Source organism: Amaranthus tricolor, chromosome 3 (assembly GCF_026212465.1).
Source record: "Amaranthus tricolor cultivar Red isolate AtriRed21 chromosome 3, ASM2621246v1, whole genome shotgun sequence".
NCBI lineage: Eukaryota > Viridiplantae > Streptophyta > Magnoliopsida > Caryophyllales > Amaranthaceae > Amaranthus > Amaranthus tricolor.
This window is the reverse complement of record NC_080049.1, coordinates 22,702,778-22,774,866: the sequence shown is the minus strand read 5'-3', so window position 1 is coordinate 22,774,866 and position 72,089 is coordinate 22,702,778. Positions and strand designations below refer to the sequence as shown.

The 72,089-nt window shown below is 33.1% G+C and overlaps 5 protein-coding genes across 16 annotated transcripts; 2 read left to right on the top strand and 3 right to left on the bottom strand.

The window, feature by feature from the left end:
- Positions 1 to 778: 778 nt before the first annotated feature.
- Positions 779 to 1,581, top strand: LOC130807702 (60S ribosomal protein L26-1-like). Its single transcript, XM_057673018.1, has one exon. It carries the CDS (start codon positions 934 to 936, stop codon positions 1,372 to 1,374), a length of 441 nt encoding a protein of 146 aa, XP_057529001.1. The 5' UTR covers positions 779 to 933; the 3' UTR covers positions 1,375 to 1,581.
- A 15,281-nt stretch (positions 1,582 to 16,862) lies between these two features.
- LOC130807701 (mitochondrial outer membrane protein porin 2-like) lies at positions 16,863 to 23,186 on the bottom strand. Its single transcript, XM_057673017.1, has 6 exons — positions 22,882 to 23,186; positions 22,705 to 22,772; positions 18,111 to 18,221; positions 17,943 to 18,029; positions 17,658 to 17,866; positions 16,863 to 17,531 (listed from the first exon to the last, which is right to left on the bottom strand). Exons 1-6 carry the CDS (start codon positions 22,928 to 22,930, stop codon positions 17,225 to 17,227), a joined length of 831 nt encoding a protein of 276 aa, XP_057529000.1. The 5' UTR covers positions 22,931 to 23,186; the 3' UTR covers positions 16,863 to 17,224.
- A 12,962-nt stretch (positions 23,187 to 36,148) lies between these two features.
- Positions 36,149 to 42,827, top strand: LOC130807700 (calcium-transporting ATPase 2, plasma membrane-type-like). The gene is made up of 6 exons (XM_057673016.1): positions 36,149 to 36,816; positions 38,581 to 38,635; positions 38,730 to 40,837; positions 40,925 to 41,096; positions 41,605 to 41,903; positions 42,038 to 42,827. The coding sequence occupies exons 1-6, from the start codon at positions 36,643 to 36,645 to the stop codon at positions 42,275 to 42,277; spliced, it is 3,048 nt and encodes a 1,015-aa protein (XP_057528999.1). The 5' UTR covers positions 36,149 to 36,642; the 3' UTR covers positions 42,278 to 42,827.
- LOC130807699 (uncharacterized) lies at positions 42,824 to 51,433 on the bottom strand. The gene is made up of 5 exons (XM_057673015.1): positions 50,332 to 51,433; positions 48,356 to 48,820; positions 47,193 to 48,248; positions 46,619 to 46,805; positions 42,824 to 43,999 (listed from the first exon to the last, which is right to left on the bottom strand). Exons 1-5 carry the CDS (start codon positions 51,367 to 51,369, stop codon positions 43,032 to 43,034), a joined length of 3,714 nt encoding a protein of 1,237 aa, XP_057528998.1. The 5' UTR covers positions 51,370 to 51,433; the 3' UTR covers positions 42,824 to 43,031.
- Positions 51,434 to 54,646: 3,213 nt separating this feature from the next.
- LOC130807698 (OVARIAN TUMOR DOMAIN-containing deubiquitinating enzyme 12-like) lies at positions 54,647 to 68,849 on the bottom strand. Of its 12 annotated transcripts, XM_057673007.1 has the most exons (13): positions 68,685 to 68,825; positions 62,998 to 63,147; positions 61,826 to 62,098; positions 61,051 to 61,420; positions 60,806 to 60,975; positions 60,041 to 60,114; positions 59,633 to 59,687; positions 58,929 to 59,003; positions 58,745 to 58,818; positions 58,142 to 58,190; positions 56,752 to 56,836; positions 56,086 to 56,142; positions 54,647 to 54,955 (listed from the first exon to the last, which is right to left on the bottom strand). In XM_057673007.1, exons 4-13 carry the CDS (start codon positions 61,397 to 61,399, stop codon positions 54,894 to 54,896), a joined length of 1,050 nt encoding a protein of 349 aa, XP_057528990.1. In that variant the 5' UTR covers positions 61,400 to 61,420; positions 61,826 to 62,098; positions 62,998 to 63,147; positions 68,685 to 68,825; the 3' UTR covers positions 54,647 to 54,893. The 12 variants fall into 12 exon arrangements, 10 of the variants coding, with proteins under 10 accessions (XP_057528990.1, XP_057528991.1, XP_057528993.1 ...); XM_057673008.1 differs by lacking the exon at positions 62,998 to 63,147 and having other exon boundaries at positions 68,685 to 68,849; XM_057673010.1 differs by lacking the exons at positions 61,826 to 62,098; positions 62,998 to 63,147 and adding an exon at positions 66,273 to 66,395.
- Positions 68,850 to 72,089: the final 3,240 nt, after the last annotated feature.

Sequence of the window (72,089 nt, the reverse complement as noted above, 5' to 3'; positions counted from 1 at the left end):
ATTGAGACTGTCTCACCATGAGAAGGCCTCAAATGGTTCAGCCCAAACTTTAAAAAAAAAAACAAAAAAAAAACTTCTGCTTTTTACATAATGACTACTTGTATGGACTCATTTTTCGCTGAGACGATTTCATACAAGAGTTGGTGGGAAAAAAAATGTGACAAAAGGGCCAAGAAATTTGAAATTTTGAAACCATTAAGCGAAAAAATAAAAAAAATGAACAAAATAATCTAACTTTCAAAAATATTCCAAAAGTGAGTGTGAAAATCCAAAACCTGAGGTTTGGAGCTGTTCGCAGTTACTAACTGCGAATAGCCAAATAGGACAAAATAGATGTTCGAAGTTACTAACTGCGAACAACTATTTTGTCCTATTTGGCTTTTCGCAGTTAGTAACTACGAACAGACCTGCTACACAAAAACACGTATTAGTTTCTTTTTTTCCTATTTTTCCTCATTTCTCAAAACCCTACCTTCACACACGAATCAGTTACTAACCGCGAACAGCCAAACAGGACAAAGAAGCTGTTCGCAGTTACTAACTGCGAACACCTATTTTGTCCTATTTGACTGTTCGCAGTTAGTAACTACGAACAATTTTAAATCTCTGATTTGAAATTTTCACGCTTACTTTTGAAATATTTTTAAAAGTTAGATTATTTTGTTCATTTTTTTAAATTTTCGCTTAATGGTTTCAAATTTTCAAGAAATTTGATACAACAGATATGAGCCCATTTCCGTCCATTTCTGCCCCAATCCAAAAAAAAAAGTCCATTTTGGCCCCAATCTACAAAAACCCTCATCGGCTCTTCCTTCTCAGAACTCCCCCTATAATACCATCTCAAACCCTAATCCCTTCATCCTTTTCTCTATTGCCGTCCCTCCCAATTACCCTTCAGAGCGAGAGAGAGAGTGAGAATCTTAGAGAGAGAAAATGAAGTATAACCCTAGAGTTTCAAGCTCACGCAGGAAGTGCCGTAAGGCGCACTTCTCCGCCCCTTCCAGTCTCCGTCGTGTTATCATGAGCGCCCCTCTTTCCGGCGATCTCCGCAGCAAGTACAACGTTCGATCCATGCCAGTTCGCAAGGACGACGAAGTACAAGTTGTTAGGGGTACCTTTAAGGGTCGCGAGGGAAAAGTTGTCCAAGTTTATAGGAAGAAATGGGTGATCCATATTGAGAGGATTACCCGTGAGAAGGTTAATGGGTCTACCGTTAATGTTGGAGTTCATCCTTCAAAGGTTGTTATCACTAAGCTCAGGCTTGACAAGGATAGGAAATCACTGTTGGATCGTAAGGCCAAGGGAAGGGCTGCAGCTGATAAGGATAAGGGTTCCAAGTTTACAACTGAGGATATCATGCAGCAGATTGATTAATTTTGGTAATTGAAATTAAATCAGAGTTTCTGCGTTTCTGTTTATGTTTAGTTTTTGTGATTCTGAGTCGATCTTTAAATCTGTTTTTTTGGAACTGGATTACATTAGAATTTTGTTATTTTATAAGCGGATTTTGGACCTCTCTATGGTAGTTCTATGTTGAAACTCTATATTTGTCCAAGTAATTCGATACGTTTTATCATTTTATTATTGTGTTTGCTCTTAGTTTCATTTGTTTGATTTGATCATTATTTCTGTAATTGTTTGTGATTTATTTGGGTATGTATCTGTTAAGAAATTGAATCCCTATTGAAAATGATTTGTTTAAAGTGTCAATGATTTTGAGGACTAATATGAGGTAAATATCATCCTTCCCTCTTCAAAGGAAAATCATTGGGTATTGAAGAAATGGCGCAGTAAATAATAAAAACTTTAGCTTTATGAAGAAAATTATGATGATATGGTTGTTTTAAAAGGCAATTGAAGGACTTTGTTATTTTTATGGTGAAATTAAAAAAAGATGTATCTAAAAACTTTGTTGCACATTGTTTATTAGAGTTCCTTGCCACTGGGATGATGTTAGGATGAAGATGTATAAACAAGTGGAGTATTACTTGGTATGTGGTTGTTTTGTAGATTTTGATTGAATAAATGTGATTTTCCCTTTTTTTAAACCCTTCAAGCCTAGGCATACCGGTTAACTTATTATGGAATTGACATTATGTTTGGATAATAACTTTGGATTGAAAAGAATGGAAAAAGATGGGAAAAAACTCTTTGCTCAGAGGGACCTAAAGGAAAAAGAATGGAGATGGACTTTGCTTCAAATTTTTTGAACTTTAAAAAAATTGATACCTTAACCAAAAAAAAAAAACATCCATCAAATCCTTCTAATCGCTTCTCTCCAACTCCCTTCCCTTCCATTTTATTATCCAAACAAGAGATTCACGTCCCTCCAAATTCCCTCTCATTTCCTTCCATTCAAATACTCGCTGACTAGAGGTGTTCATTCGGGTGTTCGGGTCGGTTTTGGACGGGTGTCATTCGATTCGGTTGAATTTCGGTCGGTTATTTTTCAGATGCGTGTTACAACGGTTACACTTGGGTCGGGTCGGTTAGTCACGGATCCCGCGGTTATCGGGTTTGCATCAGTTCGAGGTCGATTAAGAATTGGTTCGGGTTAAGTCGATTTTAGCCGGGTCGAGTTCGGTTTCGAGCATGATATGGATCAGCTATGACTCGGTTCGATCATAATTAGGTTCTGGTAATCCAGGGTAACGGTTATATGTTGGTTATAAAAGTCAGTCGCAGTTGGGGTTCAGTTTTCCCATTTTCGGTTGTCAATCAGTTCAGGTGCAGTTTCGGTTTGAGTAATGTCGGTTCGGTAAGCTTGAAAAGGAAACGCATTTTTGGGTTAATAACTTCCGTATTCCGGTTGGATTTTCGGGTCGGGTCATTTGAACGGCTCTATCGCTGACTGTGATTTGTTTGTATATCCTGTAGGATAATTGTTTTGTTATATGATTTACAATATCGTAAAACAATGTTGAACTTCATAACTTGTTTTGTAGTTGTTAGTAACGTACATATATCTTCTTTTGGTACTTGATTCTAGATTAGATCTTTCAATTCTCGAATGATGAATATATTTGAATTTGATGATTGATACATATTAGGCTGCAATATGGATGTGCCAAGTATCGTGCTCCTCTTCTTTCTTTATTAGCTTTGTGGCAGATTTTTTCTTCAAAACGAAGATTAAGCTTGTGGGAAATTCAAAAGTTACACCTGAACACTCTTTGTTGAAGCCCTACTTTTTAATAACTAGTGCAATTATTCTACTAGTCTGACACTACAAAGAAGCTAAAGTTATTCCTATTATTTGATGAGTTTGGTAATGGAACTGAATAATTCTCAAAATAAGCGTCCTTCACCCTGAATTTAAGACAAAGCATTGCGCGTTGTTATTAATAGCAGATGAAAGTCAGTTCAATAATGTAGATTCAACAGGCGATTATTGAGCAGATTTTTACTCAATTCAGTAATAGCCCGTTATTGGTAACGACGGGTCATTTCTTCTTGAAGTTGACTATCCTTGACTTGGATGTTAATGGATCACTATTATTGCGAATAATTGTTTTACGAAATATCTTAATCAAAGCCAAATTAGTAAAATATTTAATTCTAAATTTAATTATAATGACTAGTTTAAAAGTAAGATTTATAGTAACTCAACAAATATATATATATATATATATATATATATATATATATATATATATATATATATATATATATATATATATATATATATATATTACAAATTCTTGTGAGAGACAGTCTCTTTGAAAGACCATCTTTAATTAAGTCAACCCATAAAAAAAATATAGAGTAAGAGTAGGTATTAAACTGTAATGAACTGTGTTTGAGAGATATCTCTTAAAAATACGGTCTATCAGGAGACTATATATATATATATAGGGATTGAATCAGGTTAAAAACACTAAAGTGGTGAAAACTGAAAACCAGATTAAGATATACATATTATAATAAAAGGTGTTTATACTATATTATAGGGTGTACATATTTTTATAAAGGAAAAAATTCATATTATTTACAAAACTGCCATTCGAATATATATATATATATATATATATATATATATATATATATATATATATATATATATATATATATATATATATATATATATATATATATATATATATAAAATAATTTAATATAAGTGATTACTTTTATACTATATAATAAAATGATCACTTTAAAACTATAAATTATTATTGCGTTCACTTTATATTTATAAGTAATTACTTTAAGACTATAAGTGATTATCCCGCGGTTATAATTGATTAGTGAAAATATAAAAGTGATTACTTTAATGTTGTAAGTGATGATTTTAAAATTATAAAATAATCACTTTAAATTTGTAACTTTAAGTGATTATTTTAAGATTATAGTTGATCATTTTATGATAATAAATGAATTATCTTAGGTTTTAAGTGATCACTTTAAGGCTTCCTTTATCATTGTAAGTAATTTGTCTATGTTATAAGTGATTACTTTAAGGTTATAATTAACAACTTTAAGGTTATAATTGGTTACTTTAAGATTGTAAGTGATCAATCTGAAGTTATAAATGACCATTTTAAGGTTATAAGTGATCAATTAACGTTATAAATGATCAATTGAAAATTTTAAGTCATCCGTCTAAAGTTGTACGTGATCATATTCACATAATAAAGTAATCATTTTAAAATAGTAACGATTACTTTAAGGTTATAATTAATTACTTTAAAACTATAATTGATCGAGTGTCATAAGTAATCACTTTAAATTTAGCTACGAAAAAGTGAATATTCTTATTTTAAATTTAACAAATTTACAAAACGGACTACCTAAAAGTTATAAATGATGATTTTTAAAACCAAAGTGAATAATTTAACAATCATCCATTTTAATTATAAAAAAGAGCCCATTCTCTCTATTACATAATGCTTATTTTCCCTTTCCACCCTTCACCACCATCATTACGATGACAATTTACTTATTTGCTTGTTCTTCTTTAATGCCCTGCTTTCTCTACTTATTCTTAACAACTAATTTAATATGTATATTTTTCGACATATTATCCGATTTTGCAAATAAATACATAAAATAACCTTTATTTAACACAATGAACACATTCAAGAACTAAAATAAAGATTAAATTAAATCCTGATTCTTCAACATATAGTCACAAAAAATTTATGTTGGGATGAGTTATCCCACATCGATAAATTAAAATTGGTGTGCACACTTTATAAGCTATTAGAGACCTTCTTCCCATTGCCATATGGTTTTGGGATGGTATTTATTTCCTTGGCTTATGAAGTGTGTGCACTTGTGTCCCCCCATTAATATGCTGGCATTCACAATAAGTCCAGCCTAATTTAACATGGTATCCGAGCCGATGGTTCGATCAACAATTTAAAAATGGTAGGTTCGAAAAGAATGGCATTCCTACCCTAATTGATTACTCCCACATGCGAACTTGACGGGGATTCGCATGTGAGGGGGGGTGTTGGGATGAGTTATCCCACATCGATAGATTGAAAATGGTGTGCACGCTTTATAAGCTATTAAAGACCTTCTTCCCATTGCCATATGGTTTTGGGATGGTATATATCTCCTTGGCTTATGAAGTGTGTGCACTTATGTCCCCCCGTTAATATGTTGGTATTCACAATAAGTCCAGCCTAATTTAACATGGTATCAGAGCCAATGGTTCGATCAACAAATTAAAAATGGTAGGTTCGAAAAGAATGGCGTTCCTACCCTAATTGATAACTCCCACATGCGAACTTGACGGGGGTTCGCATGTGGAGGGGGGGTGTTGGGATGAGTTATCCCACATCGATAAATTAAAATTGGTGTGCACACTTTATAAGCTATTAGAGACCTTCTTCCCATTGCCATATGGTTTTCGGATGGTATTTATCTCCTTGGCTTATGAAGTGTGTGCACTTGTGTCCCCCCGTTAATATGCTGACATTCACAATAAGTCCAACCTAATTTAACAATTTATCTTTTAAATTCCCTTTTTATGTAGATTCTTCAACATATATATATATATTAACATTGAATATAAACATATATAATTAAGCAGTAGATATATGTATATTGTAGATTCTCAATACCGAATGCATGGACACTATATTTATCTTTTGAATTCCCTTTTTATGTGTCTATTGTATGATTATACATGACAATTGAATATAATGATTTATAATTATAAATAGTCATGCGAAATCATAAAATATAATTCATATATTTTTCTTGTAGTTATCAATTAATAAAATTGCATATAATATAAATACTATGAACTGGATTATCATTCTTATATTCATAAAAATAGATTTCATTTGTTTAAGGAAAGCATATAAATATTTTTGATTATCTTAGATTCTTTTTTAATTATTGAAAATCGATGTAGTAAAATCTTTAAAATACTTCATCTTATTTAGTTTTAAATTAATTTAGAAAAATGAAGTGACACATAAATAATTGTAAGCCTATTAAATTTATCATTTGGCAAGACTTTCAAAGAGTTGTTATTTGTCATTTTTCAGTTCTTTTTTTATATGTACTAGATAGATATATGTACCCCAAGCATGGTTTATGAATTGTTTAAATATAAAATTATTAACCATATATATGTAATTAAATTATTATATGACTTCTTAATCATATTGAAACTATAATTTGATTTGTTTTAAAAACTGTTTAAGTATTAATAAGACTCAAACTATTATTAAATTGTTCATCAGGCCGCCTCGCCCTGCATTGCGCCAAAACTCGTATCGTTCAAGCATTTAACACAACACAATGAGCGTGTTCTCGTTGCCAACTGATTTCCTTGCAATAATGCCATGCATTTGGTGTACTTCCTTAGAAGCACTTCACAAAAGCTTATTATATGTACTATCAACTATATTTGGATTTTGAAAAAGTCCCCGCATCGTATGCGACACAACTACTTAATATAAATAAAAGACTTTAATCCCATTTTTATGTTTATTGTTGGTTACTTAATATATCTTTTAGGATGTTCTTTAACAGTTTTTACCTCTTTTCTCATGCTATATAATGCATTACTTAAATTTTTACCCTCTTAATATATTAAATTGCTCATAACTAAAATAATAGAAACTTGATATTAACACGATCAAACAAGTCTCCTCTTAAATAGTTAGTACACTTATAAGTTGTGGGTTAAATTGTGTTTTTATTCAATTTCTATGAACTAATTTAATAGTACACTTACATAGTTAGTACACTTTATAAGTTGTGGGTTAAATTGTGTTTTTATTCAATTTCTATGAACTAATTTAATAGTACACTTACATAGTTAGTACACTTTATGAAATGTCTATTGACTTCCACTTGTTTGATCGAAATGTTGATTGCCATCTTATTATCTCAATACAATTTACAACTTTTCTTCAAAGAGAAGCCAAATTCTGAAAGGATTTTTCTTAGCCATAGAATCTCAATAATTTCTTTTGCAATTCTCTAGATTATGCTTCAATATAATGTACTATAAATTAAGAATATTAATTTATATGTTATTATATTATATGGTTTAAATAAAATTAAATGTACAGTTAAATATATAGTGATTTATAAAATATATATCGCAGATGTAGAGCAAATGTAAAGCAGGTAAAAAGGTAAGTATACTCATAAAGGTTTACACATCATGGGTTTATCCGATTGGCCACAATACATGGAAATGAGTTTGGATCTATATCACATTATTATAAAAATTTTATCCGTCATAAATGATGTTTGGTGGGAGGTATGAGTATGGAGAAGAGCATATTGCATCCATCTATCCATTTTGTCATCCCTATTTACAAGTTACAAGGACAACTTGATGAGAACCATTAAAACTCTTCATAGAGTATTTAACAATAGAACGTCTTGTATGGACTTAATCTATACTATTTTAATATGCACCAACCATAAAAGATATATTAAAATAATAATATTTTTACTTACAAGTACAATCAAGTACAACTCGCTATTATTAAATTAATGCATACTAAAATAATATAGACCAATCCTACACAACAATTTTTTATTAAACAACAGCATTGGAATGATATTCAACTTGTAACACTCAGCACCACATTCTATGCTCAACATTTTGATCAAAATTAGATAAGATTTACTAATATCACATTAACAATGCCAAAGTCGCCATTAATATAGAAATGCTGTTAGTTTAGTTTTTAGACATAAAACTTGGTTTCTTTTAGCAATTCCTCTTAGAGTCCTGATTAAACGTTACTGTAAATGTCCTCCAACACAAAAGTGAACAGGGTAAAAACCATAATGAGGTAACTTAACCAACCTGATTAAATAAAGTAAGATCAAGTACCAACAAATAAATCATCATATATAATTACTCTTTTGTTGAAAATATTTTAATCTTATCCAAAATTATTGTTTAAGGTCTTGTTTGAGTATTAAGTGAAAAAAACTTCTCAAATTTTTTTTAAATGTTTTTATTTAAAATATATTGAATTGAATCATTTTTTAAAGAATTTTTTTCTTATATTAAATTAAAAAACAAGGGAAAATAATTAGTTATTTTCTAATAAATGTAGAAGTAATTAAGTTGGATGAAGATTTTGAATTTAAATCATTGATAAATTTTATTAATTTTCTCTTAAAATATACTATTTTCGTGGCAAGATCAAAACTTGCGATAAATTTCAAATTCAAGTGTCATAATTTATAATACAATCCCACAATAGCTATTTACCCGTGACCTATAACTCTTTATTTGCCACGATAAATATTTACCCGTGACATAAATGGTGGCACAAAGTTTTTTGTCACGATAAATATTTACCTATGAAATAATTTTTGGTACAAGTTTTTGTTTGTCACAAAAAAATTTCCCATGGCATGATTTGTGGAAGTGTTTGTTTTCCACGATATTAATTTACCCGTGGCACAAGTGTTTATTTTTCATGGTATATATTTACCCATGGCATAATTTGTGGCACAAGTACATCTTTGCCATGATGTATATTTACTCGTGTCGAAAATTTTGGGTATGATTGTGATATTGTCTTGAAACCTATTTTTCCCGTTGCAAGATTAAAACTTGCCACATATTTTGAATTCCCGTGGCATAATTAGTGGCACAAGTGACAATTTGTAGTAGTGACAAGTCTTTCCAGTGCACTTTGTCTTTACTCGTGCGCACTCAGAAAAACTTCACAGGAGGTCACCCATTCTAAGATTGCTCCACATGGGCTCCCATGAAAAGAAAATGCACGTTGTTGATATAAGTAGTCTATCAATCCTTTTTTAAAAGCTAAATCTAGGGTATCACACTCACCCCCACTTAGGAATACAACGTCCACGTTGGACCGTACTTTCAAGATCTTTTCCCACGCTAGGTGCACTGAGCACACAATCAGCCATGGTCGCAGAGTTGCTCTGATACCATTTGTAACACCCCGGCCCCTCGGACCACCAGTGACTACTCTTGGAGACTGTAGACTGGCCCCACAGACTAACACAAGTCTTTTTAGTGCACTTTGGCATCATTCGTGCGTGCCCGGGAAAACCTATCAAGAGGTCGCCCATCCTAAGATTGCTCCCCAACAAGCATGCTTAACTTTGGAGTTCTGAACAAATGGATGCACCTTGTTGATATGAGTAGTTCATTAATGTTTTTTTAAAAAACTAAATCTAGGATATCACACCTATTATTTACTATTTTTTGATATGTAAAAAAATTTCCTTTTGTAATTAAAATTTCATATACATACAAGTAAACAAAATTTTCAAGGATGGACCATACATTTAGAAAATAATTAGGGAATAACATTTTCCACCATTTTGAAGAATATATTATAGTATTATTCCTCTAGAAAAACCAATATTTTTCAATAGAATATATAACATAGGAAAAATTACATTAAATAATCCAACTTTTTTACTAATTATCCTATAATAATTTTAATTTTTGATTAAACATGAATAATCCTAATTATAGGGGTGTTTATTAAGAATGCACCAAGGTAACCTCTTATCTTTACGATAAGTCATTTTCTATAAAAAAAAAAGTACAAATACAAAATTAAATAAAAAAATTTAAAAATTAAGATTTACTAATATCACATTAAAAAATTTAAAAAAAAGTACCAATCCTACACAAGAATTTTTTATTAAACAACAGCATTGGAATGATGACATCCCATTAGCCACTTTTCAAGCGCATATTCAACTTGTAACACTCGGCACCACATTTTATGCTCAACATTTTGATCAAAATTAGATAAGATTTACTAATATCACATTAACAATGCCAAAGTCGCCATTAATATAGAAATGCTGTTAGTTTAGTTTTTAGACATAAAACTTGGTTTCTTTTAGCAATTCCTCTTAGAGTCCTGATTAAACGTTACTGTAAATGTCCTCCAACACAAAAGTGAACAGGGTAAAAACCATAATGAGGTAACTTAACCAACCTGATTAAATAAAGTAAGATCAAGTACCAACAAATAAATCATCATATATAATTACTCTTTTGTTGAAAATATTTTAATCTTATCCAAAATTATTGTTTAAGGTCTTGTTTGAGTATTAAGTGAAAAAAACTTCTCAAATTTTTTTTAAATGTTTTTATTTAAAATATATTGAATTGAATCATTTTTTAAAGAATTTTTTTCTTATATTAAATTAAAAAACAAGGGAAAATAATTAGTTATTTTCTAATAAATGTAGAAGTAATTAAGTTGGATGAAGATTTTGAATTTAAATCATTGATAAATTTTATTAATTTTCTCTTAAAATATACTATTTTCGTGGCAAGATCAAAACTTGCGATAAATTTCAAATTCAAGTGTCATAATTTATAATACAATCCCACAATAGCTATTTACCCGTGACCTATAACTCTTTATTTGCCACGATAAATATTTACCCGTGACATAAATGGTGGCACAAAGTTTTTTGTCACGATAAATATTTACCTATGAAATAATTTTTGGTACAAGTTTTTGTTTGTCACAAAAAAATTTCCCATGGCATGATTTGTGGAAGTGTTTGTTTTCCACGATATTAATTTACCCGTGGCACAAGTGTTTATTTTTCATGGTATATATTTACCCATGGCATAATTTGTGGCACAAGTACATCTTTGCCATGATGTATATTTACTCGTGTCGAAAATTTTGGGTATGATTGTGATATTGTCTTGAAACCTATTTTTCCCGTTGCAAGATTAAAACTTGCCACATATTTTGAATTCCCGTGGCATAATTAGTGGCACAAGTGACAATTTGTAGTAGTGACAAGTCTTTCCAGTGCACTTTGTCTTTACTCGTGCGCACTCAGAAAAACTTCACAGGAGGTCACCCATTCTAAGATTGCTCCACATGGGCTCCCATGAAAAGAAAATGCACGTTGTTGATATAAGTAGTCTATCAATCCTTTTTTAAAAGCTAAATCTAGGGTATCACACTCACCCCCACTTAGGAATACAACGTCCACGTTGGACCGTACTTTCAAGATCTTTTCCCACGCTAGGTGCACTGAGCACACAATCAGCCATGGTCGCAGAGTTGCTCTGATACCATTTGTAACACCCCGGCCCCTCGGACCACCAGTGACTACTCTTGGAGACTGTAGACTGGCCCCACAGACTAACACAAGTCTTTTTAGTGCACTTTGGCATCATTCGTGCGTGCCCGGGAAAACCTATCAAGAGGTCGCCCATCCTAAGATTGCTCCCCAACAAGCATGCTTAACTTTGGAGTTCTGAACAAATGGATGCACCTTGTTGATATGAGTAGTTCATTAATGTTTTTTTAAAAAACTAAATCTAGGATATCACACCTATTATTTACTATTTTTTGATATGTAAAAAAATTTCCTTTTGTAATTAAAATTTCATATACATACAAGTAAACAAAATTTTCAAGGATGGACCATACATTTAGAAAATAATTAGGGAATAACATTTTCCACCATTTTGAAGAATATATTATAGTATTATTCCTCTAGAAAAACCAATATTTTTCAATAGAATATATAACATAGGAAAAATTACATTAAATAATCCAACTTTTTTACTAATTATCCTATAATAATTTTAATTTTTGATTAAACATGAATAATCCTAATTATAGGGGTGTTTATTAAGAATGCACCAAGGTAACCTCTTATCTTTACGATAAGTCATTTTCTATAAAAAAAAAAGTACAAATACAAAATTAAATAAAAAAATTTAAAAATTAAGATTTACTAATATCACATTAAAAAATTTAAAAAAAAGTACCAATCCTACACAAGAATTTTTTATTAAACAACAGCATTGGAATGATGACATCCCATTAGCCACTTTTCAAGCGCATATTCAACTTGTAACACTCGGCACCACATTTTATGCTCAACATTTTGATCAAAATTAGATAAGATTTACTAATATCACATTAACAATGCCAAAGTCGCCATTAATATAGAAATGCTGTTAGTTTAGTTTTTAGACATAAAACTTGGTTTCTTTTAGCAATTCCTCTTAGAGTCCTGATTAAACGTTACTGTAAATGTCCTCCAACACAAAAGTGAACAGGGTAAAAACCATAATGAGGTAACTTAACCAACCTGATTAAATAAAGTAAGATCAAGTACCAACAAATAAATCATCATATATAATTACTCTTTTGTTGAAAATATTTTAATCTTATCCAAAATTATTGTTTAAGGTCTTGTTTGAGTATTAAGTGAAAAAAACTTCTCAAATTTTTTTTAAATGTTTTTATTTAAAATATATTGAATTGAATCATTTTTTAAAGAATTTTTTTCTTATATTAAATTAAAAAACAAGGGAAAATAATTAGTTATTTTCTAATAAATGTAGAAGTAATTAAGTTGGATGAAGATTTTGAATTTAAATCATTGATAAATTTTATTAATTTTCTCTTAAAATATACTATTTTCGTGGCAAGATCAAAACTTGCGATAAATTTCAAATTCAAGTGTCATAATTTATAATACAATCCCACAATAGCTATTTACCCGTGACCTATAACTCTTTATTTGCCACGATAAATATTTACCCGTGACATAAATGGTGGCACAAAGTTTTTTGTCACGATAAATATTTACCTATGAAATAATTTTTGGTACAAGTTTTTGTTTGTCACAAAAAAATTTCCCATGGCATGATTTGTGGAAGTGTTTGTTTTCCACGATATTAATTTACCCGTGGCACAAGTGTTTATTTTTCATGGTATATATTTACCCATGGCATAATTTGTGGCACAAGTACATCTTTGCCATGATGTATATTTACTCGTGTCGAAAATTTTGGGTATGATTGTGATATTGTCTTGAAACCTATTTTTCCCGTTGCAAGATTAAAACTTGCCACATATTTTGAATTCCCGTGGCATAATTAGTGGCACAAGTGACAATTTGTAGTAGTGACAAGTCTTTCCAGTGCACTTTGTCTTTACTCGTGCGCACTCAGAAAAACTTCACAGGAGGTCACCCATTCTAAGATTGCTCCACATGGGCTCCCATGAAAAGAAAATGCACGTTGTTGATATAAGTAGTCTATCAATCCTTTTTTAAAAGCTAAATCTAGGGTATCACACTCACCCCCACTTAGGAATACAACGTCCACGTTGGACCGTACTTTCAAGATCTTTTCCCACGCTAGGTGCACTGAGCACACAATCAGCCATGGTCGCAGAGTTGCTCTGATACCATTTGTAACACCCCGGCCCCTCGGACCACCAGTGACTACTCTTGGAGACTGTAGACTGGCCCCACAGACTAACACAAGTCTTTTTAGTGCACTTTGGCATCATTCGTGCGTGCCCGGGAAAACCTATCAAGAGGTCGCCCATCCTAAGATTGCTCCCCAACAAGCATGCTTAACTTTGGAGTTCTGAACAAATGGATGCACCTTGTTGATATGAGTAGTTCATTAATGTTTTTTTAAAAAACTAAATCTAGGATATCACACCTATTATTTACTATTTTTTGATATGTAAAAAAATTTCCTTTTGTAATTAAAATTTCATATACATACAAGTAAACAAAATTTTCAAGGATGGACCATACATTTAGAAAATAATTAGGGAATAACATTTTCCACCATTTTGAAGAATATATTATAGTATTATTCCTCTAGAAAAACCAATATTTTTCAATAGAATATATAACATAGGAAAAATTACATTAAATAATCCAACTTTTTTACTAATTATCCTATAATAATTTTAATTTTTGATTAAACATGAATAATCCTAATTATAGGGGTGTTTATTAAGAATGCACCAAGGTAACCTCTTATCTTTACGATAAGTCATTTTCTATAAAAAAAAAAGTACAAATACAAAATTAAATAAAAAAATTTAAAAATTAAGATTTACTAATATCACATTAAAAAATTTAAAAAAAAGTACCAATCCTACACAAGAATTTTTTATTAAACAACAGCATTGGAATGATGACATCCCATTAGCCACTTTTCAAGCGCATATTCAACTTGTAACACTCGGCACCACATTTTATGCTCAACATTTTGATCAAAATTAGATAAGATTTACTAATATCACATTAACAATGCCAAAGTCGCCATTAATATAGAAATGCTGTTAGTTTAGTTTTTAGACATAAAACTTGGTTTCTTTTAGCAATTCCTCTTAGAGTCCTGATTAAACGTTACTGTAAATGTCCTCCAACACAAAAGTGAACAGGGTAAAAACCATAATGAGGTAACTTAACCAACCTGATTAAATAAAGTAAGATCAAGTACCAACAAATAAATCATCATATATAATTACTCTTTTGTTGAAAATATTTTAATCTTATCCAAAATTATTGTTTAAGGTCTTGTTTGAGTATTAAGTGAAAAAAACTTCTCAAATTTTTTTTAAATGTTTTTATTTAAAATATATTGAATTGAATCATTTTTTAAAGAATTTTTTTCTTATATTAAATTAAAAAACAAGGGAAAATAATTAGTTATTTTCTAATAAATGTAGAAGTAATTAAGTTGGATGAAGATTTTGAATTTAAATCATTGATAAATTTTATTAATTTTCTCTTAAAATATACTATTTTCGTGGCAAGATCAAAACTTGCGATAAATTTCAAATTCAAGTGTCATAATTTATAATACAATCCCACAATAGCTATTTACCCGTGACCTATAACTCTTTATTTGCCACGATAAATATTTACCCGTGACATAAATGGTGGCACAAAGTTTTTTGTCACGATAAATATTTACCTATGAAATAATTTTTGGTACAAGTTTTTGTTTGTCACAAAAAAATTTCCCATGGCATGATTTGTGGAAGTGTTTGTTTTCCACGATATTAATTTACCCGTGGCACAAGTGTTTATTTTTCATGGTATATATTTACCCATGGCATAATTTGTGGCACAAGTACATCTTTGCCATGATGTATATTTACTCGTGTCGAAAATTTTGGGTATGATTGTGATATTGTCTTGAAACCTATTTTTCCCGTTGCAAGATTAAAACTTGCCACATATTTTGAATTCCCGTGGCATAATTAGTGGCACAAGTGACAATTTGTAGTAGTGACAAGTCTTTCCAGTGCACTTTGTCTTTACTCGTGCGCACTCAGAAAAACTTCACAGGAGGTCACCCATTCTAAGATTGCTCCACATGGGCTCCCATGAAAAGAAAATGCACGTTGTTGATATAAGTAGTCTATCAATCCTTTTTTAAAAGCTAAATCTAGGGTATCACACTCACCCCCACTTAGGAATACAACGTCCACGTTGGACCGTACTTTCAAGATCTTTTCCCACGCTAGGTGCACTGAGCACACAATCAGCCATGGTCGCAGAGTTGCTCTGATACCATTTGTAACACCCCGGCCCCTCGGACCACCAGTGACTACTCTTGGAGACTGTAGACTGGCCCCACAGACTAACACAAGTCTTTTTAGTGCACTTTGGCATCATTCGTGCGTGCCCGGGAAAACCTATCAAGAGGTCGCCCATCCTAAGATTGCTCCCCAACAAGCATGCTTAACTTTGGAGTTCTGAACAAATGGATGCACCTTGTTGATATGAGTAGTTCATTAATGTTTTTTTAAAAAACTAAATCTAGGATATCACACCTATTATTTACTATTTTTTGATATGTAAAAAAATTTCCTTTTGTAATTAAAATTTCATATACATACAAGTAAACAAAATTTTCAAGGATGGACCATACATTTAGAAAATAATTAGGGAATAACATTTTCCACCATTTTGAAGAATATATTATAGTATTATTCCTCTAGAAAAACCAATATTTTTCAATAGAATATATAACATAGGAAAAATTACATTAAATAATCCAACTTTTTTACTAATTATCCTATAATAATTTTAATTTTTGATTAAACATGAATAATCCTAATTATAGGGGTGTTTATTAAGAATGCACCAAGGTAACCTCTTATCTTTACGATAAGTCATTTTCTATAAAAAAAAAAGTACAAATACAAAATTAAATAAAAAAATTTAAAAATTAAGATTTACTAATATCACATTAAAAAATTTAAAAAAAAGTACCAATCCTACACAAGAATTTTTTATTAAACAACAGCATTGGAATGATGACATCCCATTAGCCACTTTTCAAGCGCATATTCAACTTGTAACACTCGGCACCACATTTTATGCTCAACATTTTGATCAAAATTAGATAAGATTTACTAATATCACATTAACAATGCCAAAGTCGCCATTAATATAGAAATGCTGTTAGTTTAGTTTTTAGACATAAAACTTGGTTTCTTTTAGCAATTCCTCTTAGAGTCCTGATTAAACGTTACTGTAAATGTCCTCCAACACAAAAGTGAACAGGGTAAAAACCATAATGAGGTAACTTAACCAACCTGATTAAATAAAGTAAGATCAAGTACAAACAAATAAATGATATATAATTAGAAGCAGAATGCGTGAGAAAAGTAAGAAGTCAAGTCAAAAACTAAATCCATTTCGTGTACAGAACAGGATCAGCAACTGAAAATTCTTCCAACAAAAAAATTTTGCTACCTAAAGGAGAAATATCTGCAAGTATAGATCTCCCTGCAGGTAAGAAAGACCTGAAAGACACTATTGGCAAAATGATCAACAGAGTATGATGGCAACAGATACACAGCCAGAGAGAACCTCCTATTGAATATATATGCAGAATTACTAGTTGGTAGCTCCAATAAATCGAGCCACAGGGGGGAAATGAAATCATGAAAATTATCCCGTAAAAAACATCAGGTTATGTTCAAGGCTTAAGAGCAAGTGACAAGCCAAACCTTGGAGTTTTGTCCAAGGCCATGGTGTCAAATTCACTTGCAATGATAAGCACAGATTTAGGAATGACCTCATGCTGGAGGACAGCTCCAAGTTTTCCATGGTTGTTCAATTTCGCTTTAACAACTGTCAGATTATCAACTGCATATAGTCCTCCAACTGTGAACGTATTCTCATTTGTAGAAAATCTTCTGCTAAATTCAGCAACAGCAGCACTTTTCCTCACCTGATCCAAATGATGTAAATATGATGCCTTAACTGTATCTCCCTTGTCACCCCTGTTAAAGGAAGACACCTGAGTATTTAAAGAGGATTCCATTCTGATTACACCAACTAAGAAAGATTGTACGTCAAAGAGCATTAATCAAATAAAATTCAATTCCGAGATCCAGTTGAGAACTTACAGAAGAATTGAAGCACATGACTCTGGCTTTGAAAGATTAACACCAGCAGTATATTTGGTAAAGTTACCAGAAGTGGTGTCATAACCTGCTTCTACACCAAAGTTAATGGTTGGGGTACCAAGTGTTGCTGTAACATCAACAACAGGATTTTTGCTCAAAGCAAGCGCTGTTGTAAAGGTTGCATGGTTATGGAAGTATTGAACCTCCAGCTGTTGACAAATGATAAAGGGAGTTACAATAGAGGTTAAGAAAGGAGAAATTCACATCCAAAGGGCAAACTTATACCTTGCCAGAGGAATAATCCGGTATCTTGAATGAAGCAATAGCCTTTGTCGATGGGACAATGTCAGCAATTGTAAATGTTGTGGAGATCTGCGATGTGTTACTGAGATCATACCTTTACAGTTTACCTAATCATAGAGCGGAAAATCCAAGGGATAAAAAAAAACCTACATTTGACTGTGTGTCAAGCTTGACATCAATTATGGCGTTCTTGTACTTGTACAAGGCAGCCACATCTCCAGATGACAGCCCTCCTTTCTTCACAGCAGTTGAAGTAAAAGCCTACAGTTGGGGAGAAAAAAAAAAAGTCAGACGCAATTCTGCAAGCACAATTTCAGATGCCGTCACTTCGACAACAAAATGCATATATGCAACAAGATATTAGCAGTAGCCCAAGATTTCCGATCAAACAAAAAACAAGGACCTTTTATTATTAGAATGAATGACACAAAAACACGTCATAATATACAAATATATGTTGTTTGTGCAAGGGGTGGAAAATAAGAAGGAAAAAAAGAGAAGAAAAAACTAGTTCAAAAAACACAGGACAACTAATGATATGCACCAAATATACCTAGGGGAGCTTACTCGATCAATGATCACTCATCCTCCTACTTGTATGTTTAAACATGATGCAAACCCTATAAGAACACATTCTTGCCCAACAATGCCAACCAAGTCTAATTAATTCAAGATATATTTGAAATTCCTTCTTCCAGATCATACTTACCTAAATACAAAGGTTATGGATCTTATAATAGGTTTAGCAACCTAGGACACTTTCTCTATTCTGCTTCCTTTTAAATCTAAGAAAGTATAAGTAGTTGCCTACCAGTTTGTAGGTATCAAATGACAGTAAATAAAGAGACAATCCACTTATATGGGTGCTCAAGTGCTTGCTCATTGGCTAAAAGGTTTCATTACCTTGAGATAGCACCAGTGGAATTGCATAAAGTTTTTTTTCTACGATATTATAAATTTCTAGGTGCAATGTTAGACATGTTGGTCCTTTATTAGATCACACACTTATATCCACAACAAATATACTAAAAAAAACCTTGTTTTGTGGCAAATTTTGTAACCACTAGGCAAAATTTTTAAAAAGAAACTATTTATATCACTTTTTTTAATCCAAATAACCAATGAAAATAGAAGCAAAACACAACCAATTAAGCTAGACTAGTGTTAGCTCAGTCAAATTAGTGCACCACACTAAAAGAAACCATAAAACTGCTCAGGTAATACCAAAATCACTACAGTACACATTAAAAATGCTACAACAAAAAGTATCATTTTTTCTACAATGTTATTTTCCCTTTTCTCGTAAACTACCTGAGAGAACTCTAGGAAGCAATAGTGACAAACAAAAGTAACCAAGGATATTCTAAGAGAAATGTTTTCGACATTGTATATAGTTGGTCTAAAATGAAGATCCCATATGCTTTTCAAATTTATAAGGGATGGACACAAAACAAGTTGCAAATCATAATCAGTTGAACATAAAGATGGCATGCAGGAAAAGTTGCACAACCGCATCACCTAAACTAGAGAAAGTATGAGTGAATTTGGTGGCTAGACAGTAGACATGTAATGAAATGTCTTACCCAACACAGGTAGTGCTACGTACCCTTCCTTCTCAAACAAATAATATGTACTTATTATATATATATATATATATATATATATATATATATATATATATATATATATATTAGTGACATAAACCTAGAAAATACATAAATGTCTAAATTGGCCCAACTAAAAATGATCCAAATACGGCCAGCTTACTAAAAGTCTTAGTTTTAAGAAGCGCGAAGCCCACTGAGGTGTAAAAGGTCTTAAGAGCCTAGGCGCAATTGGCAAGGCACGAGAAAATTGTAGGTGAGGCACACTTTTTCCCTAAAAAGGTTTAAAATCAATTTAAAACATCTACAATACTTAAAATGTCATAACATGCCTATTATAATAGCAATGCCAACAAGCTTGAAAACATTCATCATCATTGTGTTAAACAACTACTTAGTACATAACTATTATAATGAGAATATACAAAATACTGGAAGTTAATTTATTGTTTGCTCTATTTTTTTATGAAAGCAATGGTTTCTCAAGCTTCATATTCAAGTGAATTTAGATTGAGTTTTATTTCTTTTTCAATAAACAAACTTAAGTTAATTATCTAGCCCAATGACGAAGCACACTGCAAGGCACAAAACGCATCGAGCCGCACCAAGGTACATGCCTCTTGTAGTGGGCTTTTCCTCACCTAGTTGAGGCGTTTTCAGCCAAGCTTGAGCTCGAGGTGCACAAGGCACAAAGTGAGACGTGTTTAAAACTAGGCAAAAAGTGGTCCAAAAAAGGTTCTTTAAGTACATTCCCTCGACTTACTAAAGACCTAAAAGGCTATACTCTTTCACAAATTCTTTCTTCCTTGTTTTTATGCTTTTTTAGTTTCCTACCTCATTATCATAGGCTTGCACACAAAACACTTACTTGGTTGTTCACTTCATACTCTTCTGTCATTCTCCTCTTCGCGATGATTAGAGCACATTCACTTATCTCCAATGCTCTTCTTTTAAGTTTCTAGTGGCTAGGAAGTTGGATAAATCCTCGTGAGTTGCAAATATATCCCTTTGCTATGTATTGTTGGTAAGAAAATTAGTTAATTGACAATAAAGGCATTTTGTGAGCTTAAGATATCAAATCTTTTGAATTTACCTCTTATTTATTTTCAAATTAGCTACGGATTTTGTGTTAATTATTGAACCTCCATATTTCTACAAAATATTTATCAACGGAAACAAATCAGATTTTTATCAACAGAAACAAATCAGATTTTTAAGGGTTCTAAACCATGGGTTTGGTTCGGAGGAACTTCTTCTATTGTCATCATTCCTTTAACTTCTGTTAGTGGCAAATGTATATAGGTTATAGTTAATTGTGTAATTAATGTCAACTTCATTATTTGGTACAAATATTTATAGATAGTTAATAGAGCTAGTATGAGTAGGCAGGGTTGGGATAGGAATTAGAGGGAAATAGGGCAAGGATAAGACTAGTAACTGGATAGTGAGTGGAGATCATTTGAATATGTACCCAACGGGCAGACATAGGAATGAAAATTGTATTCACTTAGTGGGTGGGTGATAAATATGCAAATTTTAGGTGGGTGATAAGTATGAAAATTTAGGTGGATATAAGTATGAAAATTATACAAAGAAACAAAGCATCAGAAGACCAATAATATATTAACAACCACTTAGCATCAGAAGACCAATAATATATTAACAACCACTTAATACTACCCAAAGCTAAACACTTTGCGAGCTATAAATGAAGGAGGGCGATGATAACCCAAAATGAAGATTGAATATGAGAAAATCTGAATTCATATAATGACTAGGCAAACTCTAGAAAATAACTAACCAAACTATCATCAACTTTATTAAGTATCATCAAAAAAATTGCAAGGAAAAAATGCCTAGTAATAGAACTCCACAATCTCTAGTAGGTGTATCCGAAAATGATTTGAGATAAAGATTCGTTAGTCAGAATTATTCGGAAAGTTCCTCTCTTGAGGATTTATATAAAAAATTTGAGTTCACACTCATCAAGCGTGAAACAATTTTTAAATTCAAAAAAAAATAAAAACTATAGCTAGTAAATATCAGAGGTAAAAGTAATTTTATGATAAGCATCCCTTTAGGGCTCAACATACCAGTCAAAACACTTACACTTAATCCATGCTTTTTTATGTCAACTCCTCTGAATGACCAAGGAAGGGTCAATAAGGTTATGAAATATAAATCATTACCTATAGATCATTGCTCACAATAATTCCTTCTAGCTTTGGGGATAAAGAAATGAAGATAAACCTCTAAAGGGATGATAGTATGAAGTATGTCTGAGTCGCTAATCCTCATTAAGGAGCTCATTCTCGAGGATCCTCAATGCTTGAGTCTAACTATACAACAATTTGCTAGGACTAATTTTTCTAGAGATTTCATGCTAATCTAACAAGTCTCTAACGCAAAACTGTACACCAATTCAACATCAGTGGTCACTCACCCAAAAACAAGATTTCTCAGCGACTAACTCATCCATTATTTCCCTCATTTATCGTCAAAGTTTGAAATCTCAGAAACAGAAGAACATAAAAACTGAAATAGCAATAAACGATTCTAACAATACACCATATCAGCGGTCACTAAATTGTTTATCATTTAAAAAGAGAGTACATCAATTACAACTTCTAAAATGCATGTGGAAAAACAGGTTTCAGCTCCACCACTATGACAAGAATTATAATTACTTGCAAGGCCAAGTGATGTCCCATCTCAAAACCAATTGACTAGGAAAAAGCCAACTCAAAAGACTTGCGGGACATCTTCCCTTCTGTTTTCCAACACTAAACAACTCAATATGAGCACAACATACAAGCAAATAGGAGCATTTTGCTACAAAGATTCGACAAAACGAATAAACTACCTGACAACCGCAAAAAACTAACTGGCAACCCCAAATAAAACACATGTAATTCGACACAACCTAAATCAACTGAACGATCAAGCAAAATACATCAATTTTATAGGGGAAAAAATTAAAAGAAACAATTTCAACAGTTAGTTAAGTGCGATAACATCAAGAAACTCAGTTAACAGAAAACATAATCGAAAATACAAATAATTAATAAATATGTAACAAACAATCGCAGGTACATTAAAAACAGCTTATAATGAGCAGATTGTACGAAGCTAAATCATACCACACCAGTTTCGCTACATGACGAAATGGAGAATTTCTGATCTGAGACATAATCCTTCGTGAGAAAATCTGCACGAAAGTTAAAAATAAATAAATTAGAAACAAATCGAATAAACAGCTCGAAAAAATGAGAAAAAGCGAAAGCGAAAAAGAGGAAGGAAAGGACAAACAGAGAAACCTTTGGCACGCTTGCCGATGTCGGAGAAAAGGCCAGGACCGTTGACCATTATTGCAGCAATGGAGAAAGAGAGAGAAGAAAGGTGAGATGAAATGAAGAGAGGAGAGAGAATGAAGAAATTACAATGTTGGGAAGGGAAAGAAGGAAGCGTGACGCCTAGTCGATCACCGAAAAAACACACGCGGGTTACAACGCGAGCCCCAAATGTGGCGTTTGGACATTCGTGACGCTCAGGTTACGGAGATTTAGCAATTTTACATTTTCTTTTTCTTTTTGTTTTTTAAATTACAAATACGTTTGATAGTTTGAGTTTGATAGAAGATAGATTAAGATGTAATACATCGAATATAAGCGGCGCGACTTAAATGGAGTAAATTTTATCAAGCAATAGTGAGGTCCGCCTTGTTATATAGGCCAGAATGTTGGTCCATTAAAAACACCATGAGAGAAAGATGAAAGTTGCAGAGATGCATGTGCTGAAATGGATGTACGGCAACACCAAGATGGATAGGATCGAGAATAAGGTTATTAGCAAGGTCGATTAAAGTTGAAGGGCAAGGGTTGAAAAGGTGAGTAAAGCCTTCAAGATTCATGTCCAAGATCAGAGAAATCTGATCATATCTTTTTTCAGTTTCAGTAGTTTTTAGAGGGTCCAATTTAATTTCACAAACAACCCAATTTGACCTCATCATCGGGTCCAAATTCGGTCCAATTTGGTATCAAAGCCTCAAAGTCCTAGTGGGGGTGCATACTTCAATTGGTTTTGATGAGAAACAACAGCCAAAAGTCGCAAAAAACAAGAAGAAACAGAAGCTGTCAGAAACTGACTGAATTTGGGGTCGAAAACAGTAGCGTTTTGGAGATCGTATTGTGATTTTTTTTCAAAACTGTTTTTACACGGTATTTCTGATTGAGTTGGGAAACTTTTGGCTTTGGAATCATTGGATTTGGTGTTGTGGTTAAGGAGATATGAACTTTTCTTTACAGACTGCCCAAAACTGATCAAATCCGGGTACCTTGGTAAGTTGTCTTCGAAGACCTATTAAGATTTCTTTCTTTGGCCTTCATTTTCCATCACATTATCAATCACTATCCTATATTCATCAAACCACATCATTTGTGCACTTTTACATACGTTTTATAGGTCTCTTGAATGACCCATTCATTGTGTTTTGCAAAAATACAGAATAGTTGAAGTTTCTTTTGTCTTCTGTATTTTATCTCTTCATCCTTCATTTTTGAGTCTTTTTCATTGTTTCTTTTTTTTTTACATTGATTCTTTTTGAGTCTAGTTCTGGTGGGTCTTGTTGTGTAGTTATTGGAGTTGTGGAGAAAAAGATGCGCAAGTGTTTTTAACCAAAGGTCACAGAAACAGTTCAGACTGTATGTGTGTAGTAAAACTTAATTTGTGATTAAACCACACAATATTTTTGAGTAATTTCAATTTGGGGTGTTTATAGACATCTTGGGGTGTGTTTTAACCAAGTTTCATCAAAAGTACACAGATTTTGAATTTGTGGTGTTTGGTTCTGTTGTTTTCTGTTTTGTGCACACAAAAATTTCCAAACTTCGTTTCTTTGTCTTTCTTTCTTTTTCACCCTTTCCTTACTCTCACACTTATTTTTGAGAGATTCTTGAGTCTTAGAATATGGAGTCATCAAACGTACACATGAGCATAGATGAAAGAATTGATAAACTTAAAGTTGAGGATCTAGTTTATGCTGTTGATAAATCTCTTCTAAAAGCATTGAAGATTGAGGAGGCAAACATTAAAAGGTTGCAATTAGTATGTATACAACAATGTGCTTGGGGTATGTACAAACATTATTCAGAACAGTTGGGTCATATTTTGATTCAAGAGCAGAAATTGTATAGACATATGGGTCTTTATGAAGAGAAGAAGAAATTTCGACGAAGATTACAAAAGAAACATGGTGACTAAATTAGTGATTGTTCATGAGTATGATCCTTATGCTAATCCGCCTAGGATTAAAGTTGAGATCATTCCCAAGCATGTTGAGGAACAAACATCATGGGCTCTTTCTCATGATGATATTCAAGAATCAAATAATGAAGTAGTTTTTGATATACCTTGTGGTGAGATTGTTGAGGCTCTTGAAGATGTGGTTGAAACACCTTGTGTTAAGAGTGTTAAAGATCTTGAAGAGGTTGTTGAAATAACTTGTATGGAGAATGTCGATTTGACAAAAGAGTGCTTAGAAGTAGTTGATTATCATCAAAGTTTGAAGGATGATTTACAAGTTGTGCAAACTAGGAAACATGAGTTTGTCAAGGTGGATTTTGTGCTTGAAAAAAACCTTTAGCGGATTACGTTCATGTGGAGAGATTTGTTGAGTTTAGTCATACAAAAATTCAAGGTAGAATTTTTGCTAAAAAGGGTAAAGTGCAACAAGTTAGTTGGAGTTGTGGCAACACAAGCAAGCTAATCATTATTATTAGAATGAAGCTAGGGGTCACTCCGATTCCTACAAAGTTGTGTGTAGGTAGATTAAGGTGGTTTGGTCATGTGCAAAGGAAAGCTAGCGATGCACCAGTGAGAAAAGTGAAAAGCATCACAATCGATGGTGAAAGATGTCGAAGAAGACCTAAAAAAAGTGTAAAAACCCGAATTACCGTTGACAGAGTAAACAGGGTCATCACGGGGATTACTTTCCAAGAAAACTCGAATCTCAATTCCAAAACTTGTGCAAATGAGTCTTTAGTTCTAAAACATAGCTAAGTCAGCTAATTCTCAATCCAAGCATCTATCTAAGTCATAAGGAAATCATACAATTCACTTTAAGTCCAATATAACCAACACAACCAAGTCTAATATACACTTAACATAATCCTAATACAAAACTACAAATTCCCATGACATCCTTGGAACTTTAATCAACTCTATTAACCCATTCCCGACCGGATTCGATCTGTACACAAACTAAAAGATGAAAGCAACAGGGGACCAAATTAAACTGTATGAGAGGTAACAATCCAAAACAACAAAACACAGTAATTCAAAACAGAAGTTTAAAAGCAACATCAATTTCCTAAATCTATGTGCGCACAGGGAGTCTAGTTTGAGAGGTGCCCCATAGCTCTAAGGCTATGTCGCTCTCGAGTGAAGCTAGTCAATATCTGAAGGACAACTCGCCTAAAAAACAGGGAGTAGGAGATGATATCTCACCACTCCGTCAACAACCAGCTCGTAAGCACGATCCATTAACCCATATAACATTATCATCATAAGCCGTCACAACATTTGTTTCAACAGTTTTTAATTTTAAAAGAGCTTTAATAAAATTATTTTCAAGAAAAGTTCGATGCTAAGTCTGGTTCAACCTCGTTAAGGGACTGCTACTACTCACCAAAAGGCGCTTCAAGGAGCTAAGTCTGGTTCTCCACGATCGCTAGAAAGGTTCCTCGATGATATCGTCTCCTGAAGCATAACAATTCACAACATCACGAAGGAGTGTTCGATGCTACAATCTAGATCTATATATAACTTATTGCATCTCCTCCTAAGAACATAACGTAAACAAGGATTTTATTCTCATAAGTCTAATCATTAAAGAATTGTGCATATTAGAACTAAAATCACAATAGACCATGAAGGTAACATAACTATGCACTAAAATTCATTTACATCCTTTTAAAGATTACCCACCTTCATCATTCTCTTTATTTCTCCAATTAGGCACCAATATGTACATTTAAACCCACATCGAAAATTCTCAAAAAAACCTAATAATCCCTTCAAGAATATCAAACTATTCAATTAATTAAACAATCAATAGTTTATCCCACAATTAATGATTTCTACAAGAAACTCTCAATTCTCTCAAAAACATCCAATTATTCAATATTTTACCATTATTATAATTTTCCAAAGATAATCTAAAAAAAATCTCAATTCCCACTATTCTATTATCAACTACAAAGTCCGTTTCTTTTTAATTGAGTATTAAATAGCAATCCTTATGGTAAATTAACAATCTCTTGATAAAGCAAGAAAAGGTTTTCAATGAGGATGATAAAACAATGGCATAATCCCATGGAGAGGGAAAGATTACATGTACTAATGAAATCAAAAGACATAAATGTAAATAAACAGAAGAAAATTAGCCCTACCTCCTGAAATGCAGACAAGTGCAAAATACAAAATGCAGGAACCCAATATGAAATGTAGCTCATAAGACATCAGGAAAAGGAAGAGTGCGTTGTCATTGATGATTTTTGGGTTCCAAGAATGCTATTTAATGTTCTTTGTTCTTGAATCAGGCGAGAATTTAAGAACTGAGCAATGGTATATTGCACAATAAATCTCCGTCGATCTATTTTTTTTTGGAACTGGAATGATCACACAATAATAAATCTCCTTCGACATGGCCAAGAACTTAGGGTAGATGGTTTGCATTCGAACTGGTAGAAGAAGATGTCGATTACTGGGGAGAGCTGACTATGGCTGCTGCCGCCGGTTTTGAGATACAAGAACCGCAAGCAAATGGTTTAGGGTGGTTCGAAATTCAAAGAAAAGGAGGGAGAAAACTGATTCCTGATTTTTGATTACCAAATACTATTATTTTTTTTTTCTTTCCTTTTCTTTTATTTTTATTCTTACATGACTCGTTTCCTAATTATTTTGAAGCCCAAACACCTATTCTCAATTTCATTCGAATTTCACCCAAGTATTATTTTATTTATTTATTTATTTTAAATTCCCGAATTAATTTCTTGAATGTTACAAAAAGTGGGAGAAACAAATCAGAAAGGGCTTAGGTGAGTTGCACCTTTCGGCGGACTTGACTTGGGATAGGATCAATTGGAAACACCAAATCCGTGTACGTGAGTCTCAATAGTTTTTTTTTTATTTTTTAGTTTGGCTAATTTTGTTTTCCTAGATGTTGTTGTGTTCATATGTTTTGTATTTCTGCCTTATTTGTTTACTTTTACAGGCTTTTCCTCTGCAAAGAATTCATATGTCAAGCATTACTCGAGTTGAGAGGTTTCCTTCAATCGCGACCTCCTCGTGATGAGGGTATTGGTATACCTTTTTTTCACCCTCCTCAAAACCTACATTGGGAGGGCTCATTGGGATGATGATGATGAGTTTAAGTTGAAATAGTACTATATACAGTACTCTATGTCTCTATCGTCCGTCTAACAATCTCAATGAAATATCATCTCAATTAGGATACAGATTGATTTTAAATTGAACACTGTGTTTGGATAAAGAGAAATAAAGGGAAAAGAAGGGTAGATATTCAGAAAGATGAAGGATCCATTGTTTGGATAACAAAAAAGAGGGAAAGGATATGAAGAGGAGTGGTTTGGAGGGAGAACATAGACAAACTTTGTTAAGAATACAGTCTCTCTTAAAGTGAAAAGATTTGAAGAGAAAACACTCATTTTCCTTCATTTTGTTTTCCCTTTTCTTCTAAACAAATTAGGTGCACTCTTCCTCTTTATCTTCCCCTTCCTTTTCTTTCTTTTCTCTCCTAATTTGCTATCCAAATATAGTGTAAAGGAAAATGAAAATTGTTAGTCCCTCTATATAGCATTTATTATAAGAATAAAATTTGAGGAAATTATAAAAAAAGATAAAAATGAATAAAAAAAAGTGTAATTTGGAGAATTAAAAGATATGTGTGCTGAGAATTAAAGAAAGAATGTGGGTTATAGTCAAAAATTAATTCGTAACAAAATCCTATTAAACAAATTAAAATAGAATATATAGCAAATCTGTGAAATAATGTACCAAAAATGATGAGAATCTGGTATGATCAATCTAAGTAAAAGTAGTAAATATAATTAATTATTAAATGGCGTTGAGATAATTAATTGTAGGAAAATCATAAACATCATAGGTAAAGTCTGATAGTATTATATTAAGCCTGATTGTTGTTAGTGATATTACCCACTTAACGCGACATTAGGAATAAATCTTATAAAGTTGTTTTGATAGTTGTAGCTGCTATGGCTATTTTTGCACATCATGGATTTTAAACTAATAATATCTAAGAAGTAGAAGGCCGAATTATAATTACCCTAATTCTATGCTAAGTTCCTTAACAAATATATGAAGAAATATTACGAGGATCAAATAATAAATCAATAGACCTGCGAAATCCTTAAATAAGTGTTCTCATTCATAGAAAAAAGTCCTTGATTATTTTATTACTTCAAGTGTTCTTATTTTATCTTACAAACCCTCCATTTTTATTAAATATTTTATTTAGAATTAAATTCTCCTTTTCTCTTTAGAGATGATATTTGCTTGTTGGCTACCATTTGGAGGAAAAGGATTATTTACTTTGATCAACGACAACTTTAGGCGACATCAGATGACGTACCTTACTGATTTTTCTAATAAACAAGATTCACATACATCACATACATTACTACGTTGATATAGCCTAAATGACAATGCCATAAATAGCGTACCTTACTACGTTAAGAAATTTTTTTTTCGGTTTAGTAAATATAACAATCATGAATTATTAGCATAGTCATAAAACCTTTTATTCATTCATACAAATAGAGAAACAATATTTTTTTTATTGCAAATGAATATACATCATCCAAACACATGAATGTATTTACTAGGACCATAGCAACTGTTATTAAGCCATAAGTCCTTTTTGCTCTATTTGTACCTCGATTTATATCATACCCATAGTTAGGAATGATAATAAGTCAAATCTGGATTGCATCCAAGTAAACCCGATCTTAATTCTTTTCTTAGGGACAACCCCATATTCAAACCCTAATTTGCGATCTTAATTTTTAGGACCTAGATCCGTATTCACAAATCTCACAAATTTAGGATTAGGTTTGAATTCAAAATGGGTTCAAGTTTATTTCCACATATTTGATTAAATTTTATTGTGTTGTAATACCGATAGAGATATAAACTTAAACTAATTATAATAACATATAAAATATTAAGTAAAATTCTAAATATATATCTTAGAAGTACTTAGGTTAGTTTCTTATATCCACATATAGAATATATAATTTTATATTTTTTGAAATAAAAACAAGCCTATTTAGGTTTGGATGTTTTCCTGAGACCCGGATTCAGACTTACCATTTGATATAAAACTCAGTTTGGATCCGAAGGGTTCAAAAAAATAGAATTCAGACCCGCCAAAATGAATCAGGATCCCCTCAGATCCGGGTTGGATCTAGGATCCGCTGTGATCTCTACTCATAGCTAGTTTCCTACTCTTTTTTATTCTTTATGCATTCGAATAAATGTGTGAAATACAACAAGTATTAACAACCAGTATTAAATACCCAAGAAGTATAAGTTGATAAATTAACTTCAATAACATATATACTTGAAAGAGAAGCATTAGTTTTCTTGTCATTCGAGTACTTGGGCGATTCCTCTTCCATTGATCAATATTTTCATAGTGGAAGAACTTGTTGTCTGTGACCACTCTTGGCTTTGCAACAACTTCAGCATTTTAGAAGCTTTGAAAACAACTAGTTAGCCTTTTTATGCTTCGTCTTGCCAACTCCATCCTTCTTAAACATTTTTTCCTTCGAATCCTACGAACTTCCTTCTTAACTTCAGCTTAGATATTTTGCTCATCAGTGATGAACATCTCATGTAACTCAGCAAGAGTCTTCTCCAATCCATTCCTATGAATTTTGAATCCACTTTAAAGTGAATGTAGTATGATGTTAGTGGCCAACTCTTAACCATAGAAAAAGTCCAATCCAAGCTTTCCATATTTTCAAAAATGACCAATCGCCTTGATAATATATTCTCCCAATAGCTTCCCCATCTCTAACTCACACTCAAGAATAGAAAAACTTTACCTTTCAGTTTATCCTTCTCAAGAATTGTATGTAATAAGTTGCGAAGTGTAACATATATTGTTGTTTTTACTAGAAAATTTTCTACAATGTATAAATATGCAAAATTTAATGTGCTAATTAATTGTACATATATTTTCCCTTTTTAATCCGTGTTTTAAATAAGACCCTTTTACGGTCATTTTATATGTTTATACTAGCTTTACGTCTTTCTTAAAATTTGGTACTCCAAAATGTATTGCAGGTAAATACACTGAAAAGGATGAAAAATTAGAATTAATGGAACCACCGGAGAAGTTAAGAAGATTGCCAAGTGAAATGAGAGCGAAGAAATGAAAATCTAAAGGAAACAAGCCGATGCTCAGTCGATTATGCCCACAAGACTCAGAACACATATTTGACAATTTGAGTCTTATGATAAAATGACTTAGAATAAGTATTTATAAATGTTTACAATGAAAATGAAATGATTTAATTAGATCTCAAGCAAAGCTAATTTGTATGCAACAACAATGGTAGAACTAAACAGAATATCATTGAATATGGCGTTAAATTCGCTTGAACTACCAGTTCAAGCGAACATTAAGATGTGTTCATTCAAATCTGTCCAAAATTCGGAATTTGCACGCTTTTATCCCATCTTGCAATAACATCAAAAACATCAATTTTCCTCATCATAAAGCACCTTTAAACTGAGTTATGAGTCACCACATCCAACAGTTGTGCTACACACCCATTTTTATTCACTCTTCTTTATTTTTTGTACTCACACCCATTTTGATTCTTTTTTTTTTTAGTGCTCTATACTTAGAAAGTAAATAAAATATTAAATTAAATTTGGAGTTGAGATCCTCTTTATTACTTAAAATGTAATAGAGAGTTCATTTAGGTATAATTGCTTAATGGAGTTTTAATAATTGGGGATTTTAACATTTTATTTTTTATTCTAAAATAGGTGTTAAAATCGTGGGTAATAGAGAAAAGTAATAGAGAGGATCCTAAAACCTATACTATATCCCACTTTACACAAAAACAAAAACAGTCCCTAAAATTAGCCATGATTTATTTAATGTATATGATACCATGGTAAGCCAATTGTTGTTACTTGTTACCTGTAGTTACAAATTTATTAGGAGTCCTAAGACTTCTTCCTCAGTCACATTATACGTGTTTTATATGAGTCTGTATGTAATTTAATGTATTATTTTAATTATGTATATATTAAACTATGCATATCTAAAAAGTTAATATAACGAAAATATATAATTAAACAATTCAATAAAATCTCGTTCAATTATATTTTTTCTAACACATTAGTCACATTATATAAAATAAACTTAAACGATAATATCTAATATGAATACAATCGAAGAAATATATATGGGATGTGGACCATCAATCATGAACAGTTGAGCACCATGACATCTTATGCACCCATGTTTCCGCAACTGCAGGGGGAACGTGTATCGTGTAGAAGTAGTAGCTCTCATTATCACTAGGCGCAATACACACGTCTTGTAATTGTTTAAACTTTTATCTAATTGACGTTTCTTTGGTTCTTTCCAAAAAAATTTTTTACAATTTACAATATAAATTTAAAATTTTAATATTTTTAAATATAAATAATAAAAAAAATATAAAAAATACATGATAAAAAAGCATACATTAAGATGATTCTAACGAGATCTCACATGGATATATTTTATCTTCTAAATATATTTTAAACTTTTTAATTCACGTGTTTCGTTCATGGCTTTTTGGTTAGTTTTTTAATTGATTTTTGATTTTTGTCTTATTGATTGGTCAAACAGCCAAAAAAGTACTCACTCTATCCATCTCAATTTGCATATTTTTTTATTTTAGTATGTCTCACTCATAATGCACCCTTTCTCTTTTTAGCAATGGTCCCACATTCTTTCTTTAAATCTCATCCAAAATCTTATTATCTCTTTTCATTTTTAACCATTTATTTCTATCATCCATATGTTTTATGTCTTATTTTCCAATTCAATTTCACTTTCCACTAAATTTAACTCAAAATGATTTGGATGCATTCATATAGGGACGGAAGGAGTATTTGGAAAATAGCTTAGCTGAAAAGTTGGCTTTTAAGCCAAAATAAAAAGGCTACTCCAGTTAGTTTTTTGTTGGCTTTTGACTTGTTGATCCACTTTTTTCCTAATAAACAGCCAGCAACTAATATTTAAATTTATCAAACATCTCAATAAATAGCTAACCTTTTCAGCTAGCTTAAAAGTCAACAAAAACAACCAACATCTTCAACTGGTTAAACAAGCCAATTAAAAAAATCAGCATCCAACAGCCAACAACCAATTAACCAACCCTCTATAACTCTTAACAACTATGAATTTATTTATCATACTTACTAAAAAAATTACTCTTTCAAAAATATGTAAACAAAAGACATTAGTAAAAATTCACTTGCAAAAGTAGAAAAGTAAATATTAACCTTTATCTTTATAGTAATTTGAAGAAAGGAAAATGATTGATTATATGAAATAGTTATTCATCAAAATGGATTACAAACCACTCCATCTTTTTTTGTAAGGAACTACTCCATCTTTTATATGCATTTGAAAAGGATAGATTAATTATATCGTTTGTAAAGGATAGATTAAGTATATTCTTGTTGAAAAATGTTTACAAATTATCACAAATCATGCAAACAAACAATAACAATAATATCATAGTCTTAATCCTAAAACATCGAGACTTACTACATAAATCAATATATCAGTCTTAACAGGCATCCACAAAGATTCTTCTTCTCCATTCATTCCACTTTTGTACCATCACAATTTGAAAGTCTCTATCTTTAATATTCTTTTCCACTCATGTCCTCCAAGTCACATTCGATTTTTCTTTTCCTTCTTTTAAGTCTTCAAAGCTCCAATTTCCTATATTCCTTCTTTTTTTTTAATTCTCTATCTTTGCACATGCAAAAATATCTTAAACGATTATCTTTCATCTTTTTCTCAATATTTGCAACTCCTAATTCTTTTCTTGTATTTTCACTTTGAATTTTACCTTTCAAGGTATGTCCAGTCATACATCGAAGCATCCTCATTTCCGCTTCTCCCATCTTCCTACTATGATTCTTTCTAAAAGCACAACATTTTGATTCATATAGTAGAGCATGTCCAACTGCCATTTGATAAAATTTGTCATGATTAGCTTTAAGAGCACACCTCGATCACATAATATTCTAGTAGCCACTCTTCATTTTTGTCATCCATATTTAATTCAATTGGCCACATCTTGTAGGATATCACCACTACTCTGAAATATGGACCCAAGGCAAGGTAATTAAAAATCTATGTTTGGAGATATTTCTTTCTCATTTAGCTTTATAATGCCTCTTATCATCTCGTTTGTGCTAAAGTTACACTCTTTTTACTCGGTCTTACTTTGAATCAATTGCAACCTTATTGCTACTCTGACCTTTATTTCTATCGTTCTAACTTTAGCATGTACCCCTTCTTTGGTCTAATCTACTAAAATAATGTCTTTAACAAACAATATCCACAAAAACACTTTCCTTATATCAATTGTGTTATCTCATTTAGTATCACCGTATGACGGTATATGTCCAATTAAAGTTGTGTTATGTTCATTTAGAGTTTACTTATCATGACATATTTAACTTTAGAGTTCGCATTATCCAAGGAAAAGTTGAACATTCATCGTTCAAACTTTAAACAAGCTATAATATCCATTAACTACAATCAAGAATTGACTACTAATCAATTAGTCTATAAATAATAGCTAATAAAATTAAATGTGAAAAGTAATGTAAAAACAACAATGCAAAACATTAATTTCAAATATTAAATTAGATTATATAAAGCAATTGATTAATTTGAGATGATAATAATAAATATCTTGAGCTTGTAATCTCCACTAAACTAAATTGGTTAACTTAAGACCCAAACAATATAATTCAAGACCAACGTAAAGTTTGTTTGTACTTTTATGTAGGTCTAAGCAATATTACTCCTTGGTCTGAAATTACCATTGAAATTAACATATTATTCAGTTGATTGTCACTTTCACAAGCATAATTAGAGATGAAATGCATAACTTGTTTTTTTTAATAATACAATCTATTTCTGAGATAAAAATTAGCAAGCACATAATAACTTTAATCAAAGTTAATTAAAAATTAACAAAACTACAATTGTTGTATATGAGATTTGACAATTCTGAATATCCTCTTCCACATCGCTGTTTGACACAACCTTTTATGAGAGAATCTTTCGATCTGTTGTAGTCTTGAGATAGAATTGAATTTGATGTAGTTAATGGTAATTGTAATTTTGGTGTCTGCTGCATTATCGCATTAATCTCTACCAACAAATCAATTACAAATCAAACTTCATAACTCCAAACTCTCACGAAGAGAGAGATCAAAACTCAATATCTGGGTATAATCGACCCAATGAATGGGTTTCTCTCATATAGGGAGACAACAAATATTTATTCTAATGATATTCAAAAAGCTTAAAATGGACAAAATTAAGAGTTTACCATCAACCAAAAGATTAATGATAACCCCAAATCAACTATGAGAATTATGATTTTTTTAGAGAGAGAAAAGAGAAAAGGAGAGGGAGGCGGTTGGTTTTAGAATAAACAAATACATATATTTGAGATATTGAAAAATATGCATAACTTGTTTAGTATTCCCTTCGTTACTAAATGATGTTTTTTATTTGTCATTTTACGTTATACTATTTATTTCTCTTTAAAAAGTCATTCAATTTATATCACAAATTATGTACTATATAATTATCTTTTTTTAATCTAATTTAAAATTTTTTAAATGCTTATGATCCCCACATATTTTTTACTAATCTTATTTTTTTATATTGTTTTATGGTACACCTATATTTTTCACAATCTTTATTTAATGTATTTTTGATAATTGTTGTCCCCAAATTTTTACTACTAATTTTATTTTAATATTTTTAAAATATTTATGGTCTCTACTTTTTCTCCTGTAACTTTATTATTTAATAAAATAATTTATTTATCACAAATTCTTGTGAGAGATGGTCACTTTGAAAGATTGTTTTTAATTTAGTTAGTCTATTATCATTTTTTAGTTTAATTAAATTTTAATGAATTGGGCTCGAGAGATTTCTCTCTGAGAGGCGATTTCTCAAGAGGCTAGCTGTTTATTTACTATCGATTGTATAAAATATACTCCCTCCTATTCACCAGAAGGGTCTCATTTACTTTTTGGACACTATTCATCTCTTATAATTTATATTTTATTATTAATTTATAAGTTAAAATATAGACAAGTGAAATCTTGTTTGATTCATCTCCATGCAAGAACTATTCATATCAACTTTTCATAATTTTTATTTATACACGGTTACTTATCGCGAACAGGAGGGATTACAATATATTTTATTTTTCGTGAACATTATATTCCGCGTTGTGGGAATAATGGAAGCCTCCGAGCAATTCGTTCAGAATTGCTAACGAATTGCAAAGAAATTCCCCCCTCTGTTTTTCCCACCAAATTTCGGATCACCTCTCACTCTCCTTCATTCTGTTGTTCCTCCCCGATTCTCCCCCAAACCAGCAAAATCAGAAGCTACCCAGAAACCACATTGACGCCTATTTTCTTCATTTTCATTTCATATTAGTTATTACTCATCATCATAAGTTTCCCCTTCACTCTCTAAAAGCACATTTTTCTCTTTTTAAGGATGAAAAAATAAAGTTATTCTTTAATCTTGCATCTTCGTAGAAAGTTCCTCAACTTTAGTGTAATGGAATATAAAAGTAGCGTGTGCTTCAGAAGATAAGGTCAATCTTAACCCATTATTTAAAATAATATATTATTGGTCTATAAATTGAGAATAATATATCGTCATTAATTGAGTTTGAAAAGAGAAAGAGATGGAGAGTTATTTGAATGAGAATTTTGAAGTGAAACCAAAAGGATCATCGGAGGAAGTGCTGGAGAATTGGAGGAAATTATGTGGTTTTGTCAAGAATCCAAAACGACGATTTCGATTTACAGCAAATTTATCCAAACGCTACGAGGCTGCTGCTATGCGTCGTACCAATCAGGTTTTTATTTACTTTTTTTTTATTGGTGGGTCATCAATTATTCATGTTCATAAATTATAATAATAATTCATTCCTCCGGAACATGAATCCATGATGGTGTTTTTCTGTTTCTCCACTTTCTAATATAAGAAATGTTAATGGTAGAAGAGGGGACATCACGTCATCACTAAACTTTTTTGAAGTCTTAAGGATTTTTGATTTCACGGTTGAGTAGCCAAATAGAAATTACAACAAAAAAAAAATATACATCATGTTTGAACAACATCATTTGGTTAATATGAGAATTTTATGGTCAAGAAATGTAGAAAATGGTGCTCTTGGAACTTGGTATGTGTATGTGGATAAGATGAAAATACTATATAATACTCCCTCCTATTTAGCTTATGTGTTCCATTTGTCAAATCACCTTAATTGTCCCATTTTTATTTTTGATATGGGTTTTTGACTTTTATGCCAGTAACTTTATTTTATTTTCTATTATACCCTCCATTATCCATACTAATTTTCCTCCCTTACATTAAAAAATCCATAATACCACTCTCTTTCCTACCCTTAGGGTCCCACTTTTGACTCTCCTTAAAATCCGTAAAAAGTCAAATGAGACTCCTAAGGTGAATAGGAGGGACTATTATCCTACTTCTCTCATCTAGAATTTGTTTTTTAATATGTGAATTTTAATCCAACTATTATGTAGCAAATTTAATGAAAAAATAAGTATGAAAAAATAGTAAATTTACAAGAGTGCTCAGAGTAATTAGATTATGTATGGTAATCAGACCTGTTTAAAACAGACTCAATAATCTGATACTCGACCTTGTAATTGAACCTGACTTTAAAATGAATATTAAATTATATAAAAATAATATAGACGCAAAATTTAATTTTAAACAGATTCGAAATAATTGACCTAAAATCACCCGATGGTCCAAATGAATACATTGGTAATACAATGAGTACATTTAATGGTAATATAAACCATGGGAGTTTTGGAATCACAAGTTCATATCAAAATTAAATTTGTTTTTCACAGCTTGATCAAGGAGAATTAAACAAAGTAGTATACATGAACATCAATTACTTTACCTTTTATCCAATTAGGTCAGTTCAAACTATTTAAAATAATTATTGCTTCTTGTACAGGTGGGAAGTCAGTTTTCATTGCTTTTTTTAATGATTTTTTACTAATAGATGTTTTATATGGACGTGTCTGACGGTGAGTGTTGAGACGGTCTCATACAAGACAGGGTGATAAATACTTCTATGTAATAAGATCACTTTTACTTACTACTCCCTTCAACTCTCATTAATTGTCAAATTTAATTTTTCACTATATCCAATGCACTAATCCAATCATAAATATCTTTAATTGTGCATAATTAAAAATTATAAAAATATGATATTAACATTTAACGAATTAAACAAAATTCCATTTTACTATATATTGACATCTAGATTAAAAATAAAATACAAGTTACATTTGCTCTGAATTGGAGGGAGTATATTAGAACACATAAGTAAATTTGAACATAAGGTAAGGAAACGGAAAGTCATACTGATGGAAATAATATCAACCAAAACCAACTTTGGTAGTTTCTTGTGCTATATCATGGAAGTAAATGGGGCAAAGGGCAATCTAAAGTTCAAAAATATAATGAAATTGGATGAATAATTGCTAATTGTTTCTTTGTTGAGGTTTGATAACTATTAAGGTCAAATGTCAATGATATTAATCAAAGTCAACTAATTTTATTTTTCACATTACAGGAGACGTTGAGGATTGCCGTTCTAGTCTCCAAAGCTGCATATCAGTTTATACAAGGTAAATACATGTAAATCTTTTACTCTGTATTATCTTATTATTAGAAGGCTTCAAGTAAGCTTTGAGACGGATGGCTTTAATTTTGTGATTATAGGTGTATCACCAAGTGATTATGTACTCCCTGAAGAAGTGAAAGCAGCAGGTTATGGTATTTGTGCTGATGAATTGAGTTGTGTTGTCGAAGGCCACGACTTAAAGAAGGTAAAGTCCCATGGGGGAGTAACAGGCATTGCAGATAAACTTCACACATCGACTGAAAATGGGCTCACTACAACCGACCCAACTGCCCTTTCTCGAAGACAAGACATTTTTGGGATCAACAAGTTTGCTGAGGCTCAGCTTCGAAGTTTCTGGATTTTTGTATGGGAAGCTCTTCAGGACATGACATTGATGATTCTCGGTGTTTGTGCTTTTGTTTCTCTGATTGTTGGCGTTGCTACCGAAGGATGGCCCAAGGGAGCCCATGATGGGCTTGGGATTGTTGCTTCTATCTTGCTTGTTGTATTTGTTACTGCAACGAGTGATTATCGGCAGTCATTGCAGTTCAGGGATCTCGACAAAGAAAAGAAGAAGATCGCTATTCAAGTCACTAGGAACGGATTTAGGCAGAAAATGTCCATATATGACTTACTTCCTGGTGATATTGTGCACTTGTCGATAGGAGATCAAGTCCCAGCTGATGGTCTTTTTGTGTCAGGATTCTCAGTGTTGATCGATGAATCGAGTTTAACAGGCGAAAGTGAACCTGTTATGGTGAATGAGGAAAACCCATTTCTTCTCTCGGGTACGAAAGTCCAAGATGGATCATGCAAGATGATAATCACAACTGTTGGGATGAGGACACAATGGGGAAAATTGATGGCAACTCTTAGTGAAGGAGGGGATGATGAGACCCCATTACAGGTCAAACTCAATGGAGTTGCTAGCATTATCGGCAAAATTGGACTTTTCTTCGCTGTTGTGACTTTTGCGGTGCTTGTGAATGGCCTGATTACCCGTAAATGGAGAGAAGGCTCCCATTGGTATTGGGGCGGAGATGAAGCTTTGGCATTGTTGGAGTACTTTGCAATTGCCGTTACCATTGTTGTGGTGGCTGTTCCTGAGGGGTTGCCATTGGCTGTGACTTTGAGTCTTGCATTTGCCATGAAGCAGATGATGAACGACAAGGCCTTGGTCCGTAACTTGGCTGCTTGTGAGACCATGGGATCATCTACTACAATCTGCAGTGATAAAACCGGGACTCTAACTACTAATCGGATGACTGTGGTGAAATCCTGCATTGGCTTGAATGTCAAGGAGATAAGTAAAGAATGTAGCTTGCGTAATGAGTTGCCCGATTCTACCTTGAAGCTTCTGATGCAGTCCATATTTAATAACACGGGAGGTGAAGTTGTGGCCAATAAAAAAGGGAAGCATGAAATATTAGGAACCCCAACCGAGACTGCGCTCTTAGAATTTGCGTTGTCGGTTCTGGGAGGCGATTTTCAAGCTGAAAGGCAAGCTTCTAAGCTTATCAAAGTTGAGCCATTCAACTCTACGAAGAAGAGAATGGGTGTAATATTAGAACTTCCTAATGGTGGAGGTATAAGGGCCCACACCAAAGGTGCTTCCGAGATAGTCTTAGCTACCTGTGATAAGGTGATCAACGCAAAAGGAGAGGTCGTTCCCCTGGATGCAGAACTTTTGGAGCATCTTAAAGATACAATCGATGCATTTGCTAGTGAATCTCTCCGAACCTTGTGTCTTGGTTATATGGAACTTGAGAACGAGTTTTCTCCAAATGACCCTATGCCTGCTCATGGGTATACATGTATAGGAATCGTGGGGATCAAAGATCCTGTTCGACCTGGAGTGAAGGAATCAGTTGCAATGTGTCGTGCAGCAGGGATAACTGTAAGGATGGTTACAGGAGATAACATTAATACAGCCAAGGCTATTGCTAGGGAATGTGGTATTCTTACTGATGATGGTATTGCGATTGAAGGTCCAGTTTTTCGAGAGAAGACCCAGGAAGAATTAGAGAAAATTATTCCAAAAATTCAGGTTATGGCACGATCTTCTCCCTTAGATAAACATACACTTGTGAAGCAGTTAAGGACAACATTTAATGAAGTTGTGGCAGTTACCGGAGATGGTACAAATGATGCCCCGGCTCTTCATGAAGCCGACATTGGACTTGCAATGGGCATTGCTGGTACTGAGGTATGATTTATGAAGGTGTACGTAATGTTGTCTTCTTTATATCATTTGCTTACATACTGTGGCATTAATATTCTCTAAATTTTTCAGGTGGCTAAAGAAAGTGCTGATGTTATCATTCTAGATGACAACTTTTCTACCATTGTTACGGTTGCTAAATGGGGACGTTCAGTTTACATAAACATTCAAAAGTTTGTGCAATTTCAGCTCACTGTTAATGTTGTCGCGTTACTTGTCAACTTCTTTTCGGCCTGTTGGACAGGTACACTTCTTCAATCAGATAGAATTAGCAAAAATATGTACTGACCCTTAGAGATCTGACCGAAACTGACATGAAATTCTGGAATGGAGTGTTGAACCCAAAAAAGAAATCGTCTTACTGGCCATGCTAAATTAGCACTAATGTTAACCACCCCAGGTGATACATGGGGGTGTTAGGCAAAATAGCTTATTGAGCTTTTTTAGCTTATTTTGATACAAGTAGAGGGTTGGATGGTCAAACTAGCTAATACTAATGTTTGTTAAATTAGCTGGTTGTCTGTCGAAATAACTAATTGATATGAATAGGCTGTTTTTGAACAAGCTGCTCATAGCAGCAGGTTAGCAGCTTGTTCAAAATCAGTTGGTGAAACCAGTTAATAAAATCAGCTGGTCAAATCAGTTACTGTAATCGGCTATCAGCTGTTTGCCAAACACCCCGTTAAATTCTGTACAAATTGAACTGTGCTGATTTCATCGACATTTAACTCTGCGATACTGGCTTATTTTAGGAAGTGCTCCGCTCACTGCTGTTCAGCTTTTATGGGTTAACATGATTATGGATACGTTGGGAGCTTTAGCATTGGCTACTGAGCCTCCTAATGATGAGCTGATGAAGAGAACACCAGTTGGGAGGCAAGGGAATTTCATCAGCAATGTCATGTGGAGAAATATTCTAGGCCAATCCTTCTACCAGTTTATGATTATTTGGTTCCTCCAAGCAAATGGAAAATCTTTGTTTCAACTTCAAGGTTCAGAGGGTGATTTGACCTTGAATACTCTAATCTTTAACTCATTCGTTTTTTGTCAGGTAAATTACGGTTTCTGTACATTCAAGGAGATAAAGAAAACATTTTATATCCCTTCAATTGTCTCATTCCTTCGTTTGTTGACTCGGTTACGTGTATGTATGTTTCCTAAAAACTCGTTCAATATTTCTTGCAGATTTTCAATGAAATAAGCTCTCGAGACATGGAGGAGATAGACGTACTGACGGGCATATTAGACAACTATGTTTTTGTTGCCGTCATCAGTGTCACGCTTGTCTTTCAAATTATAATCGTTGAATATTTGGGTACATTTGCAAACACCACTCCTCTCAGTTTCATGCAGTGGTTTGTTAGTGTCTTCATTGGATTCTTAGGCATGCCAATTGCTGCCGGATTAAAGAAAATACCAGTTTGAGACCGTTCAACCAGAAAGTGCAGTTTGTATATCTTACGTCCAGAAGGGTGCTCGAAGCAGTAGCAGTCCGATGCGCCTTGTTATTGTAAAGTTTGCGACTGACTTAACCAAATAACTGGTAGCTTTCAAGCGAAAGCTTGACATATCTGCACCAGGAATTGGGGATAACTTTGTTTCTTTGATTGTTGTGATATATAATTCATGTCTTGGCAATCTATGCAGTTTTGAATGCCAAAATTTAGGAAAGTAGAATGTCAGTTTAGAAATATCCCATGTAATATGCAAATTAATTAGGAAGGTCTACATGTACACCATCATGATTTTTTTTGTTAGTTGGATATTGAGATGTTTCAATTTAGAAACATCCATTGTAATTTGCAGATTATATATGAATCATGAATGATAATTGCTTCCATGGATGGTACCATTCAGAGGTGTTCATTCAGGTCATCGGGTCTTTTTCGGGCCAAGTTCGATTCGGTTATAGGTCGGGTAAATATCGAGTCATCGAGTGTGTTATGAACATCTCTAGTACCATCTAGTGTAACGTTGAAACAAAGACTCGTCGAATCCTTGAGATAGAGTTACGGAGGGTGTTGGTCCCGCAAATTTACATGCTTACAGATTAGCTACGAAATGCTTCACATTAAGGCTGGTATTTACAAATTTGAAGTTACGGAGAATTTGTTCAATCTTATGACGAAATATATGAAAAAGAGCCTTGCAGTGTGCACAGGACAGACCAGATATTGTATCACAACATGGATGCGGCCTGATTTGAATAATCCCAGACCGGATCAAGCAACGCTTTGATACCGAGAAGTTCTTGCAATGCTTCATCGCTTTCTGCTTCCTCAATGCAGCGTTCAACTTGTGCGTAAAGCTCTTGTAAATAAGTCACAGACATATCAAGGTCGTCCAACAGTATGTTCTCCTGATTCAACAACTTTGTACAAAGACAGTGTAGAAGTCCCGAGACAAGGCCAAAGTCCTTCTTCTGCAAACCAGTCGAAGCGCCAATGAGAAACATTAGCCCAACAATGTCTAATACCTCATGATTAATACAAAATAGCTGAAACATCATTCCTATTAGCTTGCTAAATGCTGGGAATTTCTCGTGCACTACAGCTTTATCATCCTCCTCGCCATCTGATCCAAAGTGTTTCATTTCATAATGCTCGATGCTCGCTAAAATTGAAAGCCACGGATGAATATGCATTTCACCATCACTAGACAAGTAGAAAGAGATACTTTCTTCAAATGACGGTTTTGAGATGCAGTTAGAACCGAGTCCCAGAATCACATCTGGCAACCATTGCTTTGCTATGGTGACCATGCGTGTTGCATAACCAGAACCTAAGTATAACTCAATTGAGACGACAAGATCAAGCAGATGATTGGCTACTGCATAAGCTTCTTGGGGAGCAGGAGAACCTTCATTGGCTTTTGTGAGAACTAAATTAAGCAACTTGGCCGCGTAAGTGAAAGAACTCTTTAAGCACAAATGAAGTTCTTTCAGTTGTTCATTCAGGAACTTTAACTCATCGTGAAAACACCTTTTCAAGATGGAAATCATGTTCTGCAAAAAGGCAGATGTAAAATTTAATGCCCTTGGTCTATTGCAAATAAGGCCTATTGCTGCAACGTCAACAATGAACTTCAGAAGCACAGTACAATTCTTCACGGAATTCATAATTCTTCTTCGGTATGAAAAGGGAGATCCTACAAAATCCAAGCAGTTCAATAAAGAATATGCCAATGCCAATGCCTTATTCCCAACAATGAAAACACTATAAAATGAAAGACTATAAGAAGGTTTAAATAGAAGAGAACATCATGCTCTTTCAGTCAAATAAGTGCTGTTTGATAGTGTAAAATGGCAGTCACTATGAAGGAACTATAGTTAAATGTGGAATGTGAAAAGTTTCTGCACAACATTCAAAATGCTCATACTAAAAGACTTGATAACAAGCAATTAACATTGAATGGATCACCATGAAGATAATGCTTATATAAAAATAGTACGACTCCAGAACAAGCAATCAAAGTTGACATAGATCACCATGAAAATAAAACCCAGAATGTTTACCAAGATCCCTGTTACTCTGTTTTAAGTCTGTAAAGCAGTTTTGAAAATATACTTCAATACCAAAAGCATGATAATTGCATATAGTATTGTTGTCTTCACAACATAAATATGTCATCGTAGCCGACTCGATCTTTTGGGATGAAGGCTTTGCCATTGTTGTTGGTGACAATATGAGTGTTCTGTGATACAAAAGATTTCCCTATTTAAAAAGTCTACTATATGGGAAAAAACTTCCCCCATTCCCATAATGTAACTTGTTTGTGAGTTGTTGCAAAGTTGAATCTCATTATATAATGGTGCATGAATTTTCACGGTCACAACACCACATTGACCGTGACATAACGTGTAACGCCCGGTATTTAACTATTACAATGATATTTCAACGTTACAATGTTATCAGTCTCCACGTTAAAATTGCATTAATACCCATTAACTTTTTCTAGAGATTAATGCTCAATAACTTTTATTATTAAGATCACTTAAATTGTAATTACTCAAAATTTTAGTAATCAAATAAAATAATTAACGAATAAGTTACCTAATTATACACAAAAAGTACCTCATATAGTGTAGTATTGCAGTTGTAATAGCTATGGGCATATTTGTAATTCAACAATAAAAACGCAATTATAAGTTCAAAACGCCGCTTCTGTGAATTTTTTTCCAAAAATTCGCATAGCATTGGCCGCAATTTGCGTTATTATGTTATTATAGTGTTTTTCGTGACACCACGACCGTTTCCACAAACGCATCCGCAACCGCAGTTTTTTTTCTATAAGTGCTTATCCTAAGGTCTTTAGAGGAAATTGGACTGAAACACTAGTACAAGTCCTAAGACGGTTTTCTATCTTTGGATGGCTATTCACAAGAGACTTCTAACCTATTATAGACTGAGGAAGTGGGGGACTAACTGCCCTTATCTTTGCCCCTTGTGCTCAACTCAATCTATGACAATAGATCACATTCTGCATTGCTGTGCTGTTACAAGACAAAATCCGCCCCTAACTTGATCAGGTTTTCACAGAACCTTGCTGATTCTTTTGACAATCAGGTGTGTGCTATGATCAGTCATTGCAGAAGAATCCTAAGTCAGTGCTCTTGGTAAAACATTGGACCGAGTTTTTGTATGCAGTTAGGTGTAGGAGGAACTCTCTAGCTGCTGCTGCTGTCTGTCTGTCCCATTCAGAATGAGATCAACCTAATTCACTTTCGAGTTGCAGCTAGAACCAACCACATGGAGAAGTCTTGGCTACTTGATCATCCTATGCAATTTTGTTGCTTTTTGTTAGGTTTTATGTTAATTTGATGTAATTCCTCTTGGTTGTTGGGTTTTGTTTCTTAGGGCCTTAAGTATTTGGCACAACGGAGGACTACCTCTATACTCATGCTTTTGATAAAATATAAACACCTTTTATTGCAAAAGAAAAAAAAAAAAAGAAAAAAGAAAAAGAGAGAGAAGTTTCAAGTATAAATAGCACAAAAATCTAACTTCCTTAATGGATAATTTTGCAATTATCTGAAAAGTATAAATAGCACATTTGTGAAAACTACCTAATACATTTATGTTTTTGGAAAAATTACCAAATAACAACTTTCTAGTTTGACAAAACAACCAAACATAGCAACTTTGGCTTTTCTAGCTCTAGCGTATATTCTTCCGAATCTCTCCTTCATTTCTCAAGGGTGTGTATTCCTCAACTTAAAAAAATAAGTTTTGGTCAAGTCCGACCAGAACTTTAGTTCATTAAAGATAAGTTCCAACAAATTTACAAATATAAGCTAAGTTCAACACAACAATGCTAGAGCTTTGATCCCAATTAATTAGAGTTACTACATCTACCAAAATATCAATTACAATGGTCATCCACATGGATTCTAAGCTAAGATCAACAAAAAAAAAGTGAAGTTCAACAATAATTTATGTTCAACAAAAACAAACTCAAGTGAACATACCCTAAATGGCACATTTGCTCTAAGGATCTAATGGCCTCCCTTTTTTTTCCTCCCCAACTCCACTTGTCATCCATTCCAACTTCTAGTTTTGGATTACAGGAAAAAGAGGGAGCTAATTTCTCCATCTTTCTCAATCGTTAACCCCTTTGAATTTCTCCCGGTACCCCTCTCATTTATCGATGGAAGGAGAATTTGATTTTGTCTAGCTTATCATTTAATCGTGCCATTACAAAACTTTGGTCACTCAATAGTCTACAAAATAGGAAACATTGCAAATTAATCATGTTCATGTTGCTTACCATCATCATCATCAGAAGCAGCATCTCTGTGTGAGTTCACATGCTTTTGCCTGTGAAACTGGACAGCCATGTTATCGCAAAACTTACATCCTGATGACATTGATTCAAATTTTGCCAAACCTCCAGCTTTAAAAACTTTCTCTGTACAGTTGAGCAGAAGATCCAATGTCTCGTCCACAAGTGTTTGCTGGAATGGAATGGCAAGATATTGACAATCAGTTTTATCATATAAGAAATTACACTTTCCCCAAAATTAAATGGAGTAGGTGGAACTTGATCTTTAATATAAGATGCTACATTAAAAGTGAATTGATCAAGCATTCACGAAGATTGCTATAAAATCCAGCCTTTCTAGCACAAATTTGATTTAGTATTAAGTTGTGACCAAATATTATTGATACCAAGAAGTTACATGAGCAAGGACCTCTTTTAAAAATGATAAAAAGCAATTTGTAACTATTTTAGCCCTACAAGCATCTAAGAATAAAGGTTATAGTATGAAAAAACATACATTTATACGAGAAAAATTATTCAAGGAAAGTGTGATTATATTTCAATGTTAAGAATTACTTGCCTCCTCTGCCATTCCTTGAACAATATTCCCCCCATTACGATGGTTAAGAATGTCTTTAATATTCATATTCTGAAGGGTCATGTGCAGGGAAAGCGCCATGAACGCATCAACTACGGATGCATCCATCAAGTTAGAACACATGCTATGATCAATGCTTATTTCAGATATGACCTTCAAAGCAGCAACCATTACTTGTAAGTGCTTGGATTCAAACATAGCTTTCCGGCTGACATCCGATGCTAAAAGATCTTTTATTTGCCATGCAATTCCTACAGAAATTTGGTAACTGTTTTTAAATGCTAATAGTCCTTTTCCATCGACACATTTTCTTTTTCCTGATTCTCTAGTGAGTCTGCTTTTCTTCCTCTTCGCAGATGGTGTTATCTCCCTGGGTATTTCAATACCGAAGCAGTCATTACACTTGATAGCAGTATCATGTAGGAGCCTTGATAGAGCCTCTAGCATATGATCAAACCAATTGCAAGACACAACCAACTTATGTGCAGAACGTACTTCAGCTTGCTTTTGCTCATTTTCAGACAAACCACGACAATTTGAGACTACAGCTAAACATTCTTCAAGTAGTTCAGTTGCTCCAGTAGAAGAAACGAAAGAAACAATTTCAAACAAAGAGGAATGATCATTCCCACGAATGGCAGCAGCCAACAAACCCTTTAGTTTTTCACCTGAAAATAGTTCCTTAAGGGCTTCTCTACAAGATGACTTGGTTACTAGGTTCCTGCATAGGTGACTTAAAGCAGCAAAAAATCCCTTCATATGGTCATCATCAAGTTTATCAGATGAGAAAAGTATGTTAATAAGAACTCTAGCAAGTTCCATAAGAGACTTTGAAGATGCACCTTCTTGTGCAATAAACTCACAAAACCTAGCACCAGCAATTGGAGACCTTTTTATTAAAGTAATTATGCGCATACATGCTTCTGCAACATTCACTTTTGTCGGAAAGTATGATGGTAAGAGAAGTCGCACAATCCTTTGAGCAACAGGTGGTTGATCATTTGCAAGAGTAGCAAGTAAAACATCTAAGTCTACCACCTAAAATTCGAAACAGAACAGCTGTAGTCAACCAGTAAGAAGTAAGCAAAAGAGAAACAAATGCAGGCATGCAGCATGAGATGTTGTATCTAACTTAGCTATTTTACCTTATTAAACTGGAACCCTCGAACGTCCATAATGAGTAGGAGGAGATCAGCCATAGCAATTCGTACAGAGAGAAGTGAATCCTTAATCATGTTCCGCAATCTTGGCAAAACAACTTTCATAATTTCGTGAGCTTGAGGATTTCCCATGATATACATCACGCCATTCAGTGTGGATAATCTAACTTCATTGGATATGTCATGAGACGTATCATCAAAAATTATAGTTATTAATTTTGTGATAGTTGAAGAAGGAATGATTTCCCAAAACAAACGAAGGATACGGCAACAACCTTCTACCGCGACTACCCTCACATCTGGACAATCATCTTTAAGTGATTTTTCCAGCAAGAAAATTTGTTTTTCAAGCAATGAGTCCTTGGCGTCTTTTGTAGAATCTGGATCTTCAAGGGGGAACATGTCCAAGAGTAAGTGAAGTGCATTTTGTCGAACATTTGAATTTGCAACCTGCGTTGGGTAGTAAAGAGCATAATGAGTAATATCATTTAAAACAAAAGCAGCTATTTAATGATTTATGTTAGGCGTCTGCTAATAAAGCCAAGTTAATAACATTCTTCTCTTCATAGCATAGACATGTTTTAGCCCATGTTTTGGAGGTATATTCCACAATGTCTTTATATTTTCAACATCATAGGTTGGTGGCAACTGAAGAGTTTCTTTCAACTCAAAATTATTAACTTTTTTAAAAGCATATCTACAGAATTACCCAATTTCTTCGCAAAAACAACACCTTTTGGAACCAATAATTCTTTGTAAAGAAAAATGACACTCACAACAAATCATGACACAAAAGTCATATTATTATCAAAAATATTGTAAACCAAACAAGAGAACTCGTCCTAAGACTAGTCTAGTAGGTGAGAAAGTCTATTTGATCTATTAAAAAGGCCCAAGGTCTTTGTCTGTCACGGCCACGTTGGTCATTGACACACCGCTTGCTAAACCCAAGCCATCACTCTGAATTGGCTCTATTACTAATTGTCCACATTCTCATCACTACAACCATGGAAATTTCAAAACCTTTTGATTTGGTGGCAACAAATCCTCCAAAATTCACATGGTGACAATACTACCATAGGTCTTCAATTAACTAGCATTAGAAAAATCATATTTTTCGACTATGAAGGCATCCTTCTCTTGTCCACATTCTCATTACTACAATTACGAAAGCGCCTCACTCCCCCCCTCCCAAACTGAAGCTTCAACTAAAGTAAGAAGTTAAATAACTCTGGGATTCTACTCGGATAGTTGAGGACTTGGGGTTGAGAAATTGCTAAAAGGTGAAAGAATTAAGTTAACAAAAATTAGCTAGATTAATTTAAAATATAGCAATACATAGCCATATAATTAATCTCAACACTATGGGAACACAAAAACTCGCAACAAAAAGAAAATAAATATATAAAACTAAGAAAAGAATGCTACCTTGTAGAACTTCCCTTCTTTAGTTAGTAATGGTCATGTAAATTCGAAAGACGCAATTTTCACGGAATCACCAAAGGTCTCTTATCTAGAATAACATCTTGGAATTCCAAATCAAACACAACAAAACAAGAAAACAAGTATCTGACAAATGGCATTATGGAAAGAGAAATGTCAATCAAAACCAAACATGTTATGGAAAGTCATCACTCTTAATATCCAGACTGCTAGTAGCAAATGTACTATGCCAAATGTGATATAAACAAGCATTATAATAGTATCAATCAATATCACAGCATATGCAAATAAGCTCATCATCAAATAAGCCACCAAATCACAGAACGTTCTTGACAATTGTTGGATCATTCTCAGTCTATCCAGTCATTTAACCAAAACAAGGGAAATTCAGATACCTACCCATAAACCAATATAATTTTCACAAAGATAACAACCTTTTTATACATACTTATACTAATACTAAAATACTAAATTAGAATGCAAGTAGGTAATTGTTAAGGGAGTAGAATCCAAAATACCTGCAGATACCGGAAAATGACCGGTTCAGCGAAGCCAAAAAGGATCTTCTCCACACCCTCAGTAGTCCTCTGATTAATAAAACCTCCCAAGACCCTCCTAATAGAAGCTGCAAATGATCTAGAACTAGCAAAAGTTGCACCTTCAATCAACCCTTGCAAAAACCCATCTTCAATTTCTTTCCTAAGATCACCATTTACACTTTTCCACCCCCTAAACAAAATCTCCCCATAAGCTTCCAACATGGACTTCCTCCCAAAAGGAATTTGGGATTTAATAATTTCCAATACCTCTTTTAATAGCTGATGACTCAAACCAAACAAAAAGGCAATGAACCGCATTCCGTCCTCGGTTTTCAAGTATAAAGGCGTAATGACACATCGAAGTAACAACAATTTCAGATCCTCTATACTCTCATCCTCGAAATCAAACAACAAAAAAGCTTCCCTTAAAATGTAAACCCTATGAATATCAACCTTTTTCCGCAATGTTAACGACCTTGAAACAAGAAATGGCAAAAACTGAGAAATTAATAATTCTCTCCCAACAAGCTCGTCTTTCCACCAAAGCTCACACAAATTCGAAATTTCAGATAAAAGGATGTTATCGGACTCGAAAAGGATCAAATTGTCATGCAATTCTCTAACAGACGGGAATAAATCGTCAGGAAAGAAAGCTTTTTTGGGTGAATTAATACAAACTAAGGCAATGTAAGCATAGATTTGAAGATCGTGAAGGTGGGTTGTTTGTTGAGAATTACCTACGACGGGGGTTTGTGAACTAGGAGAAGATCTTCGAGGTTTTTTAGAAGGGGGTGAAGGTGGCGTTCTAGGGTTTGAAGGATTTTTGAAAATAGTGATGGAACGAGAAATGGAGGAGTGAAGAGCAAGTGGAAGAGAAGTAGAGATTTCAGAAGAAGGTTTAATGGTGTGAATTAGGGTTTTGAGAGAAGTTTTTGCAGATTTTAGAGAAAGTTTAATGGCGGATTCTAGGAATAAATCTGCAGAGGTATGCAGAGATGAACGAAGCCTTTTTTCCATTTTCGGTAAGGGATGAGTGAGAGAACTTTGGAGAGGAGTAAATTTGAATTAGTGAAGACTCAAGTATGGCGCTCTTTTTTTTTTTTTTTAAGGAGCACCCAACAAAAATAGATTAATTAATCCCAAAAAAAATTTGATATTCATGATAAAAAAAAATATTCCGTTTTCTTAATGTTTCCAAATGTTTGTATATGACTAAAAAAATTTGGACTTTGTTATACATAGCCCTAGGGGCTATGTATAAAAATTAACAAATTCTTATAATAAATGTACATAGACTAATTTCAATAGAATTTTTGACAAGTTTATTAATAGATCAACAAATTACTCATTAAATTAGCCTTGTAAAATAATTAATCTTTGACAAGTTCACCACAAAATTAAAGTAATAAATTGCTCTTATATTGAAAAAAAAAATTACTCATGATTTATATGGGGAATATAAAAGAATCTTATTAGCATTAATGGTTATATGTAGCCCTTAGGGCTACATATAACATTTGCCAAAAAATTTTATATTTATCGAATTTAAATTTTAAGACTTAAAAAGTCAAATCTAACACTTAAAATTTCTACTCCAAGTCTCAATCTTTTTCTTTTAGAGGCTTGATTTAATTTTTAAGCTATCAACTTCAACCCCTACAAAATTCATTTCACCACTTAAAATGCCGCTTTTTACTCTTATAAGTTAAAACCCCTATTCGAACCCTTAATTTTATTTTGGGTTTTTCTCACTTATACCCACGTACTTTTAAAAATTCTCAGCTGTACCCAATAAATTTACCAATTCTCAATTGTACCCAATAATTAGTAGGATTTTTCTCACTTATACCACGTACTTTTAAAAATTCTCAGCTGTACCCAATAAATTTACCAATTCTCAATTGTACCCAATAATTAGTATTAATTTAGCAACAATAACCATTTTTTAATGACAACTTAACAACAGTTAGTTAGATTTATTTAAGGCGTTAGTAATATTTTTTGAATTTTTTTAAATTACCAGTAGCATTATAATGTAGCGACTTTAACGGTCCATTTGATGGTAAATACTAAACAACGGTAATAAAATGACTTTTTGAGTAAATTTTCGTAATATGTTATTTTCATGGCGATGTAAGTTTTATCCACAATTAAGTGTTGATAAATTTCTCATGAGAGCTGATTGCACACAAGTACGATGAATTTTCATCCTAAAATCAATTAGTAAAAGGAGTAGTCTATTAAGTTTATATGCTTGTCTAATCCTCTCTGATTCTTCAATATGAGATCACATGTGGTTACTATTTTCCCATAAATATTTACTGAATTTCATAAAAAAAATGATTACTAGAGTAAGACAAGTATGATCAATAGCCTTCACGTGTTTTTTTCTTGCAAATTTAGCTTAAATTTTCATTATCATTTACACGTTCTAATACCAATAATTAAACGAAACGTAAAAATTATTAGTTCAAAAAATAAGCTTAATTACCTTTTGATGTAATAATAACAAAAGTCAGCCAAAATCAAAGTTTGAACAGCTTCAGCTACCAACATGAGTACGTAGGTATAAGTGAGAAAAACTCTACTAATTATTGGGTACAATTGAGAATTGGTAAATTTATTGGGTATAGCTGAGAATTTTTAAAAGTACGTGGGTATAAGTGAGAAATACCCTACTAATTATTGGGTACAATTGAGAATTGGTAAATTTATTGGGTACAGCTGAGAATTTTTAAAGTACGTGGGTATAAGTGAAAAAAATCCTTTTATTTTTTACTTACCTACTCCAACTATAAAAATCCATATCAGGACTTAAAATGTTTATTATAATGGTTTTTAAAGTTTGTCAAATATAAGACTTAAATGCCTATTTCAAGGTTTAAAATGTCTAACTCAAACTTAAAAACAGCAACTTTAAAATTATTGGATTGAACCTGTGAGTGATCGTACGTATGCGACTGTCACACTAGAGATTTTATGAAACAAAAATGATACTCCACAAAATTTGGTAGAAAAAAACTTTAATGTTGTAGTGAGAAATTTTATTATAAAAAATATAAATATAATTAATAATAAATTTCTAATTTTTTTCATCTTTCATTTTTAAATTATAAGAATTCTTTTTTTATACTACTAATTGGGTCTTAAAATAATGTCAAAAGCGTGATCCTTAATATTATTAAGAAATTAGAGATGTTTGATTATGATAATGAAAGAAAAATAACAAGATGATAACAACGATATAAAAGTTGAAAAGAGATGAAGAGGAAGTGAAAGTTTTGAAAACTTTAAGGGAAGAAAGCATTTAATAATAAACCTTAAATCAAGCAACATTTACAATTTAAGAAAAATCATGTATTAGGGTCCTCATTATATATCTTACGTATTTAACGTAAGCAATTGCTATTTATTGTGACTATTAAAGAACAAAATCAACAAAAAATTTAATCTTATGGTTGATACTCCAAAACATGTTTAATCCTGCACGGCCTATTATCATTCACCCTTCACACAAGAGTCCTTGGGAAAGCAGCACATACTCTCTTTATACTCGACATTAGGTGATGGAAATTTAAAATCGTAACCTCTTATTACGTTGACTTTTGATGGAAAATAAACAACCAAAAAAGTCATGCGTACGTTAATTACTTAGAATTAAATTATTTTTTTATAAATATATGCTTGATTTATTGGTTGAGTTTGCAATTTAAGAATTTCCATGTGTCACAATTTTACTATTTTCTTTTGAAAACTTCTTACATCATTAATTTCACATTTTTATTTAAAATGTGATATCTAGAGCACTTATTTTCAAATAATGCAAGTAAAATTTCATTAAAGGTACGTTCTTGCTTTTTACAAGGCTCTTTAGATTAAAGCAACATGTGATGGATCTGTAGCATTAAGAACTAAAGACTGCCACCAAATCTTAGCTTGCTTGTCAACTAATTACTGCTTCTGATTCTCTCTACTTGCCTATGGAACAAATTCAACTTTGTTCTTAAATATGTGGTTGATCTTATTGTTATGGCAAATGGAAAAAGAAGATTTAAAGAATTTAATATCTTCAAAAGACAAAATTATTGAACAGTGTTCTGGATTTGTTTTATGTTTGTTGGATTGACGAAAATTTTCGATAAATTGAGAGAACATATCAAGAGAAGTCGATCAAGAATGAATTTTCGCAACTTTTGATTACACATAAACCAGGACATATGTCCTCTTAGATGAAATACACAGAAAATCCAGCCAACATAAACGAACAGAGCAGAGGAACATAAGAGTAGGAAAATTGGAAGTGGCATGCGAAATCAAAATGCATGCCAAGACATATATTATGATATAAGGCATAGGTCATATAAATGTTTGTTTTTAAGACTCATCCTCGTCACCTGCACAATATCCAAGGCCAGGCAGAGAAACACAAGAAATAATAAAGACATTATTGCGAATAAAAGTGATGCTCACGGGTCTGACCTAGATCAATATATACAGATCAATTAGAAGCGTCAAGTATCCATATAAATAAATAATCCTTGTTAATTATTTCCGAAATGCCACCATCTCTTCTTCTTTCTCAATTCACAGGGAGGCGGTAACTCTGCATGCAACAACACCTTAATAAGCTTCTCAGATATTTTGGCAATGCAGCTCTATTCTAAACAAACCAGACACAGAGGAACGGTGCTCAAATTAGAGACTACCATACTGGCAAGCCAAAAACCACATGTTATGCTGTGTTTCATTTGGTCTGATCTGGTTTTCACGGGTGTGAGCAGAATGTTGTGAGTCAAAAATGTGGGAGGTCCTGTGCAATGCTGTGGCCCACACAGGACAGATTTATGGTATGGGATTGCAAACTGGCCCATGTCAGATTAAAATTTTAGATGCTCTTCAAAAAGAAAACACAACTGGGTCTTGGGTGCTCTATTCTTCAATTGTTGATTGGAATGCAAGGAGGGAAGTAAGGACGAGTGGAATAATTTTCTGCTAGCTTAGGTGTCAATACTCCTCACATCATAAATGGATTAAAGGAATAGAGAGGATCCTAACACCATCACATTGCAGACAAGCAATTTTATTACGTCCAACTGCGTTCCAAGTTCAGATACTAATTTTACAACATTTCAAGTCCTGTAGTAGGATAAATTCGACAAAGGGTCCTATAATAGGATAACAGAGGTGGTGTGAGGCATGACTCAGAAGACCTAACACTATAGTAGTTCTTCAAATACCCTGTTTAGCCTTATAAAGCAGTTCTCGAAGACCCAACACTCCATAATAGTAACCATGGACCTGAACTTCACAGTTGGAGGACATGAATCATAATGGAAATGAGTCTAGGAGGAAGAGTTCACCTTCATCTTCAGTCTCATAAACAACCAAGGGTGTTGATTGAAAACTCCAATTCAATGCATTTCAGCGTCTACATAAAAAGAGAGATTGTAAAATTGCCCAGTTCTTATTTTCCAACTAGCACTCTTCCATAAGCCCATTGCATTTGACAGCCTTCAGAAGTGAGACGCCCTATCCTATACTGCCCAGCCCCACTCGTATACCACACATCCCTCCCTCATATTAACAACATAAAGAAAATCAAGAAAGTTACACTATTTCACAGAGACTGTATGGTATAATTTCCACTTCTGTAAAGCACCAATGCAAGGCCACTATGTGTAGTAAAACAGTTAATTTGGTAAAGGAGAACAGGAAATAAAGAACTGATGTTACCTCCTTCTGGATAGATTGAGTTATAATGCACTTCCGCCCAAAAGCTCAAAAAGATGACTGCATAGAGAACAATCCAAAATACAGAGAAATAAGACTGATTCTTTATGAGTAGAAAATGAACAAAGAAAGCACAAACACAATAACATCTACAAAGACTTACCAATGAATGCAATTGTCAACTTTTTGCTACATATATAAACTTGTTCTTAGAAGACTATAAGACAGCACTGAATGACAAAAAACTCAATGCAGGTGCAAAAAAAAAAATCCACTTAAAAGTAAGCTAAATCAGCAAGCTGATGAATTTTAGTCTCTGAAGTTTTTATACAGGTTATTTAACTCTTCAATTTAAACTAAGTATAGTTGTGAATTGTTTAAGCATTCAGATTAGAAATTTCAACGATATAACCATAGTAAACAAATTCACTTTGATGCACCTTAAAATTGCTAACAGAACCACTACCTTATAGACCCAATACAAAGTAAAAAACGAAAATTAATGATAAGCAGACAACCAACACAAAAACTTAGGTTATCAAGCTCGTCAAGGAAGGGGTGAGATAACGAATAGGATGACTAATTATTGGACATGAATTTTAAGGGGAAAGAAGGAAAAAGGAAACGAAAAGGGCAGATGTACTCAAAGACATCCTCAGCAGCCCACACCTCGGTTTGACCTTTGAATCTTTGGAATAATTTCCATGTAACATGTGTCCTTGAAAGAAGTGATGAGGAATATCTTAACACCATACTGCAAGAATAAGCAAGATTTTATATATCAGTAAAGAGAAAGTGTAGCGGAACCAATTCACTCCCGTAAAAACGGGGTCATACATTTATTTTGATCAGAACAATATGCACAACTTAGTCTACTTAATTATTTTAGCAATACAAACAATACTACATCAATCAACAGCAGATTCTCAAATCTCAACACACTATGGTTAGCTTAATTTGAATAAAGGGGAAAGTTGGAATATATGGGTGCTAAGAATCTCATCTGTTGAGTAGGGTTAGGAAGTAGTGAATTAAATATTTCTAAAGCTGTGATATGTCAGCAGAAAGATCTCATGGTGAAAACTGACAATCTCCTAGAGAAAAATTTCAATACATGGAGGACTTTTAGAAATTTAATCAAAATCCATGGTAGAGATACTCAAAAGCAAGGATAACAGATCGCAAAGTTAGTTTAAAGCTTGAAAATCAGTTTTGGAACATATATAAGAATACTCCACTTAAAACAATATGCCATTCATATTATAATAGTAACTAACAAGCTTGAAAACATTTATTATGCGGTAAACACTATCATAACTATGACAATGAGAATATGAATACCCAAAGTATTTTCTTTTTCTTCACATGCTCTTCTGTATAGTTTCTCGAACTTCATATTCAAGTGAACTTGGATTTTGAGTTTTATTTCTTTCAGTCAAACTTAATAACTAGCCCAACAAGAAGGCGCACCGGGCGCACAAGGCGTGAAACACATCAAAGCACACCAAGGCACACGCCTCTTATAGTGGGCACAACCTCACCACGCTAAGGTGCTTTCAGCCGAGCTTGAGCTCAAGGCGCACAACGGCACAAGGCACAACGCGAGGTGTGCATTTTAAAACTAAGATTACAAATAAGTAACAAATCTGCAAGGCCAGTTATCCTCAAGGTGAAATTGTCGCATATATGCATTTCATTATGAAGTAAGTTTATTCCAATAGACAAATATCACTACTGTACGTAAAATTAGGACTTCAACAACCATGAATAACCCATTGAGCCTAAGGGTCTGTAGAAGAAAATAAAGTGAACTGAACTGCATTTAATTGAATCCAATGGAGTCAAACCAAATGCATAGTGAAATGTGACCTAAAAGTGATGAGCTGAAGTCAATTTAGCTATGCTGGGTTGAATTAAAATGAATTGGTTATGAGCTGAACTCAACTGAAGATAACTAAACATAATGAATCTCAATTGATAATCCAAAACCATAGGGAAGCAAACGACAAGATGCAAGATTGGGAATGAGGGTGAAAACAAATAGAATGTACATGCATACCGAATCAGCAGCTGCCTGCAAAGTGACATGATCTCCCCATTCACCACTCCTGTTTTCAATTATGCAAAGTAAAAAATCTACATAACTTATCTCCTCTATCAAAATGTGCAAAAGCAGAGGTAGCCTCAAAGCAATGCAAATCAAAATGTTAGAAAAAAAAAAGATTTTTATCTTTTTTCATAAACCCAAGAAAACAATAATAGAAAAAACAGAAGCTAGCAACAAGATAATGATAAACACATCTTTTTAATCAACCCAGCCTATCAGCTTCAATGGGTGGGTCCCTGGCAGTGAGGGACAGATAAGAGAAAAACCTCCACCCTAAAGTACCTCTAGTAGGAACTGAACCCACTGCCCTGAGCTTGCAAGGAACAATCCTCACAAGACCAAATAAGGTTGGAAGTTGATGGCAGAGAAAACCCAAAGTATTTTTAAGTAAGAAAACAACTAGTAGACTAATAATCCCAAAGGAGTCAACTATAATCTTTTCGGCACATCTAAAAATGCCAAATTGTCAATCTTATATCGCCCTCATAACTCACAAACAGGTCATTCCAATAGTGAGAATCCAAAGAGAAAATTAAGCAAAAATTAAAACAATACTTGGACATCTTCTTTAGGTATTCACCATACTCCATAGGCACATATTCCTCATAGTACTCTGGTTCTGATTTAAGCTGAAATATCCAACAGTTAAGAAAATAAGAATATTGCACAAAACAAACGGCACTAAAGAACCCCCAAAAGATACAACGCAATTCACATTGCATTTTCTGAAGCAAACTACCTGATTGACAACCTGCTGCCTCACAAACTTATGATGTTCTGGAGTACGATAGAATTGATCTGACAAAGCGCGGAACTGAAAAAGCACAATAACGTTGAAAACATTATCAATTGGTCAGTTTTGCCATTGATAGATACTTAGGTTCTATAGTAGCAGGGCTAGCGGTGATACTTAAAGGCAGTACTTAAGCCACCATGAGGAAAATAGTATAACAATCTGTATGCAGTATAGGCAACTAAAAGAAGTTCACCTTTAGTGACTGGAAATCTGTATGCTGTAAACTAAGACATGTTACTAAAAACCTAGAAGAATATAACAATATACTCCTTTGTCACCGAGTTTGCTACTTAGGGCCAGGGGATTGACACAAATAAAGGTGTGGTTTAGTTGTTAAGGAGAATAAAAAAAAATGAATTGTGTAGACGATATTAAAAGAGAAAAGAAATGTGTGGATGAAAATTTAAGAAACTTGAGGGGATCATTTTCATAAAAGGAATGTAGCAAATCAAGCGAGACGGACAAAAGTGAGAATTGAAGAGGGAGGGGGGAGTAAATTGTAATCATACACAGAAATACAATATAGTGATAGTCACATAAAAAAAGAAAATTGTTGAACCACTGAACTATGAAGCATATATATTGAAATCTTCTGCTCAAGAAGGAACTGACAAGAAACAAACAAGTAAAAGAGCTTGACAGCTGACCTGACAATTTCCATCTCCTTGGACCTTGCGCTCAACTAAATTATACAACTGCAATCTGATCAAAACTGCCTCTGTTATCAAAGCCATAACAGTGACAATTGGAATGAAAATACTGAAAAAATTAACCAATTAGAGGCAACATAACAAATTATTTCCCTCCAATACGGTACCCTGCTGCCCCAATGCACAACAAGAACATGCCATCATGAACAAGGTATAAATTCTACATTACCACATAATCAAGGAGTCAGAAACATCACCATGGAAATCCACAAAAAAAAAAAGGGAACATAGAAATTTTGTTAAAGACATCAATGCACAAAGAAAGACCAACGTTCACGTTGTACTAATTTTTATCCCCCCAACATCAACCCCAAATCCCATAAAAGTCTAAAGCTTTGTGCATACCTATCTAGTAGTCTTTGATGATCTGAAGTTGCTTCATCCATTGAAGGTATTTCCCCATTAATTCGAGGTACATGCTGCACATGAAAAAACATTCTTCACTTCAAAGGTTCCTTTATAAAAGAAAACCAAGCATACACAAGCCACATTAGTAGATCATGAGATTGATCTCCAATAATTAAATAGATAGGGACGATAGGGATACAACAATGGCATAGCACAAGTCCAAATATCATCAACATCAAAATTACCCCACCGCTAAACAATCTCATGCTAACTTAGATGACATCGGGGATTGGAGATATGAAGACATAACAATCAAGTACAAAGCTTGTCATATTTTATAATTCAAGCAATATAAATTAGTTCAAACAAAAAATTACAAAGGAGCTTCTCCAGCCAAGATGAGCACCAAGCCATCCGATCTTTAGCATAAATTTCCAAAAAAACATGATATTATTGAAAACATCGTAAATCAGAAAAGGATTATATCAACAAAAGTACAAAATCTAATTTAAAATGGTCTCATCATTGGACATGCAGAGCACAAATAGCTAACAAGTGCTCTAGATTAGTATTTTATTCTTTCCCTTTTCCATGATGGCAAAACCATCACAAAACTTATAAGTCAGAAAGGGATAAAGCCTTTATGAGTTTCCATCTCATTAAAAGCTCAAGATTAAACAATTTGTCTCCAGAAAAAGGGATCATCTACTAAGGAACACTACAGGCAAGCAACAAATTCATCAAAGAGTCAGAAGTGCTTACAGGAACAGGTATCATTTGGTTAAGCCTCTTCCCCAGTTCTCCGTCAAGTGCAGACTCGTCAGCAAATTCCAGTGAATACGAATAATCTTCACCATCATATGATCTCTCTCCTGGACTAGAACATGAGCTCGAATGCCCCGTATCATCTGCCTCCTGGGCGCTCTCATGAACTGCAATTTAACAATATGCAGATGAAAATGGAAGCTAAAATAACATGATGAGTCACAAAATTATCATATATATACCAGAACAGTAATTGGCAGTAGATGGTGCAAGCCAGTCTGAAGAATCATTAGATGAAACTGGATGAAACTGCTCTGATTCTGCGTGAGAGGATTGAGCTGCATTATCAACTTCCAATCGTGAAAATTCTTCTTGTAGAGAATGTGCAAGCATCGCATCTTTTTCCACATAGTTACATTCAGAATTACAAGGCGCATCATAATTGTACTCTCTCAGATATTGTCCATGATAGATGCTCCCATCTTCTGAACTATAACAACTGCCATAAGTGTTATTGAACAATGGTCCCAAATCAAGAAGATTCAAACTCCAACCGATGGCATCTTGATCTTGCTCATCAGTCGTCATCATCTTAATAGATCAACCAAAAACCTGCAAAGGCATTGATGATGATAAAGATTAAAGGTCATAATGACACAAACTAAGTACTCTAGAAAACAAATTAAGAAACTGCTAGCAGTTACTTCAGCAGGACAATGTACCCTCATATGTATTTAATTTTCAAGCAGGACCTGTGTTAAAGTGGATCCAAAAAAAAAAAAAAGAAACTGTCTTAGGTTTTCCAAATTATAGAAAGCCAATAATCTAATGACTTTGAAGAAAATATCCTGCATTCAACAGCAAGAGTGAAAGAAAGAGCTTTCTTAAGACTTATTTAAGGTAAAAAGGGAATAGGAGTGTGAACACAACAAAAAATACCACAGATACAATTGTAAAACCATAAAAACGTCCTAAGTTTGACAGGCAATAGACAACATGGAAGCATTCTTATAGTACCTTTTTTCTCTCTTTATAGATTGTCAGCTACCCATCATACTCCAATCACCGTTTTTAGAATGAAGCACAGTAATAAATCGATCTATGATGGAAAAATGGACCTTCCAATTTATGGGTAAAGATATTTACCAGGATTGGACCACACTGGTTCGAATTTTTCACTTAATTTATGAGCAACGACATTTTGGTATCTCAAATCTTTAAATGGCTCCCAACACGGCTTCTACCTAGTACATAGGTAAGATTTTTTGGCTGTACCTACACAACCTTACCCTTATAAAAACAAAAGTATTTCAATTAAAACTTGATTGCAAACATCATCAACAACTTCACATAAACAAGAAATCATTTTCTCTCAACTTAACCAAAAATTATTAGTCTCAATCGAGAATAAAAATAAAGTAGATATCATTTCCTAATCTGCATCTCTTGACTTAAGAGGATGCGCGATACAACTTGCTAAAGAGAGAGCTATAATGGATTGTTTTCACAGTATCATACAACACGAGTAAGAAGGAAGAAAGCATTTTACCGCAAGGATACTTTTTCTGAAATTAAGGCGTGTATAGATTAAGAAGGAAAAAGAGATTAGTACCGTAAAGATTCTTTTTCAGATTTTATGTGGTATAAAGTCTTATTTAAATTACTAATAAGATCAAATTGAACTTAAACTTCGTATTAAGATTGTACTGATAGGAATCCCATAACATGTCCCTCCTGGAAGTATTGTAATATGAAGTTGCCTTTTATTTTCTTATCATATATGGAAGACTTGATGTCTTCACTGGTAATTTTTCTTTGCCTTCCAACAAATTTTTCTTTTTTATTTTTATAAATAACATTTGTGTATTTTCCACTTTCTTCACAGGTAATTTAAGAGAGAAAATTTTAGGATACACTAAGATTTAGAAGCGTGACAACTTTTTCGAGGTACCAATAGCATATACAACTAGTTAACCTTTTAAAAAAGTGGGGCAAAGTCACTGGCGCTGCAATTTCATTCATTTATGCCAAGCTTTATTGTACAAAGGACAACAGTATATTAAAACAAAGAAAAGAATCATGAGAAAGTTTGAATGTATACAGGGAAGAACGTGAAAAATACAAGCTCACGAACTTAGGGGGGGCAAAACACAATAGTTCTTCGATTCTTAAAGTTAAGATCCAAATACCTCCAAAACAAACAAAAAAGTGAGCTGCATTATTGTGGTTGTCATTCCTTAAAGGAAGGGGGTCGGTAATGTTAAATGACATGCCCCCAGAGACTTATCTCTACTACACCTTCATAGAGATGCCAAGCAAACGGTCCCTGATAATAAGAGCTACAAATGCAAATGAACTTGTCCATCATACATAAAAGCAAAATTTTTCTGGAGCAGATAATAATAGAAGCCAAACAATATAAGCCCTTAAATACAAATGCTATCCCAAAATTTCTGGCAAGTTGCTTACAACAAAAAACCTAGAACAATACAAGTGCAAATATTCACAAATCGCTTGCGCAAAAGATGATAAGGTTTAAACATATTTCAGGCCTCAATTCTTAGCTGTTTTCATCAGGAGTGGGGGGGAGGGGGATTTTCTCTCTAGTTTCAAGTTCAATTCAACTTAGTTGGGTAGATGATATAAACGAACAGTTTGTACTTTCTGCTGATGGTATTACTAAAAAGAACTGTCTTTAAAAATTAAGGTGTTCCCTTGAGCTGCAAGAAGTTGTCCACTGCCCAATGAAAACATCTACTTGTTAAAGAATCTGCTAGAATTAAATCTTGGCCTGCTAAAACATTGCATGATGAACTTCAACTTAATAGAGTCAATCCAATTAGTCTATAAACCTTTTGGAGCATTCTGTTTAACTTACATACCTTTTAGAATTAGATTTTCCTGCAAATAAACACTTCTAGAGAAACTTAAAAGATTGCCCAATGGAAACCTCTACTTGATAAAGAATCTGCAAGAATTAAATCTTGGCCTGCTAAAATGTTGCATGATGGACTTCAGCTTGATAGAGTCAATCCAATTAGTCTATAAACCTTTTGAAGCATTCTATTTAACTTACATACCCATTTTAGTTAGATTTTAATCCAAATAAACACTACTAGAGAAACTTATAAGATGTATATACCTTATCTTTGGTCTGGTGAGTCTAGTCCTACAGCAAAAGCACTTCTATTTGGGCGACTTGAGTGGTTAGGATTTCAATTAGTTGGTTGATAGTGATTATTTAGTCATGAATGGATAGATTGTTTAATGTTATCTCAGACCGAATCTTGTCCAGTTCTGAGTTGATACGGATGGGTATGGTGTTAATTTCATTTTCAAGTTGCTCGATTCTTTGTGTGTGGGACGGGTTCACTGTGATCGAAGATGATCTCATTGATTGGGGAAGTTTCAGCAAGGGAAAATAATGGGAGACAGTATTGAAAAAGGAGCAAGAAACAAACTAATTTCATGTAAGCAACTCCAAACACCCAAGGTGATTTTCATTCAATCAAGGGATACTTTATTACAATTTCATACACTTATTTATAACCTCTCTCTAATACATGTCACATCACTTTCTTTTAGGTTCCAATAGTTTATCTATTATGGTTTCCAATATAAGCCCTTAAATCAAATGCTATCCCAAAATTTCTGACAGGTTGCTTACAGCAAAATACTTAGCACAATACAAGTGCAAGTATTCACAAATTGCTTGCACAAAGATGACAAGGTTTAAAAATATTTGAGACCTTAATTCTTGGGGGGGGGGGGGGGGGGGGGATTTTCTATCTAGTTTCAAGTTCCATTCATTTTAGTGGGCTAGATGATGTATATCAACAGTTTATCCTTTATACTTTCCTATGATGGTATAACTAAAGAGGAACTATCTTCTAAAAAATAAGGTGTTCTCCATTGGCCAATGCAAACCTCTACTTGATAAAAAATTTGCTAGAATCAAATCTTGAACTATTAAAAAGTTGCATGATGGACTTCAACTTGATAGAGTCAATCCAATTAGTCTATAAACCTTTTGGAGCATTCTATTTAACTTACATACCCTTTAGAGTTAGATTTTCCACCGAATAAACACTTCTAGAGAACTTAAAAGATGTTTATACCTTGCTTTGTTCTGGTGACTCTAGTCCTATTGTCCTACAGCAAAAGCACTTGGCATTCTTTATCGTTCAAAAGGAGCTGGTAATTAAAATATATAACGATCACCTTAGATGAAAATAGAAAAACTTGTTATCAAATCAAGATTCACGAATACTAACTAAGACCTTGGATGGATAATGAGGAATAGTTTATCCTATGACTGTTAGTAAGTATATTGGATGGTTTCCAATAGTTGATTATGATCCCATTTATGTTAATAAATTGAAAAGTCATTATATGGTGAGAATCAAAAAATTAAGAAGAGAAGCTAGTTAAAAGCAATTCCGCTAACCCTAAAAGAGAGGGTTATATAAAAAATAAAATTGCTAAATCACGCACTCTTAAGTCTTGCATCTAGTACATGTAAGTGGCCAAGATTCTGCTATTCCTTAAGAGTCATTGTCAGCACGAGAAACTATAATGTGCAAGTTTTTCAATCAGCTAATAACTATGTGCTTACAATGAATGGAAGGATCAAGAAGAATCACATTAGAAGAAATTTGTAATGTATCCTTTTTCAATAAAGCTCTTCATTGCCTTCCACCTCATAGGGATGGGAAAACTTTTTAATAGAAGACTTTGGCCCTCTTCAGTAAATGGAGGTTTGAGTAAGAAAGAGTTTATTCAAAACATATGGAGGATTTGATAGGCAAATCACTCTTGATATCAAGGTTGTTGGAATGGGATCCTACCCAGGATTGATAAGGGGTAGGATCGAAATCGGTAAAAATAAATTGTAAGATCCTACAAATATGTTTTGATATACTACAGGACAATTGATTATCAACTATATTTGTTCATTTTAGTTCATCTTCAAAGTTTTGAGTTATAAATAAATACTTACTTGACTTTTTCTTTTAATTGATTAAAAAGAATACTTTTATAATCATTTATGAATAGCTAATTAGTAAGAACATGAAGTTCTATAATCGTAATGACAATATATATTTAACTTATATTTATATATAAGTAAAAGCTAGAGTATAAGATTTTTTTTATGACTGAGACTACCCTTGTAGGATCGGATCCTTGGATCATAATATCGTAAAATTGTGTTATTATCCTATCACTCATATTCTTTATACGATCATACCAATATTAAAATCCTACTTAACATCAACAATTGAATTTTGCTACAAGGGTTCATCTTTATGCACATGAATCCTTCTTGTCAGCCCCATGCCCAAAAGAAGGTGGATTTCTTGTCCTTATTGCTCTTTTGTTTAATGATTGAAAAAACAAATAAAGAAATTCCCGCAAAATTAAATTTTCACATTTAGCATCTTAAAAGTTAAAAACACTCACATACCACTAAACATGGAAACAACCAGCTCTAAACAAAATCAAAATGGCCAGTACCAATTTTCCTCCATAGTCATGTTTCATACACACAGAAAAATCCTTTCAATCTAGCCAACAAAGCCGAACAATACTGCAAGATTGAACAAACATATCTTTTAAACCAAAGGTCACCCACAAAGTAATTATGTTTCAGTACATGTAACATCTACAGTGACAGGAAACTGATTAACATACTACACCTAATTAATTCGGGAATAGCAGATCACCAAAGATAAGCAAACCGCAGAAAGTGTGATTGAGCTTAATGAAAATAGATACGTGCTGAAATCTCCTCACCTACTGTCCTAGACACTAAAAGTTGGTTGCAGATTTTCGATTGCAGAATGTCTTTCATAGTAGGATGTCCTGACTTTGTATCATACTCTATACACCAACAATATGCACTTGAAAGATAAATAAATAAAATATAAATATATACACACACAATTGGAATTCAAGTCAAAATCTTATTCCAAGTTAATCCAACACCAAATCTCTAGCAGAATTAAGCAGGAATCTTTATCTTTTTTGAATAGAAGAAATTCAAACCTCATGATTTTCCTCTCAACAGCACAATATTTCTAATTTTACCAACTACTTGTGTTCCTTGGCTCCTCGTTCATCCCATATGCTCTCCATATGTCAACATTCTATTTCTTATTAAAATTGCCCTGTATATCAATGCCCCCTTTAATTTATGTCCATTTCAATTTTATAACAGCCACAACAACGGTAGTATTCTATCTAAATCCATACCACTATATGCCACTGTCTCATCTACCAAACTATACAAGCCATGCCCACAGCTTAAATATATATAAAATCAGTTTTTGAAAGGCAAACACTTATCATCAATCAAAGATAAAGTTTACTCAAACACTAAAGAGATATATTAAATTACTCGATGAAAGAGAATAGCTTGGACCCCAACAATGGCTAAAGAGAGTGTAGAAGACGAGTGAAAAACAGAGCAAGAGCAATAGAACAACAAACACAAGCGTATATGAGGTATCTTTGATATCTCTCCCTCAACAATGGTTAACTTTCATCAATGAATCAACAATACACTAATGATGAACATCACACTCTTGAGAACAAGCTCTCAAGATAGTGATTCCATTCAACAATGGATATCACCCTTAATTTAAAACATAGAAGAAGATAACTAATAGTTTACACAAACCCTAGTTTCTCTCTTGTACTAGCCTCACTCTCTTTCTATTCTAAACCTGTTTTTGGGCTATATATAGTTATCCGTATGTTTAGGATAACCCTAGGACAAATCGCAACTTCATCCCCAAAGCAAACAGCCCACAAAACAAATGTCGCTCGAACGATCAGGTAGTGTTCGAACGAGCACCTAGGTCAGACCCCATTCTGCCTTCTGTTGCTTGCTGCCTTGTTCGAGCACACCTTCCTTTGAGCCTTGCCTTGTTCAAGGCACAATCCAAGGCTCCTTTGGTGCACTCTCTTGCATTGATCAAGGCCCCCCTTGCCTTGCCCTATGCCACCCATATGCACGATACTCTTGTTCTTCGTTGCACCATCACCATGACACACCGAACACCCTCTTGTGTTGCTTACAACACCTTGTACAATGGCTTGAGTGATCAAGCCATCATCTACACACTTGGTTGATTTGGCACTCAACTCACTCAATAAAAATACAATCTTTGTTAATAGGACTCTTCATTTCACTTGAAACACCAACATTTGATCCCTTACACTTCGATTATTTGGTAAGGTATTAGACACTTCATTTTAAGCAAAATGATGGAAATTTTCACAAAGCCAGGGCTATACTTCATGCATCTGTCCGATACATGCACCAACCTCAAGTAACATAGTTATCCACTTAAAGCACTTACAGTTAGGGCCACTACTTCCAATTTTGAGAATTCAACATAATTAAAATTTACACACATGGACTTACAGTTGCATTATATATCGACTAAATTCTAAAGACATAGCAACTACAATTTAACCAAATATTCCATGCAAATCCACCAAACAATAACGGTAATAGTAAAAAAAAACATCAGTAAGAAAGTACAAATCAAAAAACTCAGAAAAAAAAAATGAATACCAATATGATCATTAGTTTAATCAAACAAAGTAAAAATTACGAATAACACGCAGCTATCAGCTACGGTACCACAGGTAAAAAATCAAATAAAGTAGCAAATCAAATTTACAAACCTAAATACTCGATCGATTCTTTGATATAAACGACAGTAATTTCAATACAAAATTCAATAAATAGAAAGGTGGAAATCAATAAAAGTAAATAAAACAAATAAAAAATCCAACACTTACGATTACAGAAAACGAAAAGTGATTAAATTTAATACACAGACAAAATCTAGTGTTGAAAGACTACCTTACACGGCGATCGGAAAAGATAATCGGCGATTGAGATCTGATATTTCGACGGCATAGAGTTGGAGAGAGAAAATGGGCTTGTGTTGTGGATTAGGAAAATGATTTAGACGGTCAATGTTTTTTACGTCATAATTTGGGTTTTGAATCTTCAAGTATATTTGGGCTTGAAAGTTTTTTTTTTTTTAAAGATAAAAGGAAACTACTTTTTTATTTCACTTAAAATAATTGATTGGATGAAAAAAGATAATTTTTCATCTATATCTTGCAAGAATCAAAATAAATGAACCTGCCAGCAAGTATATGTGTTGCTTTGTTACAGTTTCTAGAAACAAAAGAAAATGTACTACATGTAAAATAATTAATAAGATTTTTACAACGATTGATAATAACTTCAAACTCAAAAATATTAGTTTTAGAATTTTTCATAACCTGAACAACTCTTTACGCGTCTAGCTCAAAGCATACATATTTCACTCAATTATCAATAGCCCATCTCATTGCAAATTCCAAAGCTTTTTCTTCTAAAATGTTTGAATCTCCACCTCCAATATGAAAATCTGATTTTGTTGATTGCACTTTACCCATATGATTTATGAGGATACCATTCCAACCAAACATATTAGTTTCCTTAATGCTTGTTGCATCTACATTAAACTTCTACTTATTTGGACCCGGAGCATTCCAAGAAATAGCTTTCACATCACATGACTTTTTAGATGCGTTGTATTTTCATTAACAAACCACCATTCTTGAATTTAAATTTGTACCTGTGAAAAAATATACTTCACATCCACTGAATTATGATCCCAAATTCTATCATTTCTAGCATTCCAAAGGTGCCAAGCAAAACTAACATACAAAGCAGCTAGAATTTTCTATAAGCCCAAGCCTCTTTAGCAAACACACAATCTCTAATTACATGAAGTATATTTTCTGTTTCATTGGAACAAAGCTCACAACAATCTGTATTTAAAATAATTCTTTTCTTAATAACATCTTTTGTAGGAACCATATCCCTACTACCCCTCCAAGCAAAATCACGAACTACTCCTAGAACTTCCAAGTTCCAAATTCTTCTCCAAATATCATCATCAATAAAATTGCTTCTCCATTCATCATTCCTTAACTACATAGCTACCCAATACCCCAATTTGACTGTATATAATCCATTAGTAGTGAAACCCCAAATTAGTTGATCACTTATAGAATTATTCTCCAAAGGAATTGTAGTGATTAAATCCATATCTTTCTTATTGAACAAATGCTCTAATAACTCTAAGCTCCACCTTCTCCTTCCTCTCTCCTTTATAATTAAATCACTAACTCTAAGATCCTTAAACTCCTTAATAATCGGTAAATGAACCTTCATATCTCTTTAGTTTTGTCATATGAAAAACTCGACTTTTTTGGGCTATAGTGGCTATGTACTTTTACAAAATTTTAAAACTTGTATTATGAGATTGTCTCACTATGAGATGAACTCATATAATTAACTTATTTTTTTAGTTGCTAATTTTAAGATTACAAATAATCACTTTACAGTTATAATCGATTAGTGAAAGACTATTAAAAGTGATAATTTAAAAACTTTAAGTGAACACTTTAAGACAATAAATGTACCTTAGGTCTCTCCTTGATTAATGCCTTAGAAAAAACAACGTTTAATGAGGGAAGAGGCTCTTGTATTAATAATTGACAATGAAGAGTACCAAATGTGCTCAAGTCATGAACAATAAGAAACTGCTGGACTTTCTGATCCTCATTTTCTTTCACTAAAACATCCTTTTCACCACACTTGCAAGCACAAATACAACCAAGAGAAGTATAGCTTGCTAATTCATCTCATATCATCTACAATCTTCCATAGTAATCAACCATCGTATTGCCTCCTTGTTCAAGGTGAGTCAATTGATTTGTTAGTTCATGAATCCTAAGACCATTTCTAGTTGAGAAACGAGATTGAACATCGTCCCCTATATCCTTCACATTATTAGTTTTAGGAATAGAGAAGAACAAACGGCTGCGTCAAGTGTATTATGTATCCATGCCTCGAGCTTAGAATTCACCTGTATCCATGAAGTATACATAGTAGATTCAGTGGATTTAGGTGTCTGAATCGCGCCATCAATAAACCTAAGTGTGTTATTTGCCTTAAGGGCATTAAGGACCGATTGAGCACATTTATTGTAGTTTTTACCATGCAAGACCATTGGCAACATGATGCAAGATGTAGGTAATATGGAGAAGAATCATCAATATCTTTGCTAGAAGTTTGCTCAACTATTGTCACATGCTGTAAATCTAATAATCAAAGAAAAAAAAAATTTAAAATTTGTTCTATGAATTAACCTACTATGATACCATGTTAAATTGGATTGGGCTTATTGTCAATACCAGCATGTAATGAGTAAAAAGACTCTAATGACTTATAAAGCGTGCACATTATATTTAATTTATCCATGTGGGACAAACCATTTCAATCATATGTGTATTATGTTTTGATCTTAGATTTTTAATTTTTTTATGTATGACAAATGGTGGCCTTACTTTATTCCTTTTGTTTGAACCAACTTTAAAGTGCTATATTTATACAATGAATAGAGGCATGGCTTGAGTGAATCAACATTTTGGATATACTCCTTGTATAATTTTTATATTTAGACTTTAAGAAATGGGTATGTGCAATTCAACCTGGAGGAAAAAAAGTAACTCACTTATAAGTCTTAAGGAGGTTCATAACTAAAAATTAATTGATTGTAGTAGGAATTACTCCTCAAGTTTATAAATTACATATTATCATCTTTTTTTGTTAAACAACTCATATATGGATAATAATTGACACTTCAATCATATATCCAACCAATAGTGGATCATTGGTGGTTGAAGCGAAGATTCCTCATTTTTCAAGAGTCATTAAGGGTTTGTTATTTTTTTGTTTGTGTGGGTGGTTCAAGCAACAACTACTCTAAGTTAAGGTTGAATTATTGTTCACGTCTACTTTCCTTTCATCTTAGTTGGGGAAAATCTATATCGAAATGAAATGATATCGATAATATTAAACATTACATTCATCAACGTTTTGAAAATTGCAACATGTTTTTAAATGAGAACCCCAATGAGTATATAGGGGCCTTTAAAGACCAACTTCTTGAAGCCTTTCCGGTTAAAAGCTCACCTTCATATAATGCTTTTGGAGTATCTATCTTCTCACTTTCGTGAAAACTAAAAATGTCTATTAAAATGCAAATAGTAAGTATTCTTTCCAAATTTTAAAAAATTGTGCATGATCAGGTAACCGACACACTAATATCTTTAGATATCCAATTTTATACATAAGTTTAATATTGTCAATTGACATTTTTGACTAATTTATATTCACCTATGAATCTTAGTGTTCATGTTA

What these genes read in the sequence shown, in the direction of transcription:
- LOC130807702 (XM_057673018.1), top strand. Translation starts at nt 934, where the DNA reads ATGAAGTATAACCCTAGAGTTTCAAGCTCACGCAGGAAGTGCCGTAAG.
- LOC130807701 (XM_057673017.1), bottom strand. Translation starts at nt 22,930, where the DNA reads ATGGTCAACGGTCCTGGCCTTTTCTCCGACATCGGCAAGCGTGCCAAA. An exon ending in CATCGGCAAGCGTGCCAAAG is followed by an intron (nt 22,773 to 22,881) that starts GTTTCTCTGTTT and finishes ACTTTCGTGCAG; the next exon opens with ATTTTCTCACGAAGGATTAT. An exon ending in TCATGTGCTTCAATTCTTCT is followed by an intron (nt 17,532 to 17,657) that starts GTAAGTTCTCAA and finishes TTCCTTTAACAG; the next exon opens with GGGTGACAAGGGAGATACAG.
- LOC130807700 (XM_057673016.1), top strand. Translation starts at nt 36,643, where the DNA reads ATGGAGAGTTATTTGAATGAGAATTTTGAAGTGAAACCAAAAGGATCA. An exon ending in CTATGCGTCGTACCAATCAG is followed by an intron (nt 36,817 to 38,580) that starts GTTTTTATTTAC and finishes TTCACATTACAG; the next exon opens with GAGACGTTGAGGATTGCCGT. An exon ending in TGCATATCAGTTTATACAAG is followed by an intron (nt 38,636 to 38,729) that starts GTAAATACATGT and finishes TTGTGATTATAG; the next exon opens with GTGTATCACCAAGTGATTAT.
- LOC130807699 (XM_057673015.1), bottom strand. Translation starts at nt 51,369, where the DNA reads ATGGAAAAAAGGCTTCGTTCATCTCTGCATACCTCTGCAGATTTATTC. An exon ending in TTCAAGGAATGGCAGAGGAG is followed by an intron (nt 46,806 to 47,192) that starts GCAAGTAATTCT and finishes ATTCCATTCCAG; the next exon opens with CAAACACTTGTGGACGAGAC. An exon ending in TGCTTCTGATGATGATGATG is followed by an intron (nt 44,000 to 46,618) that starts GTAAGCAACATG and finishes TGGATTTTGTAG; the next exon opens with GATCTCCCTTTTCATACCGA.
- LOC130807698 (XM_057673008.1), bottom strand. Translation starts at nt 61,399, where the DNA reads ATGATGACGACTGATGAGCAAGATCAAGATGCCATCGGTTGGAGTTTG. An exon ending in TACTGCCAATTACTGTTCTG is followed by an intron (nt 60,976 to 61,050) that starts GTATATATATGA and finishes GTTAAATTGCAG; the next exon opens with TTCATGAGAGCGCCCAGGAG. An exon ending in GGCAGCAGGTTGTCAATCAG is followed by an intron (nt 58,819 to 58,928) that starts GTAGTTTGCTTC and finishes TGGATATTTCAG; the next exon opens with CTTAAATCAGAACCAGAGTA.